The sequence below is a fragment of the Oryx dammah genome, unplaced genomic scaffold, assembly GCF_014754425.2.
Source record: "Oryx dammah isolate SB20612 unplaced genomic scaffold, SCBI_Odam_1.1 HiC_scaffold_3, whole genome shotgun sequence".
Taxonomy (NCBI): Eukaryota; Metazoa; Chordata; class Mammalia; order Artiodactyla; family Bovidae; genus Oryx; species Oryx dammah.
Genome location: NW_024070187.1, coordinates 3,820,552 through 3,892,640, shown reverse-complemented (window position 1 = coordinate 3,892,640; position 72,089 = coordinate 3,820,552). Strand labels below are relative to the sequence as shown.

Genomic DNA, 72,089 nt, shown 5'->3' with positions numbered 1-72,089 from the left:
TGGACTATTCTGAATAGTGGTTTACAAGCCACTTATGTTGGTTTGTAGACTTCAAAAAACCTAAAAATCCCTGCTTACTGGACTCTGGTGGTTCAGACAGTAAAGAATCTACATGCAATGCAGGAGACCTGGGTTTGATCCCTGGGTCAGGAGGTGGGGCACAGTGGTAAAGACTCTACCTGCCAATGCAGGAGACTCAAGAGATGCAGGTTCAATCCTTGGGTCAGGAAGATTCCATGGAGTAGACAATGGCAACCCACTGCAATATTCTCGCCTGGGAAATTCCATGGACAGTGGAGCCTGGTAGGCTACAGTCTATGGAGTTGTGAAGTCAGACAGATTGACTGAGCACACCCCAAAATTCCCGCTTACTGAGTGTACAAGAACCTTTCTTCTAACTTGACCAAATGTTCTTAAAAAATATATTTGGTTTTTTATTGGCTTTTGGGGGTGGTTTGGTTTTTTGTTTTTGTTTTTGGAGCACAGGGAGGTTTGAAAGTGAAAGTGAAGTTGCTCAGTCATGTCCGACTCTTAGCGACGCCATGGACTGTAGCCCACCAGGCTCCTCCATCCATGGGATTCTCCAGGAAGAACACTGGAGTGGGGTGCCTTCTCCTTCTTCAGGGGATCTTCCCGACCCAGGGATCGAACCCAGGTCTCCTGCATTGCAGGCAGATGCTTTACCCTCTGAGCCACCAGGGTTTAGTGGCTTACAAAAGCACCGGTTTATTATTTCACAATTTCTGTAGATAAGACTGACATGGCATGGTAGGAGTCTCTTCTCTGGGTCTCACCAGGCTAAACTCAAAGTACAGTTGACCCATGAACACAGGGGAAAGAGGGTAGGGATACCAACATGCACCCTTCCTGCTGCCTTGCAAGCAGTTAAAAATCCACATATAATTTTTCAGTCTGCCCTCCACGCCCATGGAGAGAACCTATTTGTATTACAGTGGCTTGAAAGCAAGAAGAGAAAGTGACACTGAGCCACAACTGAAACTTAAACAACTGAATGATATGACCTAAATAACAGAAACTGAATATGCTTGTGTTACTGATTCAACATAATAATGTATGAGGACAGGTTGAGTTAAGCTGAAAGTAACCTATATGAAGTCCAGAAATAAATCAGTACTCATATAGGGGCATGGCAACCCACTCCAGCATCCTTACCTGGAGAATCCCATGGACAGAGGAGCCTGGCGGGCTACAGTCCATAGCGTCGCAAAGAGTCGGACACAGCTGAAGAGACTTAGCATGCATATAGTTCAGTCCTTGCAAGAAGTCATATTCAGAGAAGCACAGTTCAGACCAGAAGCATACTGAATGGAATTCACATTTTTACATGCATTTCTCTAAGAACATAAAGTGACACTGAATTTATAACTCAAAGAATGCTTCTCAAATACTTATTTCCTCCATCTCCAAGCCTCTGTCATTCCACACATTCCACAAAGTCTCAGAGCCAAACCCCAACATGTTCTCTAATCTCTGTCTGCATCTGTTTAAAAATCTCTGCAACTGTGCTTGGTCCTTTTGGATAATCCAATCTTTTTTCACCCCATTTTCCTGAATCTGCTTCTTAAGTCCAGAGTCTGGCTGGTACAGACAAAACTTTTCAGGAGGGCAGGCAGGAAAAAGCAAGGAGGAAGGCAGTCTAGAAGCACAAAATTAATAAATCTCCCTGTCATGTAGTCAACTTTCAGTTAGCCAGACATTGACAGACCAAGTTTGATGTTAACTGCTACTCTGTATTTGGGTACGTAGTGCAGTTTCCATGGATGTACCAATCGTGTCTTGTCTTTGTGTTCCAGAAGCCATCACAGCTAGAAGGCCTGACATACAGGAGCCATGAAATAGAGACACACGAGTTGATAAGACAATTTGAGCCGTTTGGAGACTAGCAAAGAAATTTCCTCCAGTAGCATAGTGGTCTGTTAGTTAATTCCTTGAAGAGTGTCAGCTCCTGTCTTTATTAGACCCTTACAGATGAAGACTCTGAATGTTTCTGCTCAAAAACACAAGACGAGAATGTCTAAACCCTCAGCCCATCCATGACTGGAATAGTCTTGTTGGCATATCCTGTGTCACTTGGTAAACTGGGAGGAAGCCTCAAACCCAGGCTCCCTTGCTCGCCATCTTGGTGTACTAGACATTGTGCATGCTTTGGTCTCTTGTTTTAAGAGTGCTGATCAAAAATAATAATAATAATTTAAAACAAGTGCTGATAAAGATGAATAAATACAGGAGAACTTTGTTCTTAGGTTTCAAACAACACTATTCCATTAGCTTGACTTCCCCAAAACAAACGTATATGCTATTTTATTCTATTAGTTCCAAAAGATCAAACACAAAGTTCAAAAATACATTAATGTTTTTCTTGCTTGACCTAGGTCAGCATGTGCCCAATGCTAATTTAGTTCATTCTGAATGATTACCTTTAGAGAATCTAAAAGGTTGAAAAGAAAAACCTCAGACCAACCGTATCAATTAAAATTCTCTTTTGCTCGGAAACCAGGGATAATGAATAGCATGTATCTCCAAGAGACCAACAATGGTAAGACACATTTACAAAAATAGCAAATGGTTTATGAGTAATGTAAATTCAGAAAGACTGTTCAGTTGAAGTTCCTGAATGTTTTAAGAAGTCTCCTCAGTGTTAAAATCAATTAATACAATAGTGGTTTCTATATACTGATGGATACTTGTTAGGAAACGAAAATCACATACATTATTTTAATGGAGAAAATTTAGTATAAAGAATTAAACTGAGTAGAAGAATTTTTAACTGAAAAACTAAAAATTCAAAAGAAGTTAAAGAACAATAAAGTGTCATGAAACTAACAACCAGAGGAAGCAGCTACCAGCTACCACCTCTAGGGAAAAGACAACAAAGGGAACACAGGGAAGAGGTCGGAACCATTAAGATAGGAACTTCGAACAAGGATCCCCATGGAGCTGATATTCAGATCTCTGAAGAAAGGATGCTCCTTACCGGACCAGGTGTCTGAATTTGGAGAGGGGATCCCCCACAGAGCAGGGATTCAGACTTCTCAGAGGGGGTGCTTAGTGACAGCTGCTGGTGTCTGAGAGGGACACAATGAAACCTAATTCTGCAAAGGCTGGAAAATCTGCAAACTAATTCAATTGCTTCTATAAGAATGAAGTGCCTCTGCCAGACAGAAGAAAGGAGGCTCTTGTGATATTGACAAGAGCCCAAACTGACAAGAAAAAAAAAGGGGGGAAGAAATTCCTTTCTCCTTTCTCCTCCAGCTCTGTAGTTCTCTGTAGTGCCCTCTTTGTCATAGAGTAATAGAAAGCCACTGGCAAGGAAACCCTGTTTGCAGACTCCAGCCCTAACATCACAAAGCAGAGTGTATAGAATGAATTTGGACCTGAGACACATAAGTTGCATAACTGATCCAATCTACCCCTTTGGTACTCAACAACCATTCACACTTGTTCTACATATATTTGAACTTTCATACAGCAACAAAAAGAACTCCACGTAAGCACCTAACATGATGGAACCATCCTTTAGACAAGTTGAAAGCATTCTCATCCTCTCCCATGAAATTTGGTGATGCTAAGTCCCAACTGTCATTATATCCCTCTCTGAGCTACGTTTGAAGAAGGCAATAGCACCCCACTCCGGTACTCTTGTCTGGAATATCCCATGGATAGAGGAGCCTGGTGTGCTGCCGTCTATGGGGTCGCACAGAGTCGGACACGACTGAAGCGATTTAGCAGCAGCAGCAGCAGCTGAGCTATGTTAATTACATTTCAAAATTCAGCTACAGCCATATGTGAAACATTCTGTTAACTAAAGACTATAATGAAAGCTTACCTCCAACAAAATTTGCATAAGATTCTAAAGAAAAGGAAATTTACATGTGTATATATACATATACACCCACAAGAAAGAAGTGAAGTGAAACTCACTCAGTCGTGTCTGACTCTTTGCAACCCCATGAACTATATATAGTCCATGGAATTCTCCAGACCAGAATACTGGAGTGGGTAGCCTTTCCCTTCTCCAGGGGATCTTCCCAACCCAGGGATTAAACTCAGGTCTCTCATTTTGCAGGCACTCTCCCTTTACCAGCTGAACCTAAAGGGAAGCCCAAGAATACTGGAGTGGGTAGCCTAACCCTTCTCAAGCAGATCTTCCTGACCCAGGAATCAAACTGAGGTCTCCTGCATTGCAGGTGGCTTCTTTACCAACTGAGCTATGAGGGAAGCCCATGGATGCTAACAAACCTCATTTCAGCCTTGGTTGATATTTATAACCCCTATTTTCTATATCCCGTTCATATTTCCTTTGTCCTCAGGGGCTCAGCTGCTTGGGATTCTCTACCTTACAGAGGGAACCAAAACTTCATTTCTGAAGGCTCTAAGTCTCTAGTTAGTTGTCCTATCTCTTTTTTGTTATTCTTGTTTCTCTAGTTTCCTATTAACTTTTGTCCCTGAACAAGAAGTACCAAGAAAACTCCAAAGCATTTCCTACATTCCAAACTGATATAGCTTGAATGTTCATGTCCCTCCAAAATTCATGTTGAAAATCTACTGCCCAAGGTAATGGTATTAGGAAGTAGGGCTTTTGAAAGGTGATTATGTCATGAGGGTGGAGCCCTTACAAATGGGATTAATCTTTTTATGAAAGAGCCCCCAGAGAGAAAATCTGCCCTCCCACCATGTGAGACTACACATAGCAAGAAGTCTGCAGCCCTGAAGTGGGCACTCACTGATCCTGTCTGAGACACTTCCTGACCTCAGACTCTCAGCATCCAGAACTGTGAGAAGCTTCTGTTCTTCATAAACCATCCAGTTACATGCATTTTGTCACAGCAGCCCAAGCAGACTGAGACATCCTCACTGCCACTGCTGTATCAGAGGAATGCAGCTTCCCACCGGCACTCAGGATCAGGCAGTGGAGTGACCTCTTTCACTACCTCTGAGCTCAGCGACAGGAGGACTCCAGTGGTCAAGTGGCCGTCTCAACACTTAGTTCAATAGAACCACTGTGACACGTAGGATACGTTAAGATTCTTACAGATATAGTTTATCATCGTAAAGTTAATGGTGTCATTATTAATAAAGAACTTGGGATAAAATGTTACTTTGGGATTTATTTACACAGAGTACCAAAATAATTTAGGAACCACATCAGTTCAATTCAGTTCAGTTCAGTTCAGTCCCTGAGTCGTGTCCGACTCTTTGCAACCCCATGAATCGCAGCACGCCAGGCCTCCCTGTTCATCACCAACTCTCGGAGTTCACTGACTCACGACCATCGAGTCCGTGATGCCATCCAGCCATCTCATCCTCTATCATCCCCTTCTCCTCCTGCCCCCAATCCCTCCCAGCATCAGAGTCTTTTCCAATGAGTCAACTCTTCGCATGAGGTGGCCAAAGTACTGGAGTTTCAGCTTTAGCATCATTCCTTCCAAAGAACACTCACGGCTGATCTCCTTCAGAATGGACTGGTTGGATCTCCTTGCAGTCCAAGGGACTCTCAAGAGTCTTCTCCAACACCACACTTCAAAAGCATCAATTCTTCAGCACTCAGCCTTCTTCACAGTCCAACTCTCACATCCATACATGACCACAGGAAAAACCATAGGCTTGACTAGATGGACCTTAGTCGGCAAAGTAACGTCTCTGCTTTTCAATATGCTATCTAGGTTGGTTATAACTTTTCTTCCAAGGAGTAAGCATCTTTTAATTTCATGGCTGCAATCACCATCTGCAGTGATTTTGGAGCACCCAAAAATAAAGTCTGACATTGTTTCCACTGTTTCCCCATCTATGTGCCATGAAGTGATGGGACCAGATGCCATGATCCTCGTTTTCTGAATGTTGAGCTTTAAGCCAACTTTTTCACTCTCCTCTTTCACTTTCATCAAGAGGCTTTTTAGTTCCTCTTCACTTTTGCCATAAGGGTGGTGTCATCTGCATATCTGAGGTTATTGATATTTCTCCCAGCAATCTTGATTCCAGCTTGTGTTTCTTCCAGTCCAGCGTTTCTGATGATGTACTCTGCATATAAGTTAAATAAGCAGGGTATAGTCAAATAATTTCAGAAAAGGCAATGGCACCCCACTCCAGTACTCTTGCCTGGACAATCCCATGGATGGAGGAGCCTGGTAGGCTGCAGTCCATGAGGTCGCTAAGAGTCAGACACGACTGAGCAACTTCACTTTCACTTTTCACTTTCATGTATTGGAGAAGGAAAGGGCAACCCACTCCAGTGTTCTTGCCTGGAGAATCCCAGGGATGGAGGAGCCTGGTGGGCTGCCGTCTATGGGGTCGCACAGAGTTGGACACAACTAAAGCGACTTAGCAGCAGCAGCAGTGGTCAAATAATTTATTTTTAAGTTAAAGAAAGCAAATAAATGTATTAAAATACATTTAGAAAACAGGACCATTTTGATGTCCCCCTTGGGAACCAAGGTCACCAAACCATCTATAAACCAGACTGAGTCCTAAGTTCCTAAAGCATTCTCCATGAAGCCACAGGCATGGAAGTGAAAGACAATAGAGCAGCAGGTAGTGCTGCAGGAGCCTGAGGCACCTGTTCCTGCAGCTGCCTTGCTGTGTCTTCTAAGCTCAGCTCAGCTCAGTTTCTTATTTACTATTTCCATTTGATAATTGGTTGCTACTGCCCATATCTAATTGAATGGCTCACTGGCTCAGAGAATGCCTGGTTATGATGGGTCACCCAGTCACGTGATGTCCAATGATCACACATTCAGTCTCTACTGGGGCCACACAGCAAACCTGCAGTTATTTCTCAAAAGGATAGCTATCTGTAAAAGAAAGCATGAGTTTGCTATATTATCTGCTCGACAATTCTCCTATTAGAGCTTGCCAAAGTCTTCACAGTGCATACCTAGGTATAGGTATGCACTATGCCATAGGTTTTTCAAGAACCATTTGATCATAGAACCTCAGTAAAGAAGCAGCTTTCATTTGCCCTAAGGTAGGACCACAAAAGAGTAAGTCCTGCCGTGCAAAAACAAACTATTGCTGTGGTTCTTACAGATTAGCATGGGAGGAGGGGAGCATTTTCCAGGTCATTAGCTGCACACCAGATGCCAGGCTGTGATTTGCTTTACTGATTTGCTTCAGTAAATATGTCACATCTTGAGCAGAAGCTGCAAGCACAGCCAATACCTGATTAAATGTATGCTATTTGATGGTCATTCTCCAGGCTCCATCCCACTTCTACAGAGGCCAAACAAGCAAATGAAATAGAGATGCAACAAACACCAATACAGCAGCATTTTCCAAGTCTTTGATAGTGGCAACAATCCCTGCAATTTCTCCAGAGACACAGAACTGAGCTTACCATCCTGGCAAGAAGGGGAAGTCCTAGGAGCCTTCCTACCTAATGTCTTTACTTCATAAGTCAGAGAAGCTATGTGATGATGCTTCCAATTGACAAGAATGTCTATTCAAATTAAGCAGTCAGCAACTTAGGAGATAGCAACAGGAGTCTGCAGGTCTACTGAGCCCACAGTGATTTAAATTTAGGCCAAAACCACCCATACACCCTACTTTGACTAATGGACCACAGCAGCATTTTCCTTCCCCTGGATTTAGCATCAGTTCAGAACCAATGTGTAGTAATCCTTCAAAAGTCTGAGTAGATCCTTTTTCCCAGTGTTCATTGACTCTAGTAAAATGCTACGGTTCCCTTTGGAGAAAGCTTTTCAGTACATGAGACATTTTTTTCTGACATGACTTTATAGTTCAAAAACATAAGGATTTTTTGTGAAAGCATTTATGGTAAATCAAAGAGATGATGAAATATTCATTTTCATCCATTCATTCAGAAAATATTACATTTACCAGACATGGTTAAAGCAGACATAAAGAAGTATCTTTAAGGATCTTACAATTTAGTAAACAGAAAAAGGAAATCATCTTTTACTTCATGTAATTTCACACTGTGACAAATTGAAGAAAAGGAATAAACAACATGATTGGAAGGAGATTGAAGTGGGGAGAGTGGTTGACAAAGGCCAACCTAAAAATGTGAAATTGAAGTTAAAATCTGAGGAAAGCAATGGGACTACCGATGACAAGCCAGGAGGATTAACTTTCCATGCAGAAAGAAGGAGTCTGGAGGAGAGCTTGAGATGGGAGGAAACAGCTGAAGAACCTTGAGCCAAAGGAAGGGTAGTGTGAGCAGAGCTTGGAAAGACAAGCTGGAGGCAAGGAGCAAGTCTTTTTTAAGCGAGGAATTATTGAAACAGTGAGTTCTACTATACCACAAGATATACCTTTTTAAAAACCACAGTCCTGTGCAAAATCCTACAGTAAAAACCCCGGGGCATATGGGAAAACACAGGACTAAAGGTGAAATACTCAAAATATCTGTGACACTTTAAAAAAGGATAAAAACCAAATCAAATATTTTAAACAATGGACTACATAGATACTAAAAAATAAATAAACAACTGTGAAACTTTACCTTTAAAAAGCCCTGAAGTTCGCAGGTCGAAGGGGGCATGCGAAGGGCTGCTTTCTTCTGGAATGGCCAAGGGGGGTTACATAAAACCCAGGAGAAGCCACCAGCACCTCGGGGATGCGGGTGAGGCTCGGAACCCTCCGTGAGCTGAGGGGGCTGCTGGATGTCAGAGGTGCCGGCAGGTGCGCCCCGTTCAGCGGGAGCTGTTCCTGCATTCTGCCTGTATTTTTGATACAGAAGCAAATGTGAAACTTACATTATGCTCAAAATTGTTCCTTTAGCTAGCTAGTTAGCTTTTATCATGCTAAACACATGATAGCAGAACTGACTGTATTTTAATTGTAGGGGAAGAAGCCATGGGCAGGTTTTTAAGTAGCAAAGTAGCCTGATGGGATTGTGTTTTAAAAGTTCACCCTGGCAGGTCTGTGGGAAATAGGTACAGATGGGTAGAAATGCTGATTCCTGATTTGGGAAAGACTGAGAGAAGGGCAGGTTGGAGGGAAGTGGTCTAGTGGGAATGACAAGTCAGCAGATGGATCTTTGCTTTCAGTCTCGGAGGGAAGGTCAGATACAACCAGCATCTGGAGATTTATGTAATGACACTACAGGAGTAAGCTAGGAGGGTGGGGGCCCGGGGCCCTTCTCCTCACTGCAAGGATGAATTTGAGATGCTGTGCAGGTCACTTTTGTTGCTCTGATGGGTTGTTTGAGGTTTCTACATAAGGTCACAGCACCAGGACCAAAAGAAAAAAGAAAGAAAAGAGAGATGGAGGGAGGGAAGGGGAAGAGAGAACATTAGAGGGAAGGGGAGAGAAGGAGAGGAGAGGAGACACTATGATACAGGTCTCTGACCCACAACGCACTGAGGAAACAAAGCTGCAGCAAGGGCGTAACCATATCACAGTTGGCCCTTGAACAACACAAGTTTAAACTGTGCAGGTCCACTTACATTTTTCAACAATAAATCCTGCAGTACTACATGATCCGGTTGGCTGAATCTGCCTCCCCGGCTCCTGAGGAGCCAGTTATAAATTATCTTCAGGTTTTTGACTTTGCTGAGGGTCGGCGCCCCTATCACCTGGTGCTACTCAAGGGTCAGCTGTATTTGATAAGGATCATCTACATCATGATCTATCGTCTACTATCCTTCTTTCCTCTATACACAGTTCTTTAACCCATTATTCAATCTGGGATATTTTATAGGGTTTTTGGTAGAAAGAAAAATAAACACTGTTGTAGACCAAGTTTGGGTGTGTGTGTGTGAATACAGATGAAATTTTTTGTATTTTTCTCATACATTTATCTACTCCTAAAGTAATAACTTTAGGTATTTAAAGTTTCTAAAAGATTGAATAACCAGTCCCTGCTGGAACCTATCTGATACTTTTTTTCTCATAACTGAAGTTATAGATTTTAAGGAGCAAGACCATAGAAGTAAAATGCCATTTTCATCACATAAAGTTCCTAGAAGAAAACAGAAAAAAGCTCCTTGACATGGATCTTGGCAAGGATTTTTTTAATACAACACCTAAAGCAAAAGTCACAAAATCAAAAATAAACAAGGGACTATATCAAACTAAAAGGCTCCTGCATAAGGCAACAATCAACAAAATGAAAAGGCACCTGCAGAATGAGAAAAAATGTTTGCAAATCATAAACTGATAAGGGGTTAATATCTAAAATATAAAAGGAATCATACAACTCCATAGCAAACCATAATCACTATCCTCATCCAATTAAAATCCAGCAAAGGACACAAATAGACATTTTTCCGAAGACAATATGTAAAAGGCCAACAGGTACATGGAAAGGTGCTCAAAATCACAAATCATTAGGGTAATGCAAATGAAAACCACAATGAGATATTACTTAATACCTATTAGAATGGTCAACACCAGAAAGACAAGAGATAAATGCTGGCAAAGATGTGGAGAAAAGGGAACCATTGTACAGTGTTGGTGGGAATGTAAATTGGTATAGCCACCATGGAAAACTTCCAGTATGGAAGTTCCCCCAAAAAATTAAAAATAGAGCTACTATATGATCCAGAAAGTCTACTTCTGGCAATATCTGTAAAGGAAACAAAAGCACTAACTCAAAATGATATCTTCACAATTATGTACATAGAAACATTATATATATATATACACACACACACACACATATATACACGCAGACATACATATCTCCTGCTATTTGCAACAACATGGGTGGACTTTGAAGGCATAATGCTAAGTGAAATCAGTCAGACAAAGAAAGACATCTGTGATATATGTGGATTCTTAAAAACATAGGAAAACTCAGGAAAACTCAGATTTGTGGTTACCAAAGCAGAGGTGGGGGTGGGGAGGGAGAACTGGATGAAGGTGGCCAAAAGGTACAAATTTTTAAAGGAAAATAACTACTAGGGATGTAATATTCACTAGAACACGACGACCATAGCTAATACTGCTAAATGTATATATGAAAGCTGTTAAGAGAGTAAATCCTAAGAGTTCTCATCACAAGGAAAAGAACATTTTCTTCTCTTCTTCTCTTTTCTTGTATAGTGGATGTTAACTAAACTTATTGTGGTAGTTATTTCACAACATATATAAGTCTAATCATAATACTATACACCTTAAACTTATACAGTTCTATGTGTCAGTTATATCTCAATAACACTTGGAAAAAAAATAAAACAGTCTCTTTGCTGTACTATATCTTTGTCTCTTACCAAATGCTTTGTAGACATGCTCATGGGGTGAAGTTAGCCCCAGTTCCTGTTTTAGGGTCCATGTACTACACAGCTACACACTGCAGCCCACCTCTAGCATTGGAGGTCTGGATCCAGGTTCTGGTCCTTGAGTCGGCTCATTTCTGCATGACTTACTGGATTTTGTCTGGTAAAATTCTAAGATCTAACACTGGTCACCACTGTTTCTGTAGTCTTAACATAATGTTCTATTATATTCATCAGATACATATCCCCAACTCTAGCTATTTATTCCTGTCTTAAACAAGATTTATGTTCTACCCTCGGTTCAGTCAGTTCAGCCCTCTTTTCAATTTCTGTGCTTCCTTTTCTTTCTTTCTTATATGACTCATATGCTGAAATCTGGTAGCAGGTTTTGATCAACCACACTCTAACAACTAAGGAGTAATCAGATTCAAAACCAAGGTCAGAGAGTCAGTTAACTGATGTTATATAAAAACAGATAAAATAGTTGTCTGGGAGAAGTCCTTTCACACTGTCTCACCCCAAGTTACATAGCTTAGCCTTGTGTCTAGAAGATTATTCTGTCACTTTTTCTTATACCACTTGATAAATCACTTTCAATCTTGTACTTTCAAACTTGTCCATAGCAAGTATGACATCTTGACATAAAACCACAGTCAGACTTTTTCTGTATGCTGACAAATACATTCCATACTTTAAAACCCTATTAAGGGAATAAAAATGAGAGGCAAATGTATATAGAGAATATATTTTTCAGCATTCTTAATGAATATTGGAAACAATTTAATTGTCCTATATAAATTATGATATAGTCTATAATGGAATACCATGCTGTTGTCAAAGAAAACATATAGTCAAAGTATATGGATTGACTGGAAGCAAGTCAAAAAGTGAGAAAAATAGTTATGAAACATTTTGTAAACTATGATTCCTATTTTGGTAAAAACTACATGTGCACTCATAAAAATTCTTTTAAAGATATACTCTTTGAACACAACACAAAATATTAATCACAGTCATCACTGAGATGACTAATGACTTTTATATCTTCTGTCATATCCATATTTTCTAGTATTTCTACTATGAACATGGATAATCATATGACAATAGTTTTAACTCTGAGCTGGAAACCATCAAATCATATTGTTTTCATGTCATCTGTGGGCTGTAAGAGTTCGTATTTTTAATTCTAGTTCCATCCTTAATTATAATTTAGTTGTAGTGATCTCAAAATTAAGGACTCACATACATAGAGAAAAAAGAGACAGGTGAAATATATAACATTTTGTAAACCTGTTCACACTGCAAAATATGGTAAATGGCTATTTCAGAAGGAGAGTGTTGTACACTAAAATGTTAAGAGTGGATTGTTCTGGTCGTTATTGATGACCTTTTCTTTGCTTCCCTTTGTTTTCTTAGTTTTCAAAATATGCTACCCTTAAAAGGTTTTTAAAAACCGAAGTCAAATGAAAAGTTATTGGTATTGTGTAATATGTCTTTATTCCATGGAATTCTGAAAATGCTCAAACAAACAGAATAGCCTGGGACGAGGAGCTTCTCAGCATGCCCTTTTCCTGTGGAGTACTTGACTACACACCATTAACTGACTCAGAGTAAAAGACTTAAGGCAATTCGATTATAAACCACTTGATTGCAGAGGCCACATCTCAGACAATTTTGTGCCCACTGAGTGCTCCACATACAGTAAGGGCACAGTATTTTTTTCACCTTTTTATTTTGTACTGGGGTACAGACCATTAACAGTGTTGTGATAGTTTCGGGTGAACAGCAAAGGAACTCTGCCGTACATACATATGTATCCATTCTCCCCCAAACTCCCCTCCCATCCAGGCTGCCACATAACATTGGGCTGAGTTCCATGGGCTATATGATAGGTCCTTTCTGGTTATTCATGTTAAATATAGCTGTGTGTACAGGCAACCATAAGTTTGTTCTCTAAGTAGGGCACAGTATTTTTGTTGAAAGAAATAATGAAGCTCTCAAGATCCTACTCAGAAGTTTCAGGAGACTGACAGTCACCTGAATCCACCCTTATCAAAAATCACTTCTGTATTCATTCTTTCTCCCTAGTCTTAAACCCACCTCAATGAACCAGAATAGGCATCCAGTCCCCTGTAAGTGGGCAGTTCCCACCCCTACCTCCACTCTGCCAATGTCTCCTGTATATCCAGAGCTGCTCTGTTCCATCCAACACTATCAGAGAAGGCTCAGACTTCTATCTCCAATAGACAATAAGGGCCTGTCTCACTCAGGGGGTCTCCTCAAGCTATTGCAAAGGATAAGCCTCTTCTCAAGTTCCAGGCCATGACCTCAACAACCTATCGATATAAATAATTATGTAAATACCATGATGTCCTGTTCTTCCTCCTACCACAGATATTTTAGGATCAGGCTATTATCAAACATGCATCTTCTAGACAGACTAATAATATGGCATGCCTACAAAACTATATTTCACAAATACATGTTCAACATGTTTTAATAGTGGCAGGACTAGTGGCAGCAATGAATAATTTTTGTGAAGCTGTCATTTGTTATCTTAATTTCTTCTTTAGAGAACTGCATATGTTAATGGGAATGAGATACAGCAGTCTTCTGAAAATAATACCCATGTTTTAAATAAGGTGATGAACCTTTTTGACATCCTCTGTAACACGTTAGCCTTCATCACCTCCATGAAAAAGGTGCAGTTGCCATAAAGAAGTAACATCCTGAAATAAAACGGCTAGACGGGGAAGAAGCTAGGTAAGAGGACTGCAGAGAAAGCAAATATTCAATAACACCTATAATTCACATTGGGAGAAGAAAAGATCAGAATTAACATGACAAAAACTTGAGACCATGAGGGAAAGGACAAGTTTGAGATATAGTTTCAAAGCATAGAGAAAAATGATAAAGAAATGAAAACCAAAGTAAATACAGAAAAGAGATCCAACCTAACAGGGATTACATATTATATTTTCCCCTCAGGAAGAGATCAAAACAATCAGAAAAAAATAAAACCTATAATTAAACAATCCTCTAAATTTGAAAAGGAGTCTTGCTATCTCAGATTAAAACAGTTTACCTTCTTCCAGGCAAATCATTCGACACAGCCTGGCAAATTTTTTAAATCAAAACAATAAAGAAAAGAAAATCTTATAAACTTTCAGTCTGATGGAAGTAAAGGGAGAGGGAGAAGTAACACAGATTGGTCTAATTTTTCTTGGTCTAAATTTTCTTTTAGATTGGTCTAAATTTGGTCTAAATTTTGATCTAATTGGTCTAAATTTGGCCTAAATTTTGGTCTAATTGGTCTAAATTTTGAAGGGGAAGTAACACAGATTGGTCTAATTTTTCTTGGTCTAAATTGTCTTTTAGATTGGTCTAAATTTGGTCTAAATTTTGGTCTAATTGGTCTAAATTTGGCCTAAATTTTGGTCTAATTGGTCTAAATTTTCTTTTAGATTGGTCTAAAATTTCTTCTACTGTGCTCAAGAGAAAAAAAGAAACATCTACAGCTTTTGAACAATAACACATTTTACAACAAATCAAGTTGTTTTTCATGGGGAAGATAACAAAATGACATTCACAAATGTACAGACTTGAAAAATACTTCACAAATATACTTGCTCAAAAAACTCATGGATTATATACTGGCCAAGAATAAGACAAGTCAAAATAATTAACACTAATATCAGGAAATCATATATAATAAGATTAATAAATCCTTGCTGGAATTAAATCCCAAATTCAGAAATTTATTTGAATTATCTGTACTCAAGAGGATTCTGCCCTCTAGGGGTAAGTTTTAATGAGTCTTTCTGAGTTCCTCTTTGTTGATTTATTTAAAAAAACAATGTGTAAGCACCTCCTTTGTGTCAGGCACTGCATTGGGCCCTTAGACTATAGCAGTATATCAGATAATTATAATTACTTCCCTTAAAAAAACTTGCAGTCTAGTGTTTCACTTCTGTTCCTTTCTCAGTAGAAAAGATCATTCTTGGGTCATATTCTTCATACTACATTAGGCAAGAATCTCTTCTCATATCTACTGTCCATTTAAAATAACAAAGTTATTATGTTCCAGCAACTTTAGTTAAATTCTTCTATGCCACCAGAATTATTATCTGAAAGACTCTTTGCTTCCCCTTAATAGAAGCAGAAATGCACAGGACAAAATAAGTCATTTTCATTGCTAAGAAACTCAGATAATGATTTTCTCCCTCTTTAAACATCACATTAATGAATACAGTCATTTGAACTTTTTAACTAGAAAAGATGCAGATATTATTTGTCACCAAGCATATTTTCATATAGCCTTATATACAAGAGTCAGGGCTGTTTCTGTGTTGACTATGTTTTAAAATTAACTCTTACAGCAAGTAAGTACATGAAAATGTTCAGAGTTCACAGGGGGCCTTAACTGATCTTGACTTCATTACCCTCTCCTTTAGCATCCACTTCCCTTATCAAACAAGAACTTGGTCCCAAGACCTGGAATATTTTTATTCAGTGGTCTTTCTCTCTCCCAAGCTTGCACTGGAGGTGGTACAGATCTAAACAGAAGGAAAAGAAATACCAGAATAGTATAGAACAGAGTGTTCCAACACTTACACAAAATTAATAACTCAGAAAAATAAAGGTTATTTTCAAAATCTAATTCAATTTCACAAATCCCTCTTCCTTTTAGAACAATTAGACTGACTGCCTAAATATTTTTTTGTGCCCCAAATTCAGGTCTATAAATTATGTTCGACATACCCAATGTGAAATATTCTGCTGCCATTAAATAATATTTAATTAAATACTGCTATTTATACAGAACTTGAAACAGGAGACTCATTAGCCAGGTTGTGAGGGAAACTATAACCATCACATTTGATCAGAGAAGATCCACTACAGAATATATATAATTCATATTTGGAGGGAGGGGGCATTTATCCCCACACACTTGTGGGATCTGATTAAACAATCTATGTGTGTCTGGTGCCTAAAGACCACAGAGCTAACAGGAAGGGAAGGTGGAAACAAAGTGCTATCAGAATCTAAGATTTTAAACTACTTACAAGCTCCTAAGTTAGCTTTTTACTGTTCAAGGATTCTGGCAGTAGGCATGAGATAAAGTCCTCTTGTTGCTCACAGTACAGCAAGCAGCATGAACATGAAGTTTGTTTTGGTTCCCCTTGTTCTCCAATGCCATGCAGGGCAATGCAGAAAGTCCCCAGTGGATGCTGCACAACAGTGAATTTACATTCCAGCTGAGAAACAGTGAATTGAGAAAATTCACCAAAATAAATAAGTATCGTAAGCAGCAAGCAACTGTTCTCTGTCCCAGATGGTGGTATTATCTCTTCCTCAAGAGGGCTTGCTGTAAACACAACCCTGAGAAATGTCCAGGCAGGGGCAGACCTGTATTCCTGGCACTCTGAGCGGGAATATCCATGGATACTCACAGCTTGTGGTGGATTACCTCCCTCAGCCCCTGGGAGGCTGGGCTTGAAGCCATCTGGATGGACTAGTCCCTGCCTCAGTCCCTCACCATCTCCAGGTCTCCAGCTTTGCAGGAGATAGAGCTGCCCTTCACCATAAAGCTAAACACACACCTAAGCCAGGAGTTGGGGAATAGGGGGCTGAAGGAGGACAAGTCAGGAGCTGCAGTTGATGCGAGTCCAGCTGCTGTCCCATGCCAAAAAGATGAGGCTGTGGATAAATGACAGCATAACACAAGCTGAAACAGTGCCTCACTAAGCTTTAGAGCATTAAAAAGGAAGATCACTGGCATTCCTCTTCTGCCTTCCAAGTCCTATGCAAAATCTCTCTCGTGACCCATGCTAACCTGGAATTACACAGCAAAGGAAATCCTGGAAAACACAATTTCATTTTAGCTAAATGAACCTAATATAATCCACCATGGGATGTGGACATATGGTCTTCATATCAACTCCTTCCAAAGCTGTTAAGCCTTGATGTCCACCTCCGGGCAAAGAGACTCCTATCATTCTTGTTTCCTGAAGGAATGGCTGAAAAACAAGGGACAACAGAGATAATGTTGTAGACATTATCTAGACAACTAGTCACATTGTCTCAGGGGCTCCCAAGACCACTCCAGGCTCAGTCATTCTCCAGGAGGACTCTCGGGCCTCAGGATATAATCATATTTACAGCTAAGAGTTATTATGGTGAAAGGATTCAAAGCAAACTTAGCAACAGAAAAGCCATATGCAGAAAAGTCTGAAAAAATACCAGGCACAAGCTCCCAAGAGTCCCCTCCCCATGGGCCCCACAGGATACTCTTAATCATCCTAGCAGTGAGTTGTAATAACATATGTGAAAAGTTGTGTGCCAGGGATGCTCATTAGTGATTACCTGCCCGAAGTTTTCCCTGGGAGCTGGTCACATCACTACTCTCTGCCTGGCATGTACCCGAGTTTCAGACTCCCAGAAGGAAAGCAGGGGTTCAGCATGAACAATGCTGTTTGCACAGCACAGACCCAGTAAGCCTCTCTACTGGGGTCCAGCCCTGGTTGGACCCAGGGTATCCGAAGCATGGATGGCGAGGCAAGAGAGATATATAGATATATAGAGAGATAAGTAAAGAATTTGGAGTTAAGAGAATAGAGGAGAGAAGAGGCTGATATTCCTTGGTTTACGCGGAAAGCCAATAAAGCCTCAGACAAGAGACTTGCTCTGTTCATGTAGGCTGCAGGCGCCCTCTCAAATAGTGGAAGGTGCCCCACCTTGGGCACCTTCTCGAGTGGGTCTTAGAAGCAAGCTCAGGCAGGAAAGTGAAGTCAGAGGGCCCCTGCATTCCAGGGAGTTAGCCTGAAAAGGAGATAAAGAGAGAAAAAAAGTACAACATGGGGAGGCCAAGCTTGTGCAAGACCCGTAACTTTATTTTCAAAAGGAGCTTATATACCCTAAGTTTTACATAATGGAAAATGCAGAGTCATGCAGGGGCAGCAGTCCTGACCCTTATCGATACCAGGCTTTCTTTCTGCATACCTTTCCGTATACAAAAGGTCTCAGGTGATTTACATTATCTTCTGGCCAGGACGCCTGTTAACATTTTATGGCTCTTTTCCTTGATAAATGTTAATCAACCAGAAAACTCATTTTCCCTTGAAGTGTTTTTTCTTTAATCTGCATCACCCTCAAAGTACTAAATAAAGTTACATTCCTATAGAACAAAGGTGCAGTGGGTTATAACAAAGAAAGTACTTAACTCAAAGATCTAATGTTGCTAACGCCAGGGCTACTACCTATTTTTTCTATATACCAACTATATCAACAAATAAAAGATATGAAAACTTGGCAGCAAGTATTGGCTCAACAATGAAGCCCTTAACCAGTTCTATTCTAATGATTTTTAACTCCTTGAAAGGCTCTACATTCCTAGACTGTTTTAAGCTTCCTGTGCCTCTCGCGGTTGGGAGGCTGTAAACAATCACATGCGTAGTTGTAAAAGTCCGGATAAACTTGTCATGCAGGCTAGAAAGCCATGAGAGGGGTTTTTGGATTGAAACACTCTTATTATACCCAGGAGACTTATTAACCAAAGCTCTAAGTTGATTTTCTTCAGAGAAAGGTGGTCGGGGATAGCCCCTGTTCATGTCAGAGGAGTTGGTGAAAGTCATAAAATAGTAAGACAGACAGACTTTGGTTTTGGGGGTAGATGCTCGAGGAGTTCCAGGGGATCCCTCGAGTCCTGATCCGCCTTGCCCGTCAGGTCTCTCCGCATGACGTTGTCATGGGTGGGATCTCCCGTGCTGGCTCCTGGCACCTCTCTTAACAGTTGGGGCCATGATGGGAATCCTCTCAAAACCTAAGTTCCCAGATGCCAGCTGAAGGCCAACCAGACACGCTGGTCTAGAGCAAAGGAGGAGAGCAGAGGCTGTGGTTATGGGGCTGTGGGCAGCAGTCTATCTATGCAGGCAGACAGTGGGGGCCAGGACTGCAAAGATGGTTGCCGGTAAAGAAGAAGAGATTTGAAGTACAGAACATGATTCGGGTTTTACAGAGTTGCCTGCAGGAAGCTACTGAAGGCTTCTGGGCAAGTAGAAACAGGATGAATATGAGACCTCAAAAGTAAACCAGTGTTTTCTTTTCTATTCTTTTTTTTTTTTTTTTCATCAATGTCCCCTAACACACACACACACTAGCAGCTTTCATACACTTTTTTTTTTTTGCTAATTACCACTCCATATGAATTTTTAATACCACAGATATTCTGCTTATTTGCTTATGTACCTATGTATATGTATCTATGCTTTATACACAAAAAGAGTAAATTCTTTTTGGCCCCCAAGAATCAACTTTCAACCTCTTAGGGGTGATATTGCCCTCAATGAAAATAAACAGATTGTAAGATGCATAGAACTGGAGGGTGATTTATCAACAGCTGGGAATACAAAGGATCTTTGTATTCCTTGCAGCAACCCAAGCAAGTGAGGAGGGGGAGAGGCTGGGGCCTAATGAAAGAACACGTGTTGGGTCCTAGCACAGTTTGGCAGCAGACGGAGCCTATGGCAGGATGTGGAGCCAGGAGGACAAGGTGTTCAGAAGGTGGCCACTTCAGGGATGATGCAGCAGTGGCTTGCAGCTGGATTACCAGGAGCAGGCGGAGGCAGAGGAGCATGGTACCAGGGCATCCGAGAGGGCGACAGGGCCCGCCAGCCATAACGGCCCTGCACGTATGCTGCGTGGGTGGCCGACTCACCAGACCACCAGCAGGAAAGAAACTGACACGAGACAAAGTTGCTGGGAGGAGCAAGGAGGCGGCAGTGACGTGCTGGGGTCCCAGGGCAGAAGCCATGTCTGGAGGACAGATCTGGAGCCCAGAGGTCAGCAGCAGGACTCCCTCCCAGAGCCCAGCAGGGCATGCTGTGACCACTCTCCATGAGGCAGGCAGGGAAACAGTTTAGTACTGCCTCCTGTATGTCACACTGATCGGCCTGGAAACAGAAATGGAGTCAAGGGAAGGAGCAACGCTGTTGGTGCCTAGGGAAGTAGAAAGAGCAAGGGCATGGGGACTCAGCAGCACGGGCCAAGAGGCTCTCAACAGCAGGGGCACTTAAACAGCATTTCAGGACAGTTTTTGCCCCCAAGGGAAATAAAAATTTGCTTTATTTCAAAACAGTAACTTCTTTATATTGGAGCACTGGCTAAAATTCAATACTGATACAAATATAAATTCCTTAGGAAGTCAACATTTATATATAAGGTGAATTTTCTGAACCTCTTTTAAAGAGAGCATTTTTAAACCATAGAAAACTAGAAATAATTTCCATCAACACATGTGTAAAATAAGCCACAGTTCAAATCTAAGCTGAATAACCAAACCATGAAAATTACCTCAAATAATGTTTGCTATTATTTAGAACATTGCATGGATTTTCAATAACTTAAAACTGAATATATATTCTTCACATCTAATTTCCCCAGGAAGTAGAGCCTTTTTTTTTTTTTTAAAAAAACTACCTTTCATTAGATTCATTAGGTGAAAGTCTGAGCAGTTATGAAACCTGGACTCTAAAAACAAAATTGAGGTGCTAAAAATCTCACAAAAATGAGACTGGGAGGGAAGTCATCAGTACGAGGGAAAAGTCATCAAAAGCCTGGAAACTGGAAGATGGGAAGGAGAAGTGGTGTCTCACGAATCAAAAATACACAGAAAAGAGGCTGCAGATGATGAGAGACAGTCTTCCTCATCAGTCAGTTCAGTTCAGTTCAGTCACTCAGTCGTGTCCGACTCTTTGCGACCCCATGAATCACAGCACGCCAGGCCTCTCTGTCCATCACCAACTCCCAGAGTTCACTCAGACTCATGTCCATCGAGTCAGTGATGCCATCCAGTCATCTTATCCTATGTCGTCCCCTTCTCCTCCTGCCCCCAATCCCTCCCAGCATCAAAGTCTTTGCCAATGAGTCAACTCTTCACATGACGTGTCCAAAGTACTGGAGTTTCAGCTTTAGCATCATTCCTTCCAAAGAAATCCCAGGGTTGATCTCCTTCAGAATGGACTGATTGGATCTCCTTGCAGTCCAAGGAACTCTCAAGAGTCTTCTCCAACACCACAGTTCAAAAGCATCAATTCTTCGGCGCTCAGCCTTCTTCACAGTCCAACTCTCACATCCATACATGACTACTGGAAAAAACATAGGCTTGACTAGGTGGACCTTAGTCAGCAAAGTAATGTCTCTGCTTTTGAATATGCTATCTAGGTTGGTCATAACTTTTCTTTCAAGGAGCAAGCGTCTTTTAATTTCATGGCTGCAGTCACCATCTGCAGTGACTTTGGAGCCCAAAAAAATAAAGTCTGACACTGTTTCTACTGTTTCCCCATCTATTTCCCATGAAGTGATGGGACTGGATGCCATGATCTTCGTTTTCTGAATGTTGAGCTTTAAGCCAACTTTTTCACTCTCCTCTTTCACTTTCATCAAGAGGCTTTTTAGTTCCTCTTCACTTTCTGCCATAAAGGTGGTGTCATCTGCATATCTGAGGTTATTGATATTTCTCCCGGCAATCTTGATTCCCCATGGTACCCTAGAAAGAGCTTTTGACTTACAGGTATCAAGGAGCATGGACATGAGAATGGCATGTAGGACCTAAAACAGAAGAATTAATTGAAAATCTGTCTTTGAAACAAAGCTCATACACACACAAAACACTGGAACTCAAGACACCTCTCACCAACTGCCTACCCCCTCCCTACCCCCAGCCACAAAAAAAGAAAGGAAGGAATGAAGGGAATGAGGGAAGGAGGATTGGGAAGTGAGGAACGGGAAGAGAGGGGAAAGGAGCGGAGCACAATGGAGCAGAGAGGAGAGTCCTAAAGATTGCAGGGCACGTCTAAGGAGAACCAGGTCAGTGAGTGAGTATGGCCACCCTCGGGGTTAAGCCACACATGTGCTGGTATTTAGAGGTGCCCACTGTGTAGCACGTCTAGAGAGAAATCAGCTTCAGGACAGAAATCCCAGGAGGAAAACGGTGGGCAAGGTGCTGCCATAGACTTGGAACAATATTACCAACACTTCAGAAACAATAAAGGCAAACAGCATGAGGATGGGAGATAAAAGTACACCAGGACGGAAATAAAATCACAGAACACAGCCAGGTTAGAGATTTGTAAATACTTTTCTATTTCAAATTGTAGAATCAATAAACTGACAAAAGACTTAATTGGGATCATTGACCAGGGTGTATATAATGAAAACACCTAATTCTATAAAAACAGACAATGGTCCTGCCTGTATTTCTAAACAGTTCAAACAATTTTTACATTCATTCTCTATTAAACAGATTACAGACATTCCTTATAATCCGCAAACAGAAGACATAATTAAACAAACACATTACACACTGAAACTACAGATAAAAAAATTAAATAAGGGGAAATACACAGAAACACTTTTATCTTCCTTATCCAGAACAGACTTTACTAGATTCCAATGCAATATATTCTCTTTTTTAATATAAATTTATTTATTTTAATTGGAGGTTAATTACTTTACAATATTGTATTGGTTTTGACATACATCAGCATAAATCCGCCACAGGTATACACGTGTTCCCCATCATGAACCCCTCTCCCTCCTCCCTCCCCGTACCATATATTCTTTAAGCCTATAACTATTGTTAATATAGCTTTATTTCTGTTTCCAGTCTGTAAGATCCTTAAAACAAAATAACATCAGCTTCAGTGCCTACTTCACAATACAGAACAAAAACAACATAAAAAAGACACCATTCGATGCATGGTACTGGTTGCTTGGGGCTGATGCACTGGGACGACCCAGCGGGATGGTACAGGGAGGGAGGAGGGAGGGGGGTTCAGGATGGGGAACGTGTATATACCTGTGGCAGATTCATGTTAATGTAGGGCAAAATCAATACAATATTATAAAGTAATTAACCTCCAATTAAAATAAATAAATTTATATTTTTTAAAAAAAGACACCATTTGCCAAATAAGTTATTTGTTCCTAGGAGTATCAAAAGTACAAAATATTCACCTTCTTTTCAGGTCTGTCTTGAAAGTATAATTATCTTCCTTGACACACTGAACAGAGAGATTCAACAGCTGTCAGGGGGCATTTCTTTTCCAGAGACAAGGTCAGGTATTTGGATGTGAGCAATGTTTCATTTGTTGTTCTACATCAGCTTTTCAGGAATTTCACTTAAAAAAAAAAAAAAAAAAAAACGAATTTGAGTGTTTCTCCTAATCCTTTGCCCCAAATAACACAAATAATTTAAAACACAGTCAGATCCCATTTCTTTTTATATATATAAAAATGTATGTATTAATGAAGAGAAAATCAACCCATTATTTCAAAACCACAGCCAAATTTTCATGGTTAGTCAATGATGACAGCAAGACTGTGGTGCCTCATGGGAGTTAGGACAGGCTTGCTTACTGACATGTTGCTTGGTTGAAGCTGATGAGCTCTATATTAGACAGACTGCGCCACCGACACCTGGGCCTAATTAAAAAAATATTTTTTAAATGGGTGCATGTGTCTACAAAGGCTTGTTTTAGGCCAGTGACTGTCCCATCTGTTAAATGTGAGGCATAAACTGTATCAACCAGAAAAAACCTGCCTCTAACAACATCAGTATTGTCAGTTCCAAGATACCCAAAGACCAAGAAGTTAACTTAAAGCCAAAATTGGGTCTGTTTAATTTACATATGTGAAAAAGAAAAACAATAACATTGGCTGAGCAAGATGGTGGCTCATACATTTGACACAGAAGTAAACAAATTCATGGAAACAACATTCAGGAAAAAAGGTTTAGGTAGTCAAGAGTCAAGGTCAGTTTAAAATAAAAGCTTCTCAGTGTCCTCTTTGGGGACATTATCTACCAGTCCCCTAACAGATCTCTAGATGATTGTTTTTGGACTGAAATATTTCCTAGAAATGTTTTCATCATTATCACTTTCCTTTCTTTATATAACTATTGTTAATATAGCTTTATTTGTTTTAAATTTTTTAAACTTACCACAAAGAGACATTTTGATAAAAGCAAAAAAACATTTTGAGACATTGAAAGACACCTCCCTTCCTTTGCCCATTTGGTATCTAGATGGGTTAACTATCAATGAAAATCTAGAAAACTAATTTTACAGGGAAAGGAGTATGCTTCTATTTCTCCAGATGGATCCAACAAATTCACATGGCTTCCTTTTCAGAAGATTTGACCTAAGGGGGGGCCCTAACATTCAAACTAGAGACAAAACAACAAAAACTCCAAGAGAAAGAAATTCCAATACAAGCCATGGCAGCTTTAAAAATTTCCAAAAAAGGCCGCACTTGACGTCATCGACCTCATGATTTTCCTACTTGGAGACAGATAAAAACCCTTACTAATCAAGCTGAAAATCTGATTTCTCAACAGGAAATGCCTCGGAATCCTAAACATATTTTTGTCACTATGTTTGCTTTGCTTGCTTTTGCTTCTCCCTGCTCAGGCTGACTTGACTGATTACACTTACTTGGCTTATATACCTAACCTCCCCTTTTATTGTAGGTTATAGAATGGACAGATATAGGACCAATCGTATCCACTAATGACTCAACACATATGTCCCCTCCTTGGAGCTTGGAGAGGCCCTCTCATCCTGAGGAAGAAGGAAGACTAATTAATTAACATTCCCCTAGGCTATGAAATCCTTCCTTTATGCATGGGCTAAACAAAATTATGTATTAATGTTAGCCGACAAACATGGGCTTTCATCTTGGCTCCGAAAAAGGAACTTCCACACATTGCTTACTGTCCTGTCCTTTTATAAAAACCACGTCAATACTACCAAAACTCTAGGAAAAAGACAAAAGTTAAAATATAAGGGGTTTACTTATAAAGACTTTAAATATACTCCTGTTTATTAAGATAAATGTCAAGCTAAATTAGGGAAATTAATGTTTATGGCCAATTACACCATTGTTATTGGGGACCCCATGGTATGTGGGTATCTAACTGCTCAGATGATATTAACAACACTATGTGTGACTAAGCTCCTCAAGTAGCATAGGTTACTAACACTACAATGGAGTATTACCATGACAAAGGACTTCTTGGGGGGCTTGACGGTGGAATGCCCCCCTCCTCATCCTCGAATCATCCTCAATAAACAGATTGGGCCGGAACAATGGGTCATCTGGAAACTTGGGACTTGGACTGGACATTTCACAGGGACCAATAATAGTCACAGAAACTATTTCTTTCATTATAATCAATCATATTTCATACAAGCTTGTGTTCCCCTTCCTTTTGTTCTAGCTATAGGAAGTTTACAATTCAACAAGACTTTACATTCTATAACTTGTATAAATTGCAAATTATATACTTAACTCTTCTGTTTCCTTAAGAAATGAATCTCTTTTGATTCTTCAATCTTGACGTAGTCAGTGGTTACCAATAAATCTCCAGTGGCCCTGGGAAGACGGTCCCATGGCAGGACTTGCTTCCCGGTCACTTACTAAATTGCTCCGGTAATCTAAACGATTCATTGGAAGGCTGATTTGGGCATTTGGGGATTAATAGCTATTTGCACCACTGCTGCCATCATTGGCGTTGCTTTACAAACCTCAATTCAAACACATAATTTTATCCAAAATTGGACCAAAGATGCTCCTACTATGTGGGCCACTCAGATAGACGAGGATATTCAAGATGAAATACAGAACTAAAAACAGCCATCAAATGGGTTGGAGATCAATTAAAAGATGTACAAAAAGAGGTGATGCTAAAATGTGATTGGAAGTCTACTCAATTTTGTGTTCAGTTCAGTTCAGTCCAGTTCAGTTGCTCTGTCGTATCTGACTCTTGGCAACCCCATGAATTGCAGCACTCCAGGCCTCACTCCTGTTCAATTCAATAATAGTGCCTACAACTGGGAAGAAATCAAAGTTCATTTACAAAACATACATGATAATGCCTCTCTGCACATACAATTATTACAAAAAGAAATCTTTGAAACCTTTTCTAAAAATCTATCCTCTTCCACTAATTTGAAAACTTTAGCTGAACAACTAGCTGATCAATTATCTGGGCTAGACCCACACAGATGGTTTCAAAGCATTACTCACAGCATCGGGTCTAAACCTGTAATTTTGGTGATTATCTTGACAATTATATTTGTCATTTACTGTTGCCTTCATGCAAAAATTGTTAAAACTAAACAAACTCAAATGGTCAAAACCCTTTTCACAAATATTATAAATAAATAAGGGGGAATTGTCAGGGAGTGTTTAACAGGAGGATTCCTACATGCTGTTTCTCATAAATCCTCTGGTCCTTATTAGTTTCTGTTATCAGAAACCAGTGGAGCGGCACACTGCTCCCAGGACTGAGGTCATAGTGAGAGGGTAACAGGCAGGAAGGCCAGGGGTCTCCAAATGGAGGAAATAGCCTGCACGTGTCAGACATTTTTATCTCCCTTAAGCGGCAGGAGGAAACAACTAGCGATATTTTTTCCTTCTCTATACAAATTTAAAAGGAGGTTTCTCTTAAAATTCTGTGTTGCCATGACACCTGGTTTCACCTAAAGTTAACCAATGCCTTTTTCTTATGGAAATGTTTATCTTAAGCTATGCTAATGTACTATGCATTTACCCCAAACTCTGTCTTCAATTGGTTCCGCCTTTTGGGCTCAGAACCTACTTGATAAACCAGTATGATATTGTTCCTCTAATCTATGTAAATAACACTATTTGTATGGTGCTCTGCCCTTCTTCAAGATTCAAGTTAATCCTTTTATAGCCCAAGATAAACCATTTGGAGCCAAGATTATCCCAAAATACATCTTATGGGTGAGGGGCCTGGTGCCTTCTAAGTTTTGAGACATTCCTTTCTTTCATTAACAGACTGCTAGTGACTATATAACATCCAGCTGAAGACTAGCAGTGGGGTACTCTTTCTGCCCCCTTCTGATGTCTATGTCAGAAGCTTTCTCTATCTCCTTTATACTTTAATAAAACTTTGTTACACAAAAGCTCTGAGCAATCAAGCCTTATCTCTGGCCCCGGATTGAATTCTCCTCTGGGGGCCAAGAATCCTGGCGTCGTGATTCAACAACAACCTTTCAATAGGATGAGACAGGCTTGAATCTCCTTCAGTAAACATTCTCCTTACAACAAAACTGCTTAGTCTCAATCCTCTTTCTTGAGATATGGATTGTCTCCTGAACTTGTGACCATTATTAATCTCTTGTTCCCTTGGTAATGGTTGCTGTACGTTTGGTTTTCTGATCTTTATCACTGTCAAAAGAAATTTCTTGCACAATAGCCTATATATACTCACAGAAAGATCAATAAAGCACCTTTGCTCCATCAGAGCATGGGTCCCCGTGTCTTTCTTTCTTTCTTCCTCTCTCTCTCTCCCTCCCTGCGGCTCTCTCTTTCACTTTCTTATCGTCGACTCCAGACCACCAGGTTCTGGTCCATTGGTCCATTAAAGGACCCCAACACCATCTCCTTAAGAATTTCTATTTGTTGTGATCCACACAGTCAAAGGCTTTAGCATAGTCAATGAAGCAGAAGTAGAATGCATATACATATCTTTTCCAGATGTTCAAGCTGGTTTTAGAAAAGGCAGAGGAACCAGAGATTAAATTGTCAATATCTACTGGATTATCAAAAAAGTAAGAGAGTTCCAGAAGAACATCTATTTCTGCTTTATTGACTATGCCAAAGCCTTTGACTGTGTGGATCACAACAACTGTGGAAAATTCTTCAAGAGATGGGAATACTAGACCACCAGACCTGCCTCTTGAGAAACCTGTATGCAGGTCAGGAAGCAACAGTTAGAACTGGACATGGAAAAACAGACTGGTTCCAAATCGGGAAAGGAGTACTTCAAGGCTGTATATTGTCACCATGCTTATTTAACTTCTATACAGAGTACATCATGAGAAATACCAGGCTGGATGAAGCACATGCTGGAATCAAGACTGATGGGAGAAATACCAATAACCTCAGATATGCAGATGACACCACCCTTATGGCAGAAAGTGAAGAAGAACTAAAGAGCCTCTTGATGAAAGTAAAAGAGGAGAGTGAAAAAGTTGGTTTAAAGCTCAACATTCAGTAAACGAATATCATGGCATCTGGTCCCATCACTTCATAGCAAATAGAGGAAATAGGGGAAACAGTGCCTGACTTTAGTTTTGGGGGCTCCAAAATCTCTGCAGATGGTGACTGCAGCCATGAAATTAAAAGATGCTTACTCTTTGGAAGGAAAGTTATGACCAACCTAGATAGCATATTAAAAAGCAGAGACATTACTTTGCCAACAAAGGTCCATCCAGTCAAGGCTATGGTTTTTCCAATAGTCATGTATGGATGTGAGAATTGGACTATAAAGAAAGCTGAGTGCTGAAGAACTGATGCTTTTGAACTGTGGTGTTGGAGAAGACTCTTGAGAGTCCCTTGGTCTGCAAGGAAATCCAACCAGTCCATCTTAAAGGAGATCAGTCCTGGGTGTTCATTGGAGGGACTGATGTTGAAGCTAGAACTCCAATACTTTGGCCACCTGATGCAAAGAGCTGACTCATTTGAAAAGACCCTGATGATTAGAAAGATTGAGGGCAGGAGGAGAAGGGGACGACAAAGGATGAATTGGTTGGATAGCATCACTGACTCAATGGACATGAGTTTGGGTAACCTCCAGGAACTGGTGATGGATAGGAAGGCCTGGCGTGCTTCAGTCCATAGGGTCGCAAAGAGTCAGACACGACTGAGCGACTGAACTAATCCATGTCTCAGATATATATAGAGAGATATATATCCACATTTGTGTGTTTGACAAGTTGCTCAGTCATGTCCGACTCTTTGCGACCCTATGGACTATAGCCTACCAGGCTCCTCTGTCCATGGGATTTTCCAGGCAAGAGTACCAGAGTGGGCTGCCATTTACTATATGTGTGTATGTATATATAAATGTGTGTGTGTGTGTATATATATATATATATATATGTATCAGAAATATGGATAAAGTTTCCTGGAAAATTTTAAACGAAAAATGATTAAAATGTTTAAGGCTTTTGAAACCCACCCCACTGGGGCATGGAATGGGCTGGGAAGTGAAAGGATAAGGGCTTCTTCCTTATAGTTAGTTCCACCTTTTTTGACTTTTTTAATTGTTCCATTTATTGTTTTGTTAAAAAACAAAGAAATTTTTATTTAATAAGTTAATAAGCTACTTAGTTCCAGAAATAAGGAAGTAGCAGGAATGGAAAGGAGGGGGCAGATGTGATAAACATATTGAAGGAAGTATTATTTGGACTTGATAATTAATTTAACATGAAACACAAAGAAAGAGAGGATATAAAAATATTTCCAAAATTTTGAGACTGAATAGTCAGAAGAATTTTAGAGCCACTATCACAAATAGGGAATTTGGGAGGGCAAACTTGTCTGCGGGATGTGTGATGAATCTAGATTCAGATATTTGTCTATAAAAGCCAATGTTTTAAAAAGGTGAATTTAAATTTTTAAAATATTTCTCCATTTCAAATATCAAAACCCAGAAGACAAATTCATTCTGTAGAAGGCCCACCTTTTCTCTATGTGCTCCTCCGGCTATATCTTCAAATGTTGTCAGGTTGAAAAATGAAGAGAAATATATATCATCCACAGAAAATATTCAAAGACTGTAGGAAAAGATGACAGTCCTCCATGCTCCATTGCAGGGTTAGCAGGAGAGAAAGTGAGACTAAATTAACTACCAAACATCCTGGGAGAGAAACAAATCACTGCTTCAGAAAACAACACTGACTTGCCTAAACCAGGGAAAACAAGATGACTCTAAGCCACCAAGCTACAGATGAGTAACCTAGAAGGGAATTAAATTTTACATTCACTTTTTGTCTGAGGGTTGAGGGGAGGAAGATGTGTAGGAATATCTTCTGTTGCTGAAAAATGAACAAGCTCAGTTTATGTGGAAGTGCAGTTTGTAAATTTATGCCAACAGCACCACCTACTGGACATAAGATAGACTGTCACAGACCTGGTCTGAGATTCCTTAAAGTGTGCATGTGTACACACAAACACACACATTCGAGGGGGGAACATATCCACAGAGGTTTTTGATCTTAAGTATACATTCAAAATCCAGTAATAAAATATGTTTCCCCCATCTATGTCAGCTAAATTAGCTAAGGGTATGTATATGATTTGGAAGTTTCACTTATACTTGGGATAAATATCATTCCTACCCCAACAAAGAGAAAATACTGTGTGTAAAATGTCCCCACTCCCAGCAAAAAAAAAAAAAAAAAAAAAAAAGTCAATGTCTTAATTCCTGGAATCTGTGAATACATGATCTCATGTGGCAAAAACATCTTTGCAGATGTGACTTTGAAATGGAAAGAGGGCCTAGACTAACCAGCCGAGCCCAGTATAAAAACAACAGAGGTCCTTAAAAAGGGGCTGGGGAGAGAGTCAGAGACAGAGAAGGAGATGAGAGGTCAGGAAGCAGAAACTGGAGTGAACTGATTGCTGTTTTGAAGACAGAGGAAGGCCCCAACGTGGAGGAATCCAGGTATCCTCTAGAAGCTGGAACAGACAGATGGATTCTCCCCAGAGCCTCCAGGACACAGTCCTGCCAACCCTTTGATTTTAGCCCAGTGAGAATGATTTTGAACTCTAACCTCTCAAACTCTTAAGATAGTAATTTGTTTTATTTTAAGCCACTAACTTCATGATTATAAAGAAAGCTGAGTGCCAAAGAATTGATACTTTTGAACTGTGGTGTTGGAGAAGACTCTTGAGAGTCCCTTGGACTGCAAGGAGATCCAACCAGTCCATGCTGAAGGAGATTAGTCCTGGGTGTTCATTGGAAGGACTGATGCTGAAGCTGAAACTCCAATACTTTGGCCACCTGATGTGAAGAACTGATTCATTGGAAAAGACCCTGATCCTGGGAAAGATTGAAGGCGGGAAGAGAAGGGATGACAGAGGATGAGATGGCTGAATGGCATCACCAACTCAATGGACGAGTTTGGGTAAACTCTGGGAGTTGGCGATGAACAGGGAGGCCTGGCGTGCTATGGTTCATGGGGTCACAAAGAGTCGGACACGACTGAGTGACTGAACAACTTCATGCCATCTGATGTCTATAGCAGGGTGTGAGAACACGGGGCGTTGGCCCCAGAGAGCCGGGGTGCATATCCAAGGAGTGATCTCAGTGAGCCCAGACTCCTGCAACTTCCTGTACAGAGAAAAGAGCTACATTCTTTGAGGTATTTGGTTTTCTTTAACAATGATCCTTTGACATTCAGACTACCTGCCTGTTGTTGCTAGACTTCTATATAAGCTGGCTCCCCGCCAGCTGTCTCGACACCCTGGAACAGTTCTCTCAGGGTTCCCTGAGATGCTATCGACCAGGCTTGAGGTCCTAAAAATTCCTGTCAAAGAAAACGTAACTCTCAACTTTCAGGTTGTGTGTATTTTTTCAAGTTGACAGATATTTTAATTTGTAGTTTAAAACTACCCTTCTCCCCAAAATAGAAAGCTCATGACAGGCTTCAGCGGCAAACCCACCAAACACCAAACATAAAAGGAAACAGGAAATTTTTCATACCAGTTCTACATAAACCCACACAAGATAGATTAGAAATACTTCTCAATTCATTTTATGAGGGCAGGCTTACTGTGATATCAAAACTAGACAAAAATGTATTTCAAGAAAACTACAGGCCAGTATCCCACATGAACACAGAAAAATCCTCAAACAAGTGTTAGAAAAAAATCCAGCAATACATAAAAATGATGAAGCATTGTTGACAAAGTGCAGTTCCATCTTGGGAATGCAAGATGTTCAAGAATCGAAAACTGTTGACAAAAAGCCGGCGCTCACCAATGGCGTTTGCCATCAGCCTCCGTGGGGACTGAGTCCTCTGCGTGCAGCTGTCGACCTTTGACACGCCTGAAAAGAGTTCAGGGTGGACAACAGGAATGAAGCACTCTGCTCCAGGAGGACTGGTGAAATAGTTATTTTCAGGAACTGATTTTATGAGCCCGATGCTTGCATCTCTTCATATCCAATAAAAGTACTAAATCCCTTCATGGTGACATCAGCTCTTCATCACTAGCAGAAAACCTTTTGTATGATAAATACTTGACTGCATGAACTCTCCCTTCACCAGAATCACATAAACTGACCTTCCCCCACACCCCACCTCTTTGGAGCAGTCTCTCAGAACCATCTGAGGTGCTGTCTCCAGGGTGGCAGTCCTCATTTTGCTCCAAATAAAACTTAACTCACATCTCTCATGCTGTGTATCTTTTTTAAGTCAACAAAATCAGTTGATGTAATTCACCTTATCAACAGAAGAAGAAGAAAAACCAAGAGTCTGGTTCAAAATGGTGACATAGAAGGATCTTGAATTTATCATCTCTAATGGACACTAAATCTACAGCTAAGAAGGCAAAATTTTCCTCTGTGGGGGATGAAAAAGATAAAAAACTCCTAGCTAAGTGACTCCTATGCTCAGAAAAATGAGGAAAAACCTCCAATGAAGCTGGGAGGAGAGACTGAGACAGTCTTACCATAAACCTCACCCGAGCACACTCACTCCACCTTGCCCCAGACTGCCAGGATCTCCCAGGACTGCTTGCACACTCACTCCGCCTTGCCCCAGACTGCCAGGATCTCCCAGGACTGCTTGCACACTCACTCCGCCTTGCCCCAGACTGCCAGGATCTCCCAGGACTGCTTGCACACTCACTCCGCCTTGCCCCAGACTGCTAGGATCTCCCAGGACTGCTTGCACACTCACTCCGCCTTGCCCCAGACTGCCAGGATCTCCCAGGACTGCTTGCACACTTGGTCCGGTGCAGCAGTCACAGAAGCTGCTGCTCACGAGACACCTCCTAGTTGCCTGGCTCTGGTGGCCATTGGGGCTTGGCACGCAAATGTCCCACAGGAATGTTATGATCAGTCATCCTTGGCCTGTTCCCCCTGCTCAGAGACAGCAGCTTGAAAGAAGTAAAACTGTCATTATTTACAGATGACATGATACTAAAAAGAAAACCCTAAAGACACTACCAAAAACTACTAGAATAAATGAATTCAGTAAAGTTACAGGATAAAGAAAATATATACAACCCCCCCCCCGCCTTTCTATACACTATAACTATCAGAAATTAAGAAAACAATCCCATTTACTACAGCATCAAAAAAAAAAAACAAAATTAGGGATAAACTTAACCAAGGAGGTGAAAATTCTAAGAAACTGATGAAAGAAGTTCAAGACACAAATAAATGGAAAGATATATATTCCATACTTATAGATTGAATAATTAATACTGTTAAAATGGAAAGATATATATTCCATACTTATGAGTTGAATAACTAACACTGTTAAAATGTCCATGTGACCCAAAGCAATCTACAGATTCAATGCAATCCCTATCAAAATCTCAATAGCATTTTTCACAGAAATAGAACAAACAATCCTAAAATTTTTATGGAACCACAGACTCCAAATGGCCAGAGCAATCTTGAAAAAGAAACACAAAGCTGGAGACAACATGCTTCCTTATTTTCAACTACATTATACAGCTGTGGTACCAAAACAGTAAGGCATTGGCTTAAAAGGGCTTCCCTAGTGACTCAGAGGGTGAAGAATCTGCCTGCAACGCAGGAAACCTGGGTTCAGTCCCTGGGTTGGGAAGATCCCCCGGAGAAGGGAATGGCAGCCCATTCCAGTATTCTGGCCTGGACAATTCCACAGACAGAGGAGCCTGATGTATACAGTCCACGGGGTCACAAAGAATCGGACACGACTGAGTGACTAACACCAACTATTGGCATAAAAAGAGACATATAGTTTATACAGATCAACACAGCAGACTAGAAAGCACGGAGATAAACCCAGGGATATATGGTCTATTAACGTTCGACAAAGGAGCCAAGGATATATAATAGGGAAAGAATATTCTCCAGGATACAGTGCTGGGAAAACTGGACACCACGTGTAAAAGAGTAGAACTGGACCTACACCATATATAGGACGTAACTCAGAACGGATTACAGTCGTGAATGCGAGACCTGAAACCACAAGACTCCCAGAAGAAAAACATGGATGGCCACCTCCTTGACATCAGTCGTGGTGGTGATTTTCTGGACACCAAAAGCAAATATAAACATGTGGGGTTACATCAGTCGAAAAGCTTCTGCCCAGCAAAGGAACCCATCAACAAAATTAAGAGGCCACCAACAAATGGGAGAAAATATTTGCAAATCCTATGCCTGATAAGGGGCTAATATCCAAAATATTGGAGGGTAATATCCAAAATATATGAAGAGCTCAAATAATAGTAACAACAAAAAACAATCTGATTTAAAAATGGACAGAGGATCTGAATAAACATTTTTCTACTTAAGATGTACAGATGGACAAGATACACACAGTGTGGGGCGTCTCCCCAGGCTCACATGAGTCATCTTCGCCTCCACAGAGCAGCAGGAGGGCTGTCCCCAGACGTGTCCCCCTGAAACCCAAATGCACTCCGTTAACCTTCATGACTCACAGAAGCCACAGAAAAGAAAACATTAAGACAGATCTGGTAACATGTTTTATTCATATGACTTTTCTCCGAGTGACTTTCACATCAGGAATGTTTGGGTTTTGTTTTTTAGTTTAAGTTTTTAAATCAACCTTTCCCAATAAGCAACTAGTGTTAGCACTGCTTTAACTGATGCCCACGTAAACGTGCTACCAGTAAATGAGAATGCTTAACGGCTTATTAGATGCTATGCATGTGCTTAGTGGGTAACTTGTGTCTGACTCTGCAACCCCATGGACTGCAGCCCATCAGGCTCCTCTGAGAGTCCAGGGGATTCTCCAGGCAAGAATACTGGAGTAGGTAGCCAGTGGGTGTCCCAGGGAATCTTCCCCACTCCAGCATCTCTTATGTCTCCCAAACTGGCAGGCGGGCGCTTTACCGTCTGAGTCACCAGGGAAGTGCCCCACTTCAACTCCTCCCATCCCCTACTGCACAGGAAATCCATTCTGCAGTGTTGTATTTCATGCTTTTCAACCAAAAGTCAACTTTTAAAAACTTTCGACAATTCAGTGGTCAACTGATAACACTGTCAACTGATCAGCCTGAAACAAATATATCCTTGTTCAATATGTAAATCAAATAAGTTTTCTAGACATACACCCACCACGAGAAATTCAGGAAGACGGAAATGTTTATTACTCACTAATCTTTTGATTGCAACCATTACAATTTTTTTGGTTTAACTTGGTAGCAAACTTGATTAATAACACTTCCAGGAGTTCACAATTTCAAGGCTAAGGCTCTGACTAAGGTAATATGGTTATCAATTTAATATAAATGAAGCTTTTAAAAAAGGGTGAAAGCAGTCTGCCTCTTACAGGAAAATATAAACGATTCAGACTTTAGTCCTAGTAACATAAGTACACTTTGGTGCTACAACAGTTAAAGAGAAAGATCTTAACTAAAGATCAGAAAGGAGCGCTGCTACATTCTTCTACAACATTTATGTTTTGGCCACAGCATGCTAGCGTGAGTAAGGCAGTGTGCTCAGCACTGGCGTGCAGAGTGTGGTGAGCTGCGCTGCAGAAGGCAGTGGTGCCGGGCGGACACGGCGTGGGGCGGCTCCCCAGGCTCCTGTCAGTCATCTTCGCCTCCACAGAGCAGCAGGAGGGTTTTCTTATAGTCCCCAGACGTGTCCCCCTGAAACCCAAATGCACTCCGTTAACCTTCATGACTCACAGAAGCCACAGAAAAGAAAACATTAAGACAGATCTGGTAACATGTTTTATTCATACGACTTTTCTCCGAGTGATTTCACATCAGGGATGTTTTAGAGAGTATCCTACTGATGAGACTGATGTTTACCTTTTAATTTTACCCCTTAAAAGCTCAGTCCTATCTAAGACAGTGAAGTGTGTTCTCCCCTCAATTAACACAGAGAACAGGGAAGCTTTTATAACCATGTTCAACTCAAGCTTTCTGAACAAACTTATGTCTCTGTCACACAGTATATGTCTGGCCATGGGGGGTTGTGGGCCACACTGGACTGCCTGGCTGTATGGCTTTGCCTCAGACAGGAGGGCAAGGTACATTTTGCCTCTGCTTGTCCCACGCACAGGTATGTGTGATCAGTTATGTTTCAAGCTCTGAGTCACCGGGAGGACTCTGTAGTGCCCATCAGCCGAGCCACATCTCACAAACACACACAAGGAAAAAGCTTGCTCAACTGAAACACTGCTTTGCACACAACTCAGGCAATGGCACCCCCTCCAGTACCCTGGCCTGGAGAATCCCAGGGACAGAGGAGCCTAATGGGCTGCCATCTATGGGGTCGCATAGAGTTGGACACGACTGAAGCGACTTAGCAGCAGCAGTACACTCCCCTTTATCAAACAGAAAGATAGAGACAGGAAGGAAGGAGGGAAGGAATGAAGGGGAGCAAGGAGGAAGGGAAAAGAAAGAAAAACTCAGAAGGCTTAAGCCAAATTTAATCACAAACCAGTGTCCCTTGCTTTGAAAAGAACAAAAATGATAGCAATACTTAAGCTCTTTACTGCTGCTGCTGAGTCGCTTCAGTCGTGCCCGACTCTGTGCGACCCCATAGACGGCAGCCCACCAGGCTCCCCCGTCCCTGGGATTCTCCAGGCAAGAACACTGGAGTGGGTTGCCATCTCCTTCTCCAATGCATGAAATTTACTTATACCTAATATGACCTGTTTGGTTCCTTGCTGAACTATGAACCAGTACTAGAAACCAGGTGATAACAGGCAAGCAAGAAAAGACTGATACATTAATAAAAGAAAGGAGAAACTGATAAAGATAGCTGGAACTGATAAAAGGCAGAAAGAACAAACATCACTGTGGACAAGACTGGATCTAGTGAGTCATCTGTCACCACTACTAAATAACACTCCTAAGCTCACCTGGAGCCTCAGCCTCACCGAGAGCCAACGCTTCACCCGGGAGCCAGCATCTGCACTTCAGGAGACACTAGGCCAAATTCTGTGCCTCAGAGCTCTATTCACGCAACTCGAATTTTAAAGGTGACAGGAGAATCGGGTTCTCCCATCCATGTCTTCCACGCTATTTATTGTCTTGCTGAGGATTTCCAAACATAATTTAAAGCAAGGTTTTCCTACCTTAATCATGGAATAAAGAGAGGTGCCAAAATTCTTCCTAAACTCCTTCCTGATGTTATACAGATCGATCTCACTTCTGGAAACCACAACTCTGATGAGGGTATGATCATCTGTTCCAGCTCCCTTTGAAAAAGAAAAAGAGAAACACGCATTGTTTAAAAATGTCAATTATAGCATCAAATTCTCCTGAGTTGGGCGAGTCAATAAAGTAAAACAATTAGTAGAATTTACCACCTGTTTTAACGAGGGAAAAAAAAAAAAAACCTCAAGGTCTATTCTCTAAAACATATTAGATAATTTAGAAGATTCAAGGCATGCACGTACCTTCATAGCATAGTAGAGGGTTTCTGCAAGGTAGGCAGGTATACTGCGAATGGATTTCACTAAGAAAATAAATGAATATAATGGTCACGTGCTATTTTAATGTGAAAAGGACGAAGTAATTAAAATCAAAGGTGCCTCATGCCTATGGCTCTTCTTAAACACAAGCATGAAAGTAACACAGGTGAAAGAGCTGCTCATTCACAAGCTGCCCTGATTTCCTTGCTACAGAGCATCTCCAGAGACAGTGGCTTGAGTTCTCCTCAGAGTTCTGAAGTCTACACAGAAAGCCACGCGGCACAGGGCTGCTGCACGGTTTTCATCCCCTTTCTGCTATGACCACCTTTCTGCCAAAGTTTTGGCAGCCTGCGCTGTTAAGCCATAACCTTCTTCATCCCCCCAAATTATACAAATCTCCTAGGAGTTTTCACTTCAATATATTCAAGCAAACAATGCACACCATTACCCTATGTACTCTGGCAAACCTCAGACCAGCTGCCTGGAATCTTAATCTAGGTATTCCCTGTGTATTCTGTAACATCCAGGATTCACACAGAGCAGAATGAGACTTGCCTGTTTGGTAGAAACACCCAAAGAGAAGAGCACCTTCGCTGAACATGTACACATCTACTGTATGTCAGGACTCCTCAGAACCAAGTCCACTAGTTCCAGAAACTATCACACAGAAGTTCCTTAATATTCAAAAACAGGGGATTCCCTGGTGGCCCAGTGGTTAAGACCCCGTGCTCTCACTGCCAAAGGCTTGGGTTCAGTCCCTGGTTGGGGAACTAAGATCCCACAAGTTGCATGGTATGGCCAAAAAAAGAACAGGAACACTTAATACACAAAAATAACAAATCGCTGACTGGAGGCTGTATTTTCTCTTTTCCAATGCTTAAGAAAAACAGCCACTGGTAACTAAAACTGTCATAACTTTTCTGTGCATTCTATTTTGAACAGACCATCTAAAAGATTTCTATTAAGATTCATTAACTACAGATTGAAATGAAAGGCTACTGTTACTGCTGGTTCGTGCACACATTGAGCTTCTTTTCCAGAAGACAGCACAAAAACTTCAGCTCAACACCATATACTTGGAACCAACAGCAGACAGAGGTTCACTCCAAACTCATGAAAACTGGGACTACAGCAAACTCACAAACTTGATTTTCCCTGGATCTGGAGAGTATGTAATAATGCTACAGTAAAATGCACAAATTCGGCCTCCAATTTTCCACGTTATTGTGAATATTTAGCTAAAATAAAATTCTAAACTATTTACTCAGGTTAATAACCACTATCACATTTTCCATTATAGCAAAGATACTTTTTCTAAATCAGACCCCAACTTCTCAGTATGCTTCAAAACTGTGACAGTGGTATTCTAAAGAAAAAACTCCACAGGTATCAAAAATAACATTTACAAGAAAAATGTTTACCTCTTGAGATAATACCCATACTTCAAGTTCACAATGAAATAGTAATATTTTTAATACCACTTCAAAGTGATTTCTAAAAAAAAATTCTCTTAGTGTTTCCATAAGATAAAATGAAATAACCAGATACTTCACTTTTTTGCAACATCAAAGCTGATTCTGAATTGGAAATCTAGAAGTTTGCTTCACCCATATGTCATGACTAAGCTCTCTTTTTATATAAAGAAATTGATGGTTATTTTTTACATATAGCTTCAACTGAATGAAATACTTTAGCTCTTAACACCATGAATATTATATACATTATAAAATTACTTACCAACAGCAAGGAGAAGCTGTTCCAAATTGCCAGAAGTCTCCCGGTCAATGGTTTCTTCTATTTGAAACCCGGATATAGTCATGTATTTGTCAAACACTAGAAAACATGAAGACAATTTCTTAATCACATAGGAACCACTCTTTCCAGAAAGAAGACATTTACTCTACCCAGGTACTGTCCGACCAAACACAAATTTCCCCTTTATCCTTGCTGACAAACCTTGATTTTGCTCAGAGTCTCAATGTACCAAGCTCAAAACAACAGATTATAAATGTTCTTTGTTCACTCATTTCCCACTAGTTATAACCAATAAGACCCAAAGGTAAATTTGCTGGAGAGGATTCTGAAAAATCTTTCTCTTTCCTTATTAACTAAAAGTAATGAATGAATAGGATTAGTTTACCCTTGTCTTCTTGCTGCGAAAACATTTGGAGCAACATCAGCCATCTTGTGACAATGAGGTACGGAGATGAGAAAGAGAACCAGAGCAGAGAACAGCCGAACAGCAAGCACAAAGAGCCTGGGTCCTGCCAAACCAGCCAAGCAACGCCCGACAGAGAGCCCCACCTTAAAGCCACTCTCAGCAGGGTTCCCTGCTACTCGCAGCTGAACTCTACCACACGCTAGAAAGACCGATGAAAATCCAGAGCGGAGCTGAGGTACCTCCTACAGCTCAGTGATGTGTGACTACGAGGAACAGTCTAGTGGCCTATCTCCCTCGTTACCCTGAGAGCAAAGAGCAGAATAAGGGTCTCGAGTTTTCTAAAACGTACAATGGCAGCAAAGAGAATTATGAGATTTCCCAAGGTCACCAAAGGAAGAAAAAACCAAACCAGATTCATTCAGTAAAAGCCTGTTATGCATCAGGTATTTTGGCATACTGGCTCTTTACTTTCAAAATTAATCAAAGTACCTGTATCCATACACATTTTTATCACTCACCTCTTCTCAAGTGAGATACACTTCGTGTTCCAAAGATGGTAATAAACTTTTCTTCATCTGTTCCCCATTTAAGTTCTCCAGCCTGAAACAAAGCCTATAAAAAAAAAATCAATTAATAAATTGTTCTCGCGTCTCATTTCCAGGTTCTTAATCACACATGTGCTGTATTCCCTGAATATTAATTTGCCTGACTCCTATTTATATTTCAATTCTAATATTTCCTACTCTGAAACTCAGTTCACTAAGCTTGGAGCCACCTCAAAGCTCACCACTGAACTCTGCTGCAGCAAATTAATGGCACAAAACAATGAAGCCAGACAACAGTGCTAGGATAAATGTGTTCACAGTGTCTACCATGACCAGCAATCAACAAGAGCAAAGACATGTGTGGCCGAGAGCTCTAACTGCCTCACTGCTCAGACACCACCCATTTATAGGCCAGGAAGCGGTCTGTGATGTGTGTTATGCTTGCTCAGTAGTTGCTCGATGCTGCTGCTAAGTCTGCTAAGTTGCGTCAGTCATGTCCAACTCTCTGCAACCCCACAGACGGCAGCCCACCAGGCTCCCTCGCCCGAGATTCTCCAGGCAAGAATACTGGAATGGGTTGCTCAATTATATATGATAAAACTCCATAGTCTCTTTCAGTTCAGTTCAGTCGCTCAGTCATGTCCGACTATTTGCGACCCCATGAATCGCAGCACGCCAGGCCTCCCTGTCCATCACCAACTCCCAGAGTTCACCCAAACTCTCATCCATCGAGTCGGTGATGCCATCCAGCCATCTCATCCTCTGTCGTCCCCTTCTCCTCCTGCCTCCAATCCCTCCAATCATCAGAGTCTTTTCCAATGAGTCAACTCTTCGCATGAGGTGGCCAAAGTACTGGAGTTTCAGCTTTAGCATCATTCCTTCCAAAGAACATCCAGGGCTGATCTCCTTTAGAATGGTCTGGTTGGATCTCCTTGCAGTCCAAGGGACTCTCAAGAGTCTTCTCCAACACCACAGTACAAAAGCATCAATTCTTCGGTGCTCAGCTTTCTTCACAGTCCAACTCTCGCATCCATACATGACTACTGGAAAAACCATAGCCTTGACTAGACGGACCTTTGTTGGCAAAGTAATGTCTCTGCTTTTGAATACGCTATCTAGGTTGGTCATAACTTTCCTTCCAAGGAGTAAGCATCTTTTAATTTCATGGCTGCAATCACCATCTGCAGTGATTTTGGAGCCCCCAAAAATAAAGTCTGACACTGTTTCCCCATCTATTTCCCATGAAGTGATGGGACCAGATGCCATAATCTTCGTTTACTGATGTTGAGCTTTAAGCCAACTTTTTCACTCTCCTCTTTCACTTTCATCAAGAGGCTTTTTAGTTCGTCTTCACTTTCTGCCAAAAGGGTGGTGTCATCTGGTTAAAATGGCCCAATATCCATGGGGCTGTTTTAGCTGAGGGATCCTCACACCTCCTCACTCTCCTGCTTCTCTAAGGGGCTTTTCAGTTCCCCCAAGCAGTGTGATAACCTCCGATTCCCGTAAAAAATACAGAGGTTTAGGAATCAGAAAAAGACCTGGGCCTTGTATTTATCTGTGTTTGTATTTATTTATGTTAGATGAATTCTTAATCGCTCCTTAAGCCTCAGTGTCTTCATCTACACAAGAATATTGTTTCTATAGTTACTGATGGGGATTCTATAGCTCACATGATGAATTCATGGAACAGTGTTAGGCAATCAATAGGAGGAATTCAATAAATATTGATTTCCTTGTCCCTCCTTCCTTTAAGAGCTCAACTTTCTCTCCACAGAAAGTATAAAATAAAGATTTGGTGTGGGAAGAAGTAAAATCAGATCAAGATACTAAAAATGTTTTTTTAAACAAGCGAATTATCTACAGAATGTTCAATTGCCAGGTGAATGACTCACTGAGGCTTACCAAATTCCTGAAATAATACGAATCTTCTTGATGCCAGCTATCAGCAGAGAAAAAAATTCAAAAGCTTATGAAAGGGCCCTTTAGATGTCTTGGATTACTCTGAACTATGAAATCTGAAGTTCTCATTAGGGCTTCCCCTGGCTCAGACAGTTAAGAATCTGCCTGCAATGCAGGTGACCGGGGTTCAATCCCTGGGTTGGCAAGATCCTCTGGAGAAGGAAACGGCAACTCACTCCAGTGTTTCTGCCTGGAGAATCCCATGGACAGAGGAGCCTGGCAGGTTACCGTCCATGGGGGGGTCGCACAGAGTCAGACACTGAGTGACTAACACTTTCACTTTCAAGGGATTTACAGGCACACTGCAAGTCTGAGAAGCACCTCTACAGTGCGTGCTCCGAGCAGAGCAATCAGTGAAACGGAGGTGAGAATGTCCAGTTCGCACTCCGTGGCCTCACCTCGCAGCAGGGCTCCCATCACACCAGCAGGGCCCCGCCCGCTAACGCAGGCCTTGCTGCGGGCCCCAGAGACGGCTGAGGCTGCTCCTCTCATGGTGCCCACGGGCCCTAAGCAGCAGCCAGGACTCCACTCCTGAGACTCAGAGTGTGACCAGCACGGCTCCTACAGAACCGCACACAACGCCACAGGGCTCATCTCAGCCACTCAAAGCCCTAACGTTGGGGAGCACGAGTGTGCGGGCTGCATCAGCTTTGTTCCCTCAAGGCCAAGGCGAAGCTAGATCTTTCCTTCCAATCTATTTCAATAAGCACATTTTGGGGAGGGAGAAATAAGAGAGAGGAACTAACAGGTAAGAACAGCAAGACTGTGGTCTAGTGAGAGAGGAAGGGCTTCAGAGGCAGAGAAGCCCAGGTGGAAATTCCAGCTCCACTGCGACTCAGTGGGGGCCACGGGCTTGTTTCTCAAACCCTTGAGCTTCATCTTCCTCATTTATAGACGAGAAATGATGCCTCTATGTTAGAGTTACACACTGGCTCACTCATCAGTTCTTTACTGAGTGCTAACCCTATGCCCTGGGTGGGCACTCAGGTCAACAGGCAGCTTCCAGGTCAGGTGGCACGGCCGTGAGAGGAAGCTTGAGATGCTCCCGTCTTCCCTGCAAGGAGCACCTGGGACGCCTGGGTGTCGGGCAGGGTGACCTGCAAGGAGCCAACAGGAGGGCTGAGCCCTGAGGAGGAAAGGTGACTGAGCGGAGGCAGGGCGGGAGGAGAAAGCTGGAGGCGTAAGAAAGCGAGAGACAGATGACAAAACCACATTTAGGGGCCTGAACTTTATCCTGCAGACACTCAGCTCCACTGAAGGTTTTTAAGGTTTTAAACAAAGATGGGACACAACAGGTTTGCATTTTATAAGGGATAATGAGGAAAACGTCAAATATTTCAGACATCCCCCCGCATACATTCCTTTCCTTTTCCTTCTCCCGCCACACACAGAGATGATAGCATCCTAACATCATAATGATATCGACCCAATTTAGATTAGAGTAACGTTCTCCTCTTTTCTATTAACAAAGTCAGATCACACATCCAAAGGCTGCTTCACAGTGAACAGTCAACTGGAGGAGTGAATATAGCTTTTTCTCTTTCAATGGTGAATATCTAACAATCAAAATTTTGCATTTTATTACAGGCATACCTCTTTACTGCATGCTTTACAGATATTTCATTTTTCACAAACTGAAGGTTTGTAAGCAACCCGGAGTCAGGCAAGTTTACCAGAACCATTTCTCCAACAATGTTTGCCCATTTTTGTCTCTGTGGGTCACATTTTGGTAATTCTCACAACATTTTAAAACTTTTTCATTATTATTATGTTTGTCACGGTGATGTGTGATCAGTGATCTTTGATGTTACTATGTAGTTGTTTTGGCATTTTTTTAACAATGAAGTATTTTTATTTAGGGCTTTCCAGGTGGCACAGTGGTAAAGAATCTGCCTACCAACGCAGGAAACACAAGTTCAATCCCTGGGTTGAGAAGATTCCCTGGAAAAGGGAATGGCAACCCACTCCAGTATCCTTGTCTGGAGAATCCCATAGACAGAGGAGCCTGGCAGGCTACAATCCATTGGTTCGAAACGAGTTGAACACAACTTTGCAACTGAGCTCGAGCACTGTTCATTTCAGGGAGATACACTGTTTTTAGATATAATGCTACTGCACACTTACTGAGGTATCGTGTAAACATAACTTTTATTTGCACTGAGAAAGCAGGACAATTTCTCTAACTTGCTTTATTCTGATAGTCACTTTAGGGTGGCGGTCCAGAAGCAAACCCAGACTATCTCCGAGGTAAGCCTACACGGGAAATGTGCCTGGAGAGACAGGACTCTGGTATGTGCTTCTAGGAACCAAGGTAATTCCTTTATTAACATTTTCCAGTGTTCGGGTCTCGTGTTTCAAATTTCCCAACACTTATTTCCTACATTTGACTACTTATTTCCCAGCACTTATTTCCTACATTTGACTACTTTACAAACCACATTCAGACTATAATGGGATTTAAAAGCAACTTAGGTACAAAAATTTCATTAGGGAGTCGCTGAAGAGCAACTGACGAAAGGACAATTCCATTTACAATTCTATCAAGGAAAAGGAGATGGAATCTTCAAATACTACAATAATGTGTCATCTCTTACGTAATAAAACACCATGTATCACTAAAATACTTTATTTTTTCTTGTTTGCCCTTTCCTGCCAAGAAACTGGCTGCCACATTGCCGGTAGCATTCATAACACCTGGTTTTCCTGTAAAATTCTCTATTTTGGAAGTGTTCCATAATCTAAAGAAAAGTAACACATCCAGGAGGAATTCAATATTTATATGCAATTTTTTCTGTTTCAGCTTTGGGATAAAATACCTTGTGGTCTAGATCAAAATGAGCGACACTGACTTACATGTGTCTTGTGATTCGTAAATAACCCATTCGGTTACTTTCAGATGCTATTATAAGATGTTATGGAGAAGGCAATGGCACCCCACTCCAGTACTCTTGTCTGGGAAATCCCATGGATGGAGGAGCCTGGTAGGCTACAGTCCATGGGGTTGCAAAGAGTCAGACTCGACTGAGCCACTTCACTTTCACTTTTCACTTTCATGCACTGGAGAAGGAAATGGCAACCCACTCCAGTGTTCACGCCTGGAGAATCCCAGGGACGGGGGAGCCTGGTGGGCTGCCGTCTATGGAGTCGCACAGAGTTGGACACGACTGAAGTGACTTAGCAGGCAGCATAAGACGTTATGGTTTTCCATTAGCATGGTTTTCTTTTCATTTATGTCATCACCTAAGTCGCACTTACCTGAGCATCTTGTTCAACCTGTGCTTCATCAATTCTAGCGTCAGGGTCTCTATTAGCCTAGAAGAGATACGTCACGTTATTGGATGACATGAGCATTTTCATTCAAAAAACACAATAGCTCCACCAGATGGTTATGCACATAGAGCTTTTTCTCTTAGGAACAATATGCTTTTATTAAGATCTTACCAATTCTGCAATATTTTAGATTATCACACAAGCACTGTTCCAAACCAACCTAACCCTTTTGGTTTTAAAAATCTATGAATAAAAGAGGATAGTGGTATTAAAAAAAAAGAAGCAACTATGAGTTAGCTATTAAGAATTCAGGTCAGATATGCTGAAATACAAACACACACTGGCACCACACAGCCAGAATCAAGCAAGTACCAGAAATAATTACAAGAATTTTAAGTGACCTTACTTAACCAATTTCAGACTTGTCCAGCTTTCGATTTTTAGTCAAACCACAAATAGCCTCTAGTCAATACCTGAAGGAGGACCACCAACATCCTCTGGTAGTACCCTGAAGTGTCCCCCACCACATCATCTTCCAGGCTCGAGCCGTACTCTGCAACAGAATAACGTCACTTATTTACAGCTTCTGTCAACTGGAAAAGAGTATCTTGCCACATGAGTCAAATGGGAGACATGAAAGAAGAAATATTTAATTAGCATAATAGTTTATCCTTCTCTGAGTGCTCTACAGACTGGTAAATGCTTGGAGTGAGAGGCTGGATGAAAACAGTCTCTCAAAAGCATTTGGTTCAAACCTAAATCATGACTTAGTCTTTTAGAAATGCTCTCAACCAATGCAGTTATGTAGATACCGGATGATGCTGGGAAGCTTCTAAAATATAATCAATCTTAACTTCAAATTTTTGCTTTGCTTTCCTTTCAAATATTTTACATGATTCATTTCCTAAGGTCTCCCACTGTCTAATATTCTGAATTTTTTTCCTTTGGGAATGGCTTTTCCCTAACAGGACATTTCTCCTCTGCAACAGAGTTATTTCTGAGAGACAGCAGGGATATTTTTAAATATGTCCCTCCCCCCTCTATTTCCAGCTGTTCAACATAAAACCACAGCAAAGGGGAGAACGAGGATTTGCACAAGTCCAGAGGCACCTTTCACTGTCTCTCTACCAGCTGCTATTAAAGGAACAGCTACAGAAGGTACTGAAAGTGAAAGTCTGTCGCTAATGGAGTCTTCTGCAATCGCATGGATGATACTGCACCAGGCTCCTCTGTCCATGGAATTCTCCAGGCAAGAATACTGGAGTAGGTTGCCATTTCCTTCTCCGGGGGATCTTCCCAACCCAGGGATCATCCCTGCATCTCCTGCACTGGCAGGCAGATGCTTTACCACTATGCCCACTGAAGGTGTTACTCCAAGGCATTTAAATACTTCGTTATTTGAAAGGAGACAAACTAAAAGCTTGAAACTTCTCCTTCTAGAAGTACAAAAGAGATATATATTTATTTCAATCAGTTGCTCAAATACAAAAATTTTGATGGAATTTTTTATTCCTTCCTTTACTCCAACACCTATACATATATAATCAACCATCAAATGCTTTTAAATATTTCTCCTCTTTCTGATGTATTTGCCTCATACCTCCCACCAACCCAGGCTGAGCCACAATTGGCCAGCTTACCTCCCCCAATACAGCTACCTAATCAGTCTCAAGTCTCCCCCCTCCCTCAATTGTCCCTTTTGTCCCCCCACCATCCATTCAGGAGCTTACAGTGCCTTTGAGGCATGCCCAAGCTTCTACTCTAGCCGTACGAGACCACCTGAAACAGAGGCTGACTGCAGCTGTTCCGTTTAGCCTATCTCCACTGTGGACGGGCATATGCCCCCACCAGTCAGGTTCTCTCTGTCCCTCAACCCTGTCTCCATACCACGGCACTCAGCGGGTGCATGAGACTGAAAATGCCCACTTCACCCATGCAAAGCCCATCCCGCCTGGAAGCCCTGGCTCAGTGTCCGACTACACTGTGAAGCCTCCCTCAACACCCAAAGCCACTATGACTTCTCTTCCCTGAGTGAATTCTTGCATTAAACACGTTTTGACCTTTACTAGCCTTTAACTCTTGACGTTTTTCTAAGTCACATCAGAAACAGACTGCAAACTCCTTGAGGACAGGAGCATCTTCTGCATCCTTCATGACAGCCAGTTCACTGCTGGACACAGAGCAGGGGGACACGAACACAGGGAATGGACGGACCACACACAGCTACTATCCTCTCGGCACCACATCTGCCATCCAGCAGTACAAAGGCTCACCCATCAGTGTCAACATCCCCGGAAAGAGACAGCTGAATATTATACCAGGTAAGAATCAACAGTGATACATATATCCCCTGAGATACATATATCCCCTTTGCTTTAGTGGCTTGGCCCTATCCAACAATAAAAACAGGAGCAGGAAAGGAAGATCCAGCAATTCAAAAGGTCATTATTTAGTTGCCACAGAGTTCACAGTTCTAAGTAGCTGGGTTCCAGTGTCATTTCTAAGATGAACAAACTAATGGCGAGACAGGAACCTGTTTTCCAAGCTGCAGGTACTAGGCCTGGAGGCCTGCTGACTGGGCTGACAGCCTGGATGGTCTGATTCTCCTCAGCCAGGCAGAGGGCAGAGTCCTCTAGGGAAAAATCTGATGAGAAAAGAACTCTGCTTCTACTTTTCATTACATTCTTTTGGTTCCATTTACAGGATATGCTTCAGATCAAATCAAAGATTTTTTACACACACACAAATTTATTAAAAAAAAGAAAAGTCAAAATGCAGAGTAGTCAAGTACTGTGCTTAGCTAAAACAACATACATGTACTCAGACAATATCACCTCTGATTTGGGCGAGGTTTCCTTTTCAGTAACTTTTAACTTCTACTAACATAAAGCAATGTTTTTAAAGAAGAAAGACCACTTACATCTTAAATTTAGTGCAAAAGAGACAACCTGTATATTCCTACACTGACTATAAATCCTGTGTGAAAATGAGCTCCATCCTCATCAGAAGGTTTCTACAAATATTAAAATAGTTACAGGTACAGAAAAAAGGCAGTCTTTTCCTCCTGAAAGAGAAACTACTTTGAATTGTCGCTTATCTGTTTACTCATTCATTCACTCATCCATTTGTGTATGGCCTACCTCCTGGAACTCTAAAGAACTGCATTTACTTTGGAGAAATGAAACAGTGACAGTAAAAACGAAGGGAAATATAATTCGAAACACTTACCTTCTTCATAAACTTGTTTTATGGCTCTCAGTTCTTCAGGTGTCCTTGACGCAATGATTTCTGTCAGGACTTTTTCATCTGTCCCAGCTCCCTGTTTGGAGATTTATTTTTTATAGAATGAAAAAAAAATGCTAATAAGATTAAAAAGAAAGTGATTTTCCCAGAATAGCTGTTATTCAAATTGCAAAAATACAGAAATATTATCCAACATAACATTCACTTCTTGTATATGGGTTCTATTAGTTATAGAAATACAAAATTTCATATTAATTTTCTTTCTAAAGACAATTTTATCATTTTTTGTCTAATAAAAAATGTTTATTGTATGTTATGTGTATACATAAAATATAACAGATCACATAAATTTGTAATTTTATCAGTTTAATTCTAAATAGTTTAAAAATGAAACATTTTAAGGAAACAGGAAACAATAAAAATAGTAAAATATTAAAATGAAAAATTTACATAAATTTACACAGATGAACATTGATACTTAAGTCATATACCTCAAAGCATAAGCAGCTCTGCCCTCAAATTAAGTGCTCTCTGGATCACAGGGAAATTCTATAATGAAGGTAACATTAAATGTACCATGGCGTAGCTATTAGGAACCAGTTATTGGATCAGTATAAAGGAACTGGCACTTGCTGTCTGTAGTTCTGAAGAGTAATTGTAGTTTGTTCTCCTTCCTGATAGAAGTCTTATCTACATCGCTAAACTAGAAGATACAAGCAATGACGCAGCTGAACTTAATTTTAAAAGATAACATACTGAAGACTTGATTTCTTTATATTTCTGTTTCTTTACCAAAAATGAAACACTGAAAAAAACTAGGTTTATGCTCTGGCAAAATTTTAGCTACTGGTGGCTCAGAGGTTAAAGCGTCTGCCTGCAATGAGGGAGACCTGGGTTCGATTCCTGGGTCGGGAAGATCCCCTGGAGAAGGAAATGGCAACCCACTCCAGTATTCTTGCCTGGAGAATCCCATGGACTGAGGAGCCTGGTGGGCTACAGTCCACAGGGTCGCAAAGAGTCGGACGCGACTGAGCGACTTCACTTTCACTTTCAGTAACATTTCAGAAGGCTGAAAAAAGATTTTCTTTATTCCAGAGAATCACTGTAAGAAAATGAAGCAGCATGGAAAGGCTCTAACTTGACAAGCCCTCTCTTGCCTCCACCTGAGCTACATGATGATCTAGTTGTTAATTTCAGTCTGCTCATGCAAAACCCGGATACTAAGGGCTGAGTTACTTCCACTCCCCTAAACATAAACAAATGATTCAATGTAGCCGTATTTTATACAACATTCCAAACAGGAAGCAAGGGAATATACATTTAAGTTACTTGCTACAATTAAATTATATCAAGCTTACCAGCTGCTTCATTTTAGTATTCAGAAGTACAGAAAAGTACAAAAGGGTACTAGAAAATCTTTCTTATCTCAAAGTCCCAAAGTTCTCTTCACTTCAAAACTTCATCTTTTAAGCTAAAACTGTTGACAATATTGTTTCCTGATCAGGTAACTTTCCAAACCACCCACTCCAGTATTCTTGCCTGGAGAATCCCATGGCCTGGAGAAGCCTGGTAAGCTACAGTCCATGGGGTCACAAAGAGTCGGACACGACTGAGCGACTTCACTTTCACTTTCCAAACTAAAGGACTGAATAACTAATCTGTAACATTTTGAAAACATATCTCAAAATTAGGAAACAAGCATGAAATAAAACATAAAAGTCTGTAAAATATATTAAAAATTAAAAAAAAAACACTATTATTGAGTTAACTATACAAAAGGGTTAAATAATATACATGTCATTTTTTCCCTCCTTTTCTTATTGCCTCCTACAATTCTGTTGTTCAAGAAATCCTCAGTGAAATCAGTTTGTTTTAATATAAAAAACACCATCAAGTAATTATCAACACAAAATAATATTGTTCATGACAAGAATGTTCCTTGCACATATCTTTTTACCTTAAGAGCATGCTTCAGTTCATAGGCATCATAAAGCCGAGAGGGTTTCATCAGAGCCACGATTAATTTTTCAAATTTTCCAGTCAGTTCTGATTTCAGGTCATCCAGAAGGTCCTAAGACACAGAAAATATAAAGTTGTGAACCAGGTAGAAACTTTAAGGAGATTCTTCTTAAACATGAACAACAGCCCTTTGCACTAATGAAGTCTTTACATTGCTATCTCCAAGTAAGATGCATGAGATAAACAATTCCCTACAGCTTGGCATGATGTACTTTTGATATCTGACCTACCATGTGAGCAAAGTAAAGACACTCATGTGTCAAGGCATTTGTTTTTAAGATGTTTTTCTTACTTTCAGAGATTTTAAAAACTATTTTTAAAGTAAGCTAAAATATTTTAAAAATACTGTTCTGAGAACCATGTCTATTGCAAAAATATACCCCCCTACCAAAAATCATAAATGCATTTTTACAAGGAATAAAATTTGGCCTACTAAATCTAAACAAAACAATGTTTTCTCTTCTCTCCATATCTAATAATACTATAATACAACACATACTATGTTCTAATACAGAGTATGTTCTAAAACATAATGGATTATGTATTTCAGAACATAACAGATTATGTTCATCACTATGTCCCTGACTACTGCAGGACAGTTGCTACTATGGGGAACTTGTCTGTGTAATTTCAAAGATAAAAGCAGTACTTCGCATCCATTTCAGTTTCAGGACACAGGTAAACAGAACTTGTGTTTAAAATACTTTCTTTTTTTCCCCTTTTTGTTTCTCGAAATAGTGAACAAAAATTGTCAGAATAACAAAAGTACATTCAGCTTTTCATGTCTGTACTAATTCACTTAGTAACAAATTTAGTTTTGTGTTGTTAATCAAGTAAGAACATTTAAACCAATGAATTAAAAATCATTTATTAAAACATCCCTCCAATGGAATCAGACTGTGACTGCGTCATAACAAAACATGCTGCAATACAGGTTTACAACAATCCTGACTATGAAACACAGAAGGGAAGAGGGCCGTTAGCTCCATGAGATCTTTCAGTGACTTATGGTGTCAAGCAAGGAAAATCAGCCACATGAAAGTAAGTTGGGTGAGCACCTTAACCAACAGCTCACAACTAAGAAACCAGAAAAGAGAAAAGGGGGAACAGGATGTCAGGATCATAAAATAAATGATATTTACAAAAGAATATCAGTAGATTTTCAAACCAGTCTTAAAAGATAAAGCTGCTCTCACAGTTCTACCTTGGGATGACGTACGGTCTTACCCTGCCAAACAGAGTTTTAAAAGCCACAGCGATTTCCTGGCGCTGAGCATTACTGCGGGATGTCAACAGAGTCAGGATGCTCTCCTCATCCGTGCCTGCAATCACATTTGAACCAGTACACCACGGCTCCCGTGCCCCCTCTCTCAAAACCCTTTGTAACCAGGTCCCCAGTCACTTCAATTCCTTGCCTCATAAAAAATATTTTATTAAACCATTTATTAAAATGCAAAATTTACAATATGAAAATGTTACTATTTCCAACAATGCATACTACCCCGAAACATGATAAAGTAGATGCAAAAATTCTTCTCACTTTTTAAAAACTAATGCACCTACTTTTTTCTTGAAACAAAAGTTATTCAAATAACACTTCTTCACAAGACATAATGTGTTGGGAGTTACAGGATATTGAGAAAGGAGAAAAGATACAGACCCTGGTTTCAAGTTACAAACAATGTAGGGAAAAAAAAATACAAAAATACAAATAATCGCAAGCTAAGGTAGAATGTGACAAGGACCTTAGGAGAGGTCCAGGTGTTACACGGGGGTTCAGAGGAGAGGAGGTTCCCTAAGCTGATAAGTAGTAGAAGACAGTTTTGGGAAAAGCTTCTTGGAAAAGGTAAATCCCACCCAAAAGAGTCTTAAAGGATGAAAAGATTTTGACAGGCTTTTGACAGTGATACAAAGAAGGGAAACTGGCTTTTAGAATTCAGGAAAAGCTCAGCAGTAGGAAGATGCAGGTCTTTCCTCATCACCGGAGAGCAGCTGGGTCAGGGGACACACCAGGCGGTGATGTGAGCTGGCGAGAAAGTGGGCTGGAACGCCAGGGAAGGCCGTGCAAGGCCAGAAGGCCTGCACGTGGCCCTGCTATAGCAGGAGACCTCACGAGACGTTCAGAACGCAGAGCGCTGGGGTCAGAGCAGCAAGATTGAGAAAGATGGAGCCGTTCACACGGACATTAGTGTAGGAGGAGCCTGAGGCGGGGAGCAGTTATCTGCGGGAATTCCCATGGTGAGAGGTTTCCAAAAGGGCCAAAAAAAAAAAAAGGGGAAAAAAAAAAACAGCAAAAGAGAAGACAGTGGGATGTAAGACACTTACAGAATCAGATATCTGATCAGACACTGAGAGCAAAAGGCTACATATCTCATCACCCTCAGATATGTCTGCTTGTCTACTCAATCAGCTACTGTGCAGGTAAAGCTGAAAAGCTAAAAAAATTAAGAGGCTGAATTTAACTCCTGTCCGGTTCTACAGACTGAATACTGATGGTTAGTCATTATTTTTGTCATCTCAATTACCTATTCCTTCTATGTACATTCAGCTCAAAATATTCTAAACTTAGTCTTACTGTAAAACAAGACTTTTTGTTCAGAAAAACAAGTGTCACATTTTTTTTTAGAACAAAAAGAAGGCTGAATTTACCCAGGCCTTTCATGGCCTTCCGGAGAGTTTCTGCATCAGCCCGCTCATCGAATCCAGGGAAGTCAGTCACGGTGCCTCTGAGAACCTGGCTCGGGAACATTTTTTATTATTAACGGCATGACTAAGACCACAAACAGCATAAATTTCCTCTATATCATGTTCAGACTTTACATTAATTTAGTAAGATACATAGCTTCATTTGAAATGGGAAATACACCATTACAACGTGGATCAGCAGTGCACAGATTCAGTGCACAGACTCAGCACACGCGCTCTCCGGGCCCACCTGCACTCCCAGGAGTGGGAAGGCTGGTGTCCTGCCTGCAGGCACCGCCCCAGTGAGCAAGCCTCACCAGCATGTTCACGGAGGGCGCTTCCTTCCAGGCTTGTTTCCCATTCAGTCTCTCATCACTTTGATCTGCATGCATGCTCAGCTTGTATTAGAATTTGATGCCTTACCCTAAACACTCAACTCTAAGCGATGCTTTTAATACATCTAGTCCTATCTCTTAGGGATTTGAAGGTTCGGCAAAACCTGAAAAGATACTCAGTTGCTCATGTGCCCGAAGAATACAAATTTCTGAATTTAGAGTTGTATAAAGATATATTAGAATTATCAGAATATTCTATTTATAAAATTTACTATTTTATCATATATAGTACTTTTAATCATCCCAGTATTTTAATATTTTAAAAAATGTTTATATCATTAGATCTTTAGAATCCAAAGGCTTTACTAATCCTGAGCCATAAATTTTTATCTTGTGATAAAAGGAGGCTCCCAGGATTTATTTTTACTAATAAATGTTCCTGAAGTACCTCACAACTCCTGGCAAGGTTCCATCTAAAACTGAGAAATAAACAGTTACAAGGAATGGAGGTTGAGAATGCCTGTCTGGTTTATAATCACTTGTGTTTTATTATGAAGGCATGGAAGCGCAATCTCCTACAAGGAAAAAAATTCTCTTCTACCTTAACATCCAATTGCTGCATTTTCCAACAATATCATAACACCAACCAATGAAACAAACAAAAAAAAGAGCACTATCCTTGGGGAAGAACTTCCATGGGACACAGCACCAGAGGTCAGCTCAGTGACCTCTCTTCAGTGGAATGAATTACACCTTCTGAAGTAGCACTTGAGATTCAGGAGACAGATTCTCTCCTTGACCAAACTTTAGACAGAAACCTCAGAGCCTTCTTTTTGACAAGTCCAGGTGCACAAGTCCAGCCTGCCAAGCCCAGTTGCACAAGAATCTTGCTGAGTCAGTTTACAGAGAATGCCCCCAATACTTAGTAACTATTCAAGTTCCTCCTCTTCCATCTTTGACGAATGAATCTGTGGACTGCCTTTAGCACGAATCCTATTCAGTTCAGTTCAGTCGCTCAGTCGTGTCCGACTCTTTGCGACCCCATGAATCGCAGCACACCAGGCTCCCTGTCCATCACCAACTCCCGGAGTTCACTCAGAGTCGCGTCCATCAAGTCCGTGATGCCATCCAGCCATCTCATCCTCTGTCGTCCCCTTCTCCTCCTGCCCTCAATCCCTCCCAGCATCAGTCTTTTCCAATGAGTCAACTCTTCGTATGAGGTGGCCAATGTACTGGAGTTTCAGCTTTAGCATCATTCCTTCCAAAGAACACTCAGGACTGATCTCCTTTAGAATGGTCTGGTTGGATCTCCTTGCAGTCCAAGGGACTCTCAACAGTCTTTTCCAACACCACAGTTCAAAAGCATCAATTCTTCGGCACTCAGCTTTCTTCACAGTCCAACTCCCACATCCATACATGACCACAGGAAAAACCATAGCCTTGACTAGACGGACCTTAGTTGGCAAAGTAATGTCTCTGCTTTTCAATATGCTATCTAGGTTGGTCATAACTTTTCTTCCAAGGAGTAAGTGTCTTTTAATTTAATCCTATTAGGCCAGTTCAAAAAGAACCTCTCTGCCCTTGATGTCTCCTCTCAGTAACTCCCCACCCACGGGTGCCTTCAGTCTGCTCAATGGTTATACATCCCCAGCTGCCTTTGCTCCATTTGCACTTGAACCCAATCTCTTCTACTGAAATAGTCATGACCCTTACTGCAATAGTCTTGAAATTCTTCCTTACATTTTAACAACTGTGAGAATAAATTTTTAACAGTAGTTTTCTCTCATTCAAAGAAAAAAGAAAGATTCTTCTTTCCTCTAAACAGAGTTAGCCTTGAGAGAACCTACAGGAAGACCTTAGTGCTATAAACATGTGGCCAAAAGTATATAATCCCAGGGAAGAGATGTTTCCCAGTTTGATCTCCCAACCCAGACTGACTGGCAGCAACTTTCATCCCCACCCCTACCCTCTCCTCACAGGTGGAAGACAATAATTTGTGGACCTGGCTTGACCACGTAGGGATGAGAAAACTCCCCTGCCCACCCTGGAGGAGGAGCTGATGATGGAAACATGATGTCTACTCAAGGAAGACAAAGAAGTCTTCTCCCTCTCCCCACTCTTCCTTTGATTATAAAACTGCAGCCCAGTAAATTCTCGGCATAGCATTTCTCCATCCACTTGTAAGCTTCACAAGCGTCCTATTCTAATAAATCACTTATCTATCACTTTACCTGTCACTGAATTCTCTTCTGCACTGAGACATAAAGGACTATGGTACCTGAGTTCTTCAGACCCCATAAACGACACACGATACTTTCTTCCCAGGATACCTTGCCCTACGTATCTCTTTATCTGGCTGTTCCTGAGTTGTATCCTTTTATAATCAACCAGTGATCTAGTAAGTAAAATGTTTCTCTGACTTCTATCAGCCAATGATGCAATCACTGGAAACTCCAATCAGTCAGTCGGAAGCACAGGTGACAGTCCGGACTTGCAACTAGCATCTGAAATGGCTGGATACCGGAGGCTTCAAATGGTTCAACGTAATTAAAACAAGAACATTAGGTTGGGAGAAAAACTGGTAAGATCTGAGGAAACGGCCCTCCAAAATTAGCATGGGTTAGGAAAGTTACTTCTCTCAAGTCCAACTGCAATTTCTGTTTAGTAAGACCACTTCAAATCAGTGAGAAAGATACCATCAATATCATCACAAAAACGAATAAATGCCATGGGTTTTCTCAGTGTGAGAACTTGAATGACTTAGTTCACCTGTCTGCTTATTTATTCATTCAAAACCATTTTCTGAATGGCTTCCTCATGCCACTCATCACTAGGAAAAAGTCATGATCCCCTAAGAGAAAATGACAGACATGTAAATAATCAAGTGCAATAGAGTATATTCACACAGAAGTTCCATCAGGGTGATGTGAGCACACAAAGGAGGGACTAAGATGGGAAAAGTGGGAAGAAAAGAAATCACAAAACCTTCCCCATAGCAAGAGACAGCTAAGGAGTTTGGGATAGACGTGTGCACGTTGCTATATTTAAAACGGACCACCTACTATATAGCACAGCGAACTCTGCTCAATTTTATGTGGCAGCCTGGATGGGAGGGAAATTTGGGGGAGAATAGATACATGTATATGTATGGCTGAGCCCCTTCACTGTTCACCTGAAATTATCACAACATTCTTAATTGGCTATATACCAATATAAAATAGAAAGTTTGAAATGTGCCAAAAATAAAAGAAAAACTTCCCCCCAGCATCTGAAGAGATGCCTGTGATTTTGCCAGGCAGGCTCAGGAAAACAGCGAAGGACAGGCAGGTATTTCAAGGGGTATACAGATGTGAGAGAAGGAACCAGCGTGGTACTTTGGACAAGGGGTTAAGCATTTCAACAGCCTGGAACAAGCAGGAAGACTGGAGAGAAACACAAAGAAGGGAAAGGATGTCATCACAGAAGGAAAAGGAAGGCTGGAAGCCACAAAGCCAGACTTCCCCGGTCAGCAAGGGAAGCCCCTGGAGGGCATTTCAGCAACAGGGAAGAACAAAGTTGACTCCATAGCGGGGAGAACAGGACAGAACTGTGCATGAGTGGAGACAGAAGGACTGGCTTAAAAATGACCAAACAGAATAAGCCTAAAACAGACCTGATCAAAGTCAGGAGCAGGAGAAATGGAAAGGCTACAGCAGCTGGGCCGGGGCCAAGGCAGAAAGAAGCCATTCAGGATGACTTGCTTTTTGGAAAGGGAAGAGGATGGCTGGTTCTGCCTTTCTCCACAAACTGAACCAAGAGCAGGCTTGTCAGTTCCTGGGGCACAGCAGCGGTAACTGGAGCTGTGCATGGCTCCTGTCACCAGAGACAATACTAATGGAATGGAAAGAAGAGCCAGAGGAGAAGGGAAAGTCATCGACGATCAGAAGAGCAGATAATATCGGCGAGAGCGGCAATGAGCTCAGAGCTTCACGAGGCCCTCTCAGTGAAACCCCATTTCACGTATGAAGAAACACGCTGGCTTAGAAGGGTTTGGCAGGTCACTCAAGTGACTGGCTGCAAACAAGCAGCAGAGCTGGGACAGAACAGAGGCCGTGGGACTGTGGGCTCTTAACTAGGATGCTACTCAGCCTCCCAAAGGCAGAAAGATAAAATCCAAAGAAGGTGATGGAACAGAAGCCAAAGCAAGGAAAGGGAGAAAAGTGCGCAAACAGGGCATGAGCCACGTGAGAGAAAAGGTGGGAAAGGGTCCACCGGGCCTGGCAACCAGGAGGTCTCTGGTGGTGGCGAAAGTCTGGCTGAAGGACACCTACCACTGAACTGAGAGGCAGAGCATCTCTGTGAACTCCCATCCCACAAACAGGTGGGGTTTTATAGATATATATATTTTTTTTAAAACACACTTTAAAAAACACTTTATCCAGTTTACAGGCTCTGAAGAAGCTGCCAGTAACAAGAGAAGTTAAAAATAGGGAAGAGATTAAGAACAGGAGACAGGAGGGGTTTGCCTTAGAAAAGAGAGACATTTGACCCCTGATCCTGAAGAAAACGAGGTGAAGAATGGAAAAAAAAGACAGGGGTATCTCCTCACGTCTTAGCACTGTGAAGAAGTAACGGCTGAGAGTCTTCTAGAAACTGGGGAACACTCTTACTACATTCCACTTGATCAGTCATCGTGAAAGCTTGCAAAGCCATGCAGCAGCATTAAGGGGCCAGCTGTGAATCACAGGACATGAGTCACACAGACAGAACCCTTGCTTGGACAGCCGTTTCCAGCTCCACCCCCACCCTCGCCCACACCAAACCGTCTATGTTGGGCCAACGGGACTCTGAGTGACTCATAGAGGGCTTACCCTGCTTCCTCGCATCGCGCTAGCCTCAAGTTCCACACGCACACCTTCCCCAGATGAATTCCAAGGGTAAGCGGCCACTGTTTCCTGTACCAGTCCTCAGTTCACCTCATTTACCCTGATTCTCTGCCACCAGTGCCATAACCAAGGGAACTATCATATATGCTTAGCCAACAGGTGGCCAAAACATGTAATCCCCTCTGCTAACTCTCAACTTCAAAATTACCCATTCTTCTAGGTCTATAATTTTGTGGGCTTTGTTTGTTTGTTTGCTCTAATTGAAAAAGTTCTTTACCTTCAAAGAGTAGGTATGCAAAATAAAATGAATAAAATTAAACCAAAACACAAGTGGAGGGCTGCTTTTCTAGAATTTACGACACAAGAAAATAATACAGAAATACCCCTTCAAATTTAAAGATGAGAAAACATTCAGCTGGGTCTGGAACATTTTAAACTGAAGGCACAGAGAACTAAACTCTCTTCAGGTCTGTCATCTAGTTCTATGAAATCAATACCTGAACACCTACCAATCATTCCACATAGTATTAATTGAGCCAGAAATCATTAAGCAAAGCCATGTAGCTGAGCAGCTGTACAGTGGGTTTTAAGTACGGTTCTTCTGAGGCTCAGGTTTGGCAGAAAGCCTGCTGGAGGCCACCAAGAAAGGGGCAAAGGGGGGAAGGCCAAGGGCAGTCCTGCCTTTCCTCTCCAGTCAGAGCAGCTTAGGGCTCATCTAACAGACAAAGTACAGGCCCATTAATATCTCCTGTGATAATGGGACTCAGAGATCAGCAGAGGAAAAAAAAATGGAAAATTACTGTACTGGGAAGGAAATGAGATAAGCAAGAAAAGGGAAAAGCCGCGGCAGCATGATCATGATTTGAGACACAAAGTAAATTAATATTAGAAAAAAGCAGAATCTCCAAGAGTAGTGAGAGACACAGGACAAACACCTATCACGAGGGCTCAGAAACTAGATAACTTACCTTCCCCATTGCGCAATGCCATCAAAACCGGTAAAAACTACAATTCAAAGTCGCAAATTCAAACTATCGCTATTGTTAAGTTTCACGTAGCTTCCTTTCCCTTTCATGGTCTTTTTTGGTTCCTTCCATTTTGTCTAGTTTTGCAACTACCTTTGACCTTTAAATGTTAGGTGTAAGTAAAAAAAGCATCTCTATAAAGTAGTTTACACTCAGCGGTAAAGAATCTGCCTGCAATGGAAGAGATGCAGGTTTGATACCTGGGTTGGGAAGATCCCTGAGGCGGGCATGACAACCCACCCCAGTATTCTTGCCTGGATAAGCCCATGGACAGAAGAGCTGGCGGGCTACAGTCGATAGGACTGCCAAGAGTCAGGCACGACTGAAGCAACTGGGCCCGCATGCACACACAGTAGAAGAAAAGGTTTAGTAACTTAATAAAGATTTTTGTCAATATAAGTTAGACTTCTGTTACATTTCTTTAATGCACCTATGGCTACCTTGCTAATTATAAGAATGCCTTCCCTTGGCAAATACTAATAAAATGGAAAGTTTAACTGTCTATGAATAATGGTGATACTTTTGAATCAGTTAAGTGGGCAAATTCATTAACCTCTGATGAAGGGGATATTGTATCTAGTTGTTCAACGGGCCATTTTGCACACAGCACATGAATACCTATTTTACTAACCAATTCATTCTCACCAAAGCTTCAGAAAATAATCAAGTTTATAGATTTCTCATATTAGACAAGAGTGTACATGGATTCACAACTTCCTTTTGCAATGAAACAAGAGACAGAATGAACATGGCTGGTCCTACACAGAGGTAGAAAATAAGCTTCAAATCTTTAGTTTCAAGAAGAGATAAATAATACATAACAAAGGGATGACCTACAGAGATGAAACATTATAGTCCATGGAATTCTCCAGGCCAGAATACTGAGTGGGTATTTTTTCTCTTCTCCAGGGGATCTTCCCAACCCAGGTCTCCCACACTGCAGGAGGGATTCTCTACCAGCTGAGCCACAAGGGAAGCCCAAAAATACTGGAGTGGGTAGCCTATCCGTTCTCCAGCAGAGCTTCCTGACTCAGGAATCGAACCAGGGTCTCCTGCACTGCAGGCAGATTCTTGACCACCTGAGCTATCAGGGAAGCCCTTATACATAAACAAACGGATGACCTATAGAGATGAAAGAGGGTAAAATCATATACACCCGCTACACAACCAAAATGTTTTATAAAGAACTCAAGGTCAACAAATCTACGAACTGTTTTTCTCTCATCTCAAACCTGCATTCGTTTCTCAAAAGAAAAACACAATCTACCATTTCATCAAGCAAGCCACTCATCTTGAAGGGTGGTGGCCCTCCACTAACCCCCATTCATTCATGCATCCAATTTGCCCACTCTCTCCTACAGTCCCCTCCTACCCAAAGTCCCAACTACCGCCTAGGTTAAGATCTTAAAATTTCACAGTGGTTACAGCAACAGATTCCTAAGTGGCCGTCCAGCTTCCCCTTCCCTCCGCAACTCCCACACCACCATCCGGGCATGACCCGGGGGCCATGCAACTCCCACACCACCATCCGGGCATGACCCGGGGGCCATCTTCGGTAAAGAAACCTGACCGTGGCCCAGCCCAGCCTCTGACTATACGGTAGCCCCCCATTCCCTACAGAATGGCCCGTGTTAACTCTGGCTCCTGGACAGCCTCTCCAGCACCCTTTCCCAAGGCAGGCTCCATCACCCCACCTGCCTGCTCCTTCAATCCAGCAGAGCCAGACTGCCTGAAGCGCTGGGCCCTGCCTCCCAAACTCCTCTACAGCCCTGAGCGTCAGCTTTTGCTCTCACTGCCTCAAGGTATCATGCCTTTCCTCTTTTGTCCCCTATGACTAACACCAGCTAAGGAACCTCCATTTCCTCTTCTGTGAAACAGAAACAGTAACACTTATTTCCAAAACTGTACAGTAAGCACCAAACACAAAGCACAGTGGCAACTTTGTATCAATGGAAATCTCAGTTCCATTCTCCTCTTTATATCCCGCCTCTAAGAATACTGACACAGAGGAGGAATTCAAAAGCTTCAAATGTTCACAAACACATACGTGAATGGCAAAGTAAAGAGAACAGTTAGGAACTGGAGTCCAAAGAAAACGACGACACCGACTGGAACATGCACTCCTTTCAAATAATCAACTGCTTACAGATTTACATATTCTACAAACCAATAGACATGTCCATAAAACACAAAGCAAAGGTGTTAGGAGCACTAATTTTTGTTTAAAAAAAATCAACTGATATATTTGTGAAGTTTTAGAAAGGGATATAGGTTATATGAATAAATTTTATTTCAGAACTAGACCTCTAACTTGCCACCTGTGTCAAACGGACACTAGTTCAAGATAAGAGAATTAGGTTTACTGAACAACAAATTGCTTTGCCAACAAAGGTCGATATAGTCAAGCTATGATTTTTCCAGTGGTCATGTATGGATGTGAGAGTTGGACCATAAAGAAGGCTGAGTGCTGAAGAAGTGCTGCTTTTGAACTGAGGTGCTGCAGAAGACTCTTGAGAGTCCCTTGGACTGCAAGGAGATCAAACCGGTCCATCCTAAAGGAGATCAACTCTGAATATTCACTGGAAGGACTGATATGGAAGCTGACGCTCCAATACTTGGGCCACCTGATGTGAAGAGCTGACTCAATTGGAAAAGACCTTGATGCTGGGAAAGGCTGAGGGCAGGAGAAGGGGACAACAGAGGATGAGATGGTTGGATGGCATCACCAACTCAACGGACATGAGTTTGACCAAACTCCAGTAAATAGTGAAGGACAAGGAGGCCTGGCATGCTGCAGTCCATAGGGTCACAAAGAGTTGGACATAACTTAGCAACTGAACAACAAAAATGAATTGCTTAGTGGCTTGCAAAGCTGTCAAACAGCTTGGGATCGAGTTCTTTCTCAGCATCCAAAATGAAGGAATTAGCAACTGAGAGAGACTAACCCAAAGCAGCAGACGCTATGGGTAAAAGGTAAGCTAACCTAAGAACGACCAAGGGAGTAACTACAGAGAGATTTGACCTTAAAGTGAATGGCATGAAAAAAGGCACTCAAAGTCCAGCCAACTCCTCTGGAATGAAGGTCATTTCAAATTTCTCCATTTCCAGTGATACTGCTTGCTCTGCACAGGACCTTTGTCAACTGTCATTGGGCAAAGATGTCAAGCAAACTAAAACAATTTCTTATTCAAATCCTGGAGAGTTTAAACATGAATCAGGCTGATAACTATGATGTTCATGAAGCTTCTAGCCAAAAATTATGCAGCCTCCTTTTGCTTCATGACATTCCTGATGCCCTGAAAATATTAACTCTTTGTAAACAACACTATAAATAAAACTAAGTTTAGACAGTCAGAAATCTAACTTTTTAAAGTTTCATTATCTTAAAAGATAGCTAAATGACATAAAAACCTTAAGTTGAATTAAAATGTATTATATGGATCATTTGTCTATGAAACAGAGCCAACTCTTGATTTTCCAAACCAAAGAACACAGAAGTACACAATGTACTTTTAAGTACTTAAATAAATTAGACTATCTATGAAGTAATTTGGTTCTAGCTAAATACTGAGATTTAAAAAAAACTTGTGTAAGCAAGTAAAGCCAGAGGAGAAAAACAGGTCAGGACTCTATTTAAGAAATCCAACCCAAAATATTGCATATCAGATTAAAGAGATGACCCTAAAACATAATGAAAAATTCACTTTTATAATCAGAAGTTAATTGTTGAGAGGAAAAAAGGTGAGAAAAGATTCAAAAATATTTACTATATATAGTAATTCAGGCAATTTTAACAGCTCTTTGGTTATTCCTTAGTAAATATCTTCAACCAGCTTGTATCCAAAGTTAACATAATAGATTATGTGACTGATCCAATAACCATAATAATTTATTATTCATTTGGCACTTTATGTGAAAATAACATGAATGCTGTGGTTTCAAACCATATAAAAATAAAACCATCCAAATGAATAGTTTCAAACATAAAAAAGAACAAGTAAATATTACCCAGGTATTGTTTACACACAGGCACATTTGTAATTTATATTCTTCTTGTATGTCATGAGTAGTTTACAGTTAACCGGTGTGCTCTCTTTGAGAAAAACTGGGAAGCTTCAGGTTAGACCACTTCTCTCCCATAACAGTTAAATGGCTGAATCTCACATATTTCAATACTAACAGACAAGGATTAGGACCAGAAAGAGGTCAGAGCTCAAGTAGTAGCTGCCCCACAAACGCCTCTAACTCCACACGCATTTATCTAACATCATGTCACTTTTTAAAAATTTTATTTTTTAATTGAAGGATAATTGCTTTTTGTTGTTTTCTGTCAAACCTCAACATGAATCAGCCATAGGTATACATACGCTCTGTATCAGCCCACCCCCTAGGTTGATATAGAGCCATACAGCAATTCCCATTGGCTGCCTATTTTACACACGGTAATGTAAGCTTCCATGACCATCTCCACACATCTTACCCTCCCCTCCCCTCTCCCTGTGTCCACAGCTCTATTCTCTATGTCTGCGTCTCCACAGCTGCTCTGCAAATAAACTCATCAGCCATCTTTCCAGACTCCATATATATGCATTAGCATGCAATATTTATCTTTCTCTTTCTGACTTACTTCACTCTGTATAATAAGCTTTAGGTTCATCCACCTCATCAGAACTGATTCAAATGTGTTCCTTTTCATGGCTGAGTAGAATTCCACTGTGTATAAATCATGTCACTTTTTAAGGAGTTTCCAACATTTGCTAGAGCTCTGTCTCGCTACACTGACATCATTAGGGTAAAATTTAACTAAAAAGCGGGCATTGATATGAATTATAGTTATTAATATAAATATGCACAAGAGTATAAAATATCCCTAGTATTTGTTTACATAAAAAAGGAAACTCCAGGGTATCTGTCAAAGATTCATCAATACTACCTGTCAAAGATCTATCAATACTGTTTTTCTTAATAAAACAGTCATGACATTCATCTATGTAGGTGATAACTGATTCCTGGGTATCTGCTGTTATCTGCAGGTGGTCTCAATATTAAGTGAAAAGAGAAAACCATTGGTATGGAAGATTTAGTTCATATTTTCATTTTTCAGTAAGTAAGAGACACTCACATTTAACAATACGTTTTAAATTGCCAGAATGTGCACTTCTTCAAGCCAGGCATGATTGCATTACTCTACAGATGGCCACAGTGTGGAGGCCTTTGGTTCCCACACCACACATCAACGATGGAACTACCATGGAAACTGTCTGAAACCTAACACTGAAGTGCTTCAGCTTTCCTACAATTACATCAGAGCCCAAAGGAAACTTTAGACAGTTAAAGTGCAATTCCATAATGTGGGCATTCTGCACACCATCAAATGTTAAGTACAAAGCCAACAAAACTCCCATCTTAATATTAAATATTTTAACAAACTATTTCACTTCCATGGTTTCCAAGGATAATAACAGTTACTGTAAAATTCAACACTGTATTTCTTAATATTACTTGTAACTTTTATGATAACTAAAAACTGACTTGGCTAGAAAACAGTCCTGGTTATACTGTAATAGAGATCACATACAAAATTCTATAATACAAGTCACCAATCTCCATATACAAAGGCTTTTACATTATTTTTAATTAATGTAATTACATTAATTTTCTTTTAAATTATTAATATCCACATTTGGAAAAAATGTGTTCATTTATGCTATTTTGGGTAAGGAGTCTACATAATTAAAGGAATTGATTGGAAAACTTCAGGAATCACTGGGTAAACTTACAAAAGAGATAAGAGAAACAGCCGAATGAGCTAGAATAAAGAGAATTATTCTCTGATGCTTGCGAAATCATCATTTACATCGACACCAGCATATCAAGATAGGAAAAATAATTCTCAGCGAAGTTAATCCCATATAAATGTATCCTTTATACAGTTAAGAATCTAAACCAAAGTTTCCACTTGAAGTAATATGAGAATTGGTTTAGCTGTAATTCTTAAGTGCAAAAGAGGAAGTAAAAATGGAAGTACTGTACAAATTTAATAAAATTACCAACTTCTCTTAATCCTCCCATTTTCTCTTGGAGAAGACTATAAAACCTTTTTCAATTTTGGTAAGTCGATCTGATTTTTTTTTTTTTTAAGTGAACTATACATGAAAGAGGGCATTGTTTGAGCAGTTTAAACACTTGTTTAAATAAAAGTTTCTGGACTCTAACAAGCCAGTTAGATCGATGAGCTCTTTGAAATTAGTTTCCGGGTGGAGCTGTCTTGCTGCTGCTGCTAAGTCACTTCAGTCGTGTCCGACTCTGTGCGACCCCATAGACGGCAGCCCACCAGGCTCCCCTGTCCCTGGGATTCTCCAGGCAAAAACACTGGAGTGGGTTAAGTACCGATTTTTTTATTCACTGTTGAAGACGGTATGACACAGTCAACTGTTACAGAGTTCGACATAATTTAGACGACTTTCTCTTCCCTACACTTTTGATAAATATATGCACAGCAAAGAAAGTAACATTATTAGGTAATCAAATTCTGAAACAGTCCCAAGGCAGATTCAATTCAGAACTCGTTGCACGAGTTACTTAGGAAAAGCAGCTCTTTGGTTTAATCTTTTGGCATGGGGCCGGGTGGAATCAGTTCCTTTGGGTGAGGCTAGGTTGAGCAATAGGAAAAATCTCCACTACAACTCTACTAGAAAAAGCCAACGCCCACCCTTAATATTAAAGTACAAAAAAGTTACAGAAAATAAAGTCAAAAGAAAAAAGAAATGCGTTCGCATCACATGACCAGTGAATTGCATTTGCTTTGGTTCTAACTTCAGCAACTCTGGGCTTTCTGAAAGGCTCCCTTTCACACATTTACTCACGAAAAAAAAAGCGCACAAAATCCGGCCACGTCACCGACTGCTGCGCCCTCGGGCTGCAGCGCCGGGTGGGAGCAGGTTCCGGTGGACTTTCCCCAGGCAGGGGAGCAAAGGGGGAACGAAACAGGAATAGGAGATTTCCCGCAGGCAGATTCAGTTTACTCTTAAACTCTTCTGACTTTCCAACAAATTCTGGAACTCCTGAGCAGTTTACAAAGCTGGTAAATCCGAGCGCTGCGCGGGGGCGCACCGCCTTACCTGTGCCATGGCGCCTGCCCAGGTCAGGAGAAGGTGAGCGACACAGGACTGCAACAGAAGAAGACCGCGGCTTCAGCGGACCAGACACCTCCCCGAGGCGCCCAGACAACCCCCGGCGCCCGTCCTCCCCGCAACCGGAGACCGCTGTCCGCCCAGCGGCCGCGCGCGCCCGGCGCCCCCGCTCCCTCTGCGGGCGTTGCGAGCGCTCACTCACCCAGACCCAAACTGCGGGGAACGCGGCGGGGCGCGCAGAGCCGGCAAGGGAGAGCGCAGGACGCCGCGGCAGCTGCTTACGGGCTGCTCCAGGCAACGGAAACACCGCGGCTCGTCCGGCCCCGCCCGGCCCGGCCCGGCCCGGCGCTCCCCGCTCCGCCCCTGCGCGCCCGCGACCGCCTCAGGCCTCAGTGCGCCTGCGTGGGGCGCGGCTGCTCCCTGTCCTCGCAGCCCGGGTGGAGCCCGGCCGCCGCCGCTTTGGAAGCCAGAGGGGCCTCGGCTCCGCAGGGCACCGGGGAAAGTCTGGCCTTCGGGCTGCGAGGAGGCCGTCGGGAACAGTGCAGGACTCCGACTTTGGCGTGAGGGATGTTCCTCCGCTCCGTGGCCGCAGGAACGTGGGCCTCACCCAGTGTTCGGGCGTCACGGTGCAGGCGCATCTTTTTGGAAGACCGGACCGTCACTGTCGTCTAGGAGAGCGCGTCTTGTGACCAGGCTCTAAAATTCCCAAGTTTATTTTTGTTTAAAAAAAAGAGAAAGTGTCACTGCTTGCTTGTTATATAGCCATGTCTTTTCTTTGGTGTCTTACTTGGAAAATTTCAAAACCTTTGTCACGGGAGTGTGTGTTCCTCGGTTCTTTGTCTCGTCACAACAAAGATTTGGAGTGACGGACATTAAAGCCCCGTAGGGGTGTCAGATATGCAGATGATACCACCCTTATAGCAGAAAGTGAAGAGGAGCTAAAAAGCCTCTTGATGAAAAAGTTGGCTTAAAGCTCAACATTCAGAAAACGAAGATCATGGCATCTGGTCCCATCACTTCATGGGAAATAGATGGGGAAACAGTAGAAACAGTGTCAGACTGTATTTTGGGGGGCTCCAAAATCACTGCAGATGGTGACTGCGGCATGAAATTAAAAGACGCTTCCTCCTTTGAAGAAAAGTTATGACCAACCTAGATAGAATATTCAAAAGCAGACACATTACCTTGCCGACTAAGGTTCGTCTAGTCAAGGCTATGGTTTTTCCAATGGTCATGTACGGATGTGAGAGTTGGACTGTGAAGAAGGCTGAGGGCCAAAGAATTGATGCTTTTGAACTGTGGTGTTGGAGAAGAGTCTTGAGGGTCCCTTGGACTACAAGGAGATCCAACCAGTCCATTCTGAAGGAGATCAGCCCTGGGATTTCTTTGGAAGGAATGATGCTGAAGCTGAAACTCCAGTACTTTGGCCACCTCATGCGAAGAGTTGACTCATTGGAAAATACTTTGATGCTGGGAGGGACTAGGGGCAGAGGAACTAGAGATCAAATTGCCAACATCCGCTCTATTATCAAAAAAGCAAGAGAGTTCCAGAAGAACATCTATTTCTGCTTTATTGACTATGCCAAAGCCTTTGACTGTGTGAATCACCACAAACTATGGAAAATTCTGAAAGAGATGGGAATACCAGACCACCTAACCTGCCTCTTGAGAAACCTATATGCAGGTCAGGAAGCAAGAGTTAGCACTGGACATAGAACAACAGACTAGTTCCAAACAGGCAAAGGAGTACATCAAGGCTGTATATTGTCACCCTGCTTATTTAACTTCTATGCAGAGTACATCATGAGAAACGCTGGGCTGGAAGAAGTACAAGCTGGAATCAAGATTTCTGGGAGAAGTATCAATAACCTCAGATATGCAGATGACACCACCCTTATGGCAGAAAGTGAAGAGGAACTAAAAAGCCTCTTGATGAAAGTGAAAGAGGAGAGTGAAAAAGTTGGCTTAAAGTTCAACATTCAAACTAAGACAGTGGCATATGGTCCCATCATTTAATGGCAAATAGAAGGGGAAATGGTGGAAACAGTGACTGCAGCCATGAAATTAAAAGACGCTTACTCCTTGGAAGAAAAGTTATGACCAACCTAGACAGCACATTAAAAAGCAAAGACATTACTTTGCTAACAAATGTCCATCTAGTCAAGCCTATGTTTTTCCAGTGGTCATGTATGGATGTGAGAGTTGGACTATAAAGTTGAGCGCTGAAGAATTGATGCTTTTGAACTGTGGTGTTAGAGAAGACTCTTGAGAGTCCCTTGCACTGCAAGGAGATACAACCAGTCCATTCTAAAGGAGATCAGTCCTGGGTGTTCTTTGGAAGGACTGAGGTTGAAGCTGAAACTCCAATACTTTGGCCACCTGATGAGAAGAGCTGACTCATTTGAAAAGACCCTGATGCTGGGTAAAATTGAGGGCAGGAGGAGAAGGGGACGACAGAGGATGAGATGGTTGGATGGCATTACCGACACAATGGACATGGGTTTGAGTAGGCTCTGGGAGTTGGTAATGGACAGGGAGGCCTGGCATGCTGCGGGTCATGGGGTCGTGAAGAGTTGGACACAACTGAGTGGCTGAACTGGGCTGAACTGAACTGAACTGAACTGGACTGAATCTGTAAAAATGCCTAGCAATGATACAGAATTGGTGTTCCTCTTATGAAAAACCGGGTAATTCTCAGCCCCTAGCCTGATGATTCAGCCGCCCCCCCTTCACATTTATAACAAATGAATCTCTGATGTTCCCACTGCTTCCCTGCAGCATGACCCATCCTATCGGCAGAGGATCCCTCAGAACTGACAGGCAAGCCCCAACTCTCCAGGGCTAAGCTGATGCTTCCCGGTTCCCTCCTACGCTTCCGCACTGGAGTCACCCATCAGTGGCCTCCATCACGTACAGCTAAAGGAGACTCCCACCCTCTACTCTCCTTTCAATATGCAGGCCCCCACGGTCCCCATGTGCTGGGGCCAAAGGCATCAGAAAAACATCTCAACCTGAACTCAAGCCCGCTGCCTGGCCTCATCTCGTCCATCCCTGAACCTTCTGGGTGAGAGGGAGGGGAGGCCGCATTGTTCTGCAGATTCTGCCCCATCCATTTTCACCATCATCTCTCTCCCAGAAGTGATACTGAACATAACCAGCATTCTAGTGGCTCCCCAACCTTGCCCTTTATATTTGAAGTGGTTGTAACGTCCCCTGGGGAAACAGGTCCAGACAAACTCGTCCTGAGCCAACAGTGTGAAATTATTAGGAGACTTCTTCATTTCCCCCTTATTGAGATCCACATGCTCACCAGAAACTAAAAGCAGAGACCCCTTGGGAGATATTTAGCTTTAGAAGTCCTTCCACTGCTTTTATTCAAAACAATATTTGTGTTTATCCAGTAAAAGCTAAGTCAGTTTCCCTAGCAGGAGACTGGAATGTAGATCTTAGGTAAATAATTATGTAAAAAAGATTCTTAAAGGAATCTTTCAGGCAGAATGTTTAATTAAGCCTGGTTAAATCTTCATAGATATTAGTAGAAAGACTCACAGAAGTACTCAGCATATTTATAAATGAACAAGCATCCTGTCCCTCTTGCTCATTGCTAAATCCCCAGCACCTAGCACAGAGCCTTAGTAGCCCTTAGTACCTACTGAGTAACAGTTTGGTGAATGTTTCAAATAAATGAGTGAATGGCTGAATGAATCCACTGTGGTGTTGGTTATTAACTGCAAGCTGGTGATATTCAGAAAGATGAGGAAGACATGGGGAAAAGTTAGAAGGAAACCTTCTAAGTGAGAATTTTGCCAGTGGAATAAATGTATCGTCAGACTGGGATTCTGAATTCTGGAGAGGACTCATCTCCGGGTGGGTGAAGTTTTGTTTCATGATTTTATTCATGTGTGGCTTCAGACAATGATTTGATTTTTCCTAATTTGGAGTGGTGGTTAGGATTACATGCGCTAACTTGTTTAAAGTTTAAAAATAACAAGAGGGCTGGTTTCAACTTCTCATTACTCTTCTTCCTTCCAAAACCTCTTACCACTAAACCCCACCCTCATCTATTCCATGCTGATGATTCAGTCCTTACCAGTCTCCCTCAGAATCCCAAATTAAATCCCTATGAATCCACTGCTCCACTGAGGCAGGCTTCACCCATCAACAGACAGCTTCTCAGCACTGGCCCCCTATACCCAGCCCACCCCCACTTCCAGGGCCAGTGTTACGTCCTCTCAGCACTGGTTTCTTTTCTTTTTTTTTTTTTTTAAATTTATTTATTTATTTATTTTTAATTTTTACTTTACAATTCTGTATTGGTTTTGGCATAGATTGACATGAATCCACCACAGGTGTACATGCGTTCCCAAACATGAACCCCCCTCCCACCCCCCTCCCCACAACATCTCTCTGGGTCATCCCCGCGCGTCAGCCCCAAGCGTGTCATATCCTGCATCAGACATAGACTGGCATTTCGATTCTTACATGATATTATACATGTTTCAATGCCATTCTCCCAAATCATCACACCCTCTCCCTCTCCCTCTGAGTCCAAAAGTCTGCTATACACATCTGTGTCTTTTTTGCTGTCCTGCATACAGGGTCATCGTTGCCATCTTCCTAAATTCCTTAAAAAATTGCAAATAGAAATGCCTTATGACCCAGCAATCCCACTGTTGGGCATACACACAGAGGAAACCAGAATTGAAAGAGACACATGTACCCCAATGTTCACTGCAGCACTGTTTATAATAGCCAGGACATGGAAACAACCTAGATGTCCATCAGTAGATGAATGGATAAGAAAGCTGTGGTACATATACACAATGGAGTATTACTCAGCCATTAAAAAGAATACATTTGAATCAGTTCTGATGAGATGGATGAAACTGGAGCCGATTATACAGAGTGAAGTGAGCCAGAAAGAAAAACACCCATACAGTATACTAACACATATATATGGAATTTAGCACTGGTTTCTTTATCTGAACTTTATCTTCATTCATTCGGTGACTTTATTGTGTGTTACATCTTGTCATTCGCACTAAGGAAACAGTAATTTTTTAAAAAAAGAATCTAATTATAGTGCTCGGTTTAACATTAAATGAGATGTGTCAGCAGAATCTTGTTAACTTTAAAGTAGGAGGCAAGAGCAGGAAGTAGGC

At 41.4% G+C, this 72,089-nt stretch overlaps 1 protein-coding gene across 1 annotated transcript; it reads right to left on the bottom strand.

Annotated features, from left to right (window-relative positions):
- Window positions 1–34,765: 34,765 nt before the first annotated feature.
- Window positions 34,766–67,544, bottom strand: ANXA5 (annexin A5). Its single transcript, XM_040237373.1, has 13 exons — window positions 67,130–67,544; window positions 66,916–66,963; window positions 53,534–53,618; window positions 52,112–52,206; window positions 50,823–50,936; window positions 48,851–48,941; window positions 46,096–46,175; window positions 45,608–45,664; window positions 40,367–40,460; window positions 39,425–39,520; window positions 37,673–37,731; window positions 37,349–37,471; window positions 34,766–35,909 (listed from the first exon to the last, which is right to left on the bottom strand). The coding sequence occupies exons 2-13, from the start codon at window positions 66,922–66,924 to the stop codon at window positions 35,847–35,849; spliced, it is 966 nt and encodes a 321-aa protein (XP_040093307.1). The 5' UTR covers window positions 66,925–66,963; window positions 67,130–67,544; the 3' UTR covers window positions 34,766–35,846.
- Between the last annotated feature and the right edge of the window lie 4,545 nt (window positions 67,545–72,089).

What these genes read in the sequence shown, in the direction of transcription:
- ANXA5 (XM_040237373.1), bottom strand. An exon ending in AAAACAAGTTTATGAAGAAG is followed by an intron (nt 46,176 to 48,850) that starts GTAAGTGTTTCG and finishes ATTCTGTTGCAG; the next exon opens with AGTACGGCTCGAGCCTGGAA. An exon ending in CTCTTTATTCCATGATTAAG is followed by an intron (nt 35,910 to 37,348) that starts GTAGGAAAACCT and finishes TTTGGGTTTCAG; the next exon opens with GGGGACACGTCTGGGGACTA.